The following is a 62961-nucleotide window of genomic DNA, read 5'->3' as shown; positions in this document are numbered from 1 at the left end:
TAAAATTACATTTATTTATTACGTTCCTTACTCAGATATTACTTTATAAAATTTTAGAAGATTTTATAAAATTTTATAAGATTTTATAAAATTGTATAAAATATTATAAAATTTTATAAAATTGTATGAATTTTTATAAAATTTTGCTGTAAAATCTTATAAAATCTTACAAAATTTTATAAAATTGTATAAAATTTTATACAATTTTATAAAATTTTATAAAAACATTTTTTCCCGGGTACTTTTCGCAAAAAAAATAAAAATGTTTTTTTTAGCTTTTAATAGTGTAAAATAATACTAGATGTCATTTTTGACTATTTTCGAAAGTTTTTCGAGAAAAAAAAATTTTGACGAAATTTTGAGGGTATCCCATTTTGCCGGCCCATCCCGTTTTGCCCCCCCTTCCCCTATATGTATTCCAGATTAACAATAATAATCAATATATCTTACCAAGTATACTTACTTTATCATTGGTATGCGCACATTGATAATTATCATTATTTTCTTCTCCGAAAATTGGATACGCTAGTATCAGAATATAAGCTAAGACTTGAAATAACTCTTGCTTGATCTCAATTTTTGTTTTCATAATCATTACTGCAGTTGTGATTTTAAAATTGTAAAATCGTAACATTTATAATCGAATAATGATTTAAAAAAAAAAAAAAAAGTTATAAATTTGTCGAAAGTAGCTTAACACATTAAGTGGGGCAAATCCGTAATAAAATATATTCTTATCACTAAAACACTTTACAGATAATTAATTTCTATTTCGGTTTCTCGTTTTAGAGCTCTAACTAAATAATAACCTTGATAAAATTTGTACATGTTATTGTTTTTAACCTGGTAATCAATTTATTCATTTTTATAAAAACTGTTGTTTGAATTAAGGTCCTCAAAACGTTTCATGTTAAAGTTTGAAAATTTGAGAATCAAAAATAATTAATGAACAAGCGTTTTTTGGATTTTCATTCACAATTATGTTCAATAACATAAATGTATATTCAGGCAGAAATCAATGTAAGTGATCAAAATAAGGGTTTGAATGAATTTTGACCTCAGATTAGAATGCTGGTGTATGAAATATCCGATAAAATCGTCAAAAACGCTCTTTTTCAATTTTTTTCTTGATAATAGTATTCAAACAGAAGAACGGATTTCATAACATTATGTGGTTATCAAAAAACACTAGAAAGACGAAGAGTTAGTATGATTTTGAAAACTTTTTAGTACATTGCATTAAAATTTATCCGGGAAAATGATAGAAATTTTTATTTTTTAAACTTTCCATCGTCGATATCTTTTAAACTAATCAACCAATTTTGAAGGTCAATTTGTCAATACACGGAAAAAACAGTTCTGTAAAAATGACAGAAAAGTCTGTAAAATTTACAGATGTTTATCTGTCAATTAAATTATGTAATTTTTACAGAACCAAAAATGAAATTTTTACATTGTGAGTTCTTTAAACCTAAATCTGTAATTTTTACATTTTGAGACTGTAAACGTTACATAGTGAAGTTGTAGAATTCACAGAAGTATTTATGTATAAATACAGAGCAAAATACATGCGCACGCTTACCCGCACACATGCGCACACTTACCCCCATTCGTGTGAGCTCGTGTAGTGAGCTCACGTGTGTGTGAGCTCGTGTAGTGAGCTCATTCGTGTGAGCTCGTGTAGTGAGCTCATTCGCGTGAGCTCGTGTAGTGATCTCATTCGTGTGAGCTCGTGTAGTGAGTTCATTCGTCTGAGCTCGTGTAGTGATCTCACGTGTGTGTGAGCTCGTGTGGTGAGCTCATTCGTGTGAGCTCATGCACGCGAGCTCGCATGTGTGAGCTCATGTGTGTAAGCTCACGTGTGAGCGTGTGCGCGCCCTTGTGTGTGAGTGTGTGCGCTTGCATGTTTGAGTGCGTGTGTCAAGATATTTTTTGCGTTTTGTAAGCTTTCCAAAGTTAATTCTCTGAGCGGACGCAGTTTACCCCGCTTTAACACCGGTGAATTACTCCTTCTACACCGGTGTAATTTTATTTCAACACCGGCCGGAGTTAAAATGAGTCCATTTTTAACACCGCTCTTTTTACAGTGTACAGAAAAAATATGTAATTTTTGCAGAATATTATCTGCTAGTATTACATTATGTTATTTATAAAAATAACATTTATGACTTTGTAGAAATAACATATTTTATCTGTAAATGTTACAAATAATATCATCAGTAAATTTTACAGATTTTTTTCTGTAACTTTTACAGAACTGTTTTTTCCGTGTAGGTTCGTTTTATTGAGTTATAGAGATAATTAATTATGAAATTGATTAATCAAGCCATTTCAGAGATATTCAGAAAAAACCATTTTCTACCATTTCTTTCTCCAACGATTTTTCTCGAACGAATTAACCAATAAATATGGTTCTTGCGGAAATTGACGCATGTTATCAGGTTCTAGAGCTGATTAGATTTTGAGCATGCGGAGTGGATTGGGAGTTTTTTTTAGCGGAGTAATCTCGGAGTGATGCAGATTTTATTTCACTCCCAATTCACTCCGGTCCGGAGTTTTAACATTTAAATTAATTTATATTAATTTATATTAAACTGCTAAACAATGTGTGTGTGTGTTTGCGTGCATGTGTGAAAATTTGTGTGTGTGTGGGAATTCGTGCGTGTGTGCAAGTGTGTGCGTGTGTGAAAATGTGTGCGTGTGTGCAAATTTGTGCGTGTGTGCAAATGTGTGCGTATGTGCAAATGTGTGCGTATGTGCAAATGTGTGCGTGTGTGCAAATGTGTGCGTGTGTGCAAATTTTTGTGCGTGTGTGCAAATGTGTATGTGTGTTCGAATGTGTGCGTGAGTGCAAATGTGTGCGAGTGCGCGTGTGTGCCTAAATATGTATGTGTGTATGTGTGTGCATATCAGGTGATCAATAATGTAATACGCGAATTTTTACTTCGATTTTATTATATGGAGTTATATTTTATTAATAATATTTTCAAAACTCCGCTCCGGAGTGAATTTCACTCCGGAGGGATTAAATTAATAAAAAACTATCCACTCCGCGAAAACTCCCCTGCGGAGTGAATTTCACTCCGAGGGGAGTGAATAAGTAAAAATTCATTCACTCCGCATACACTCCGGATTTAATTCGCATTCACTCTGCAAATTTTTTACAGTGTACAAGACACAACATGGTTTAGTATCAGAATAAATTTCATTTATTATTTTAATAATTCACATATATATTAGTGGATCAAATAATTCGCAAATAAAAGTAACATTAATAACTGTTCATCAATTATTGAATAATTTAAGCCTCACGTAGGAAGTAGTTAATTAAATGATCAGATAATATTCTTCTGATAAAATATAGAGTACATTATATAATATAAATCAATGAGGGCTCTCAAAGGATCAGGAAGAAGAGGACTTCAGCGTTCACGTCGATGTATTCTCTCTGGTAACAATAATAAAGTACAAGAACCTTCGATCCATCAATTAGCGCGTCGTGCCGGTATTGAACGTATTCCTACATTAGTTTATCGAAACATTCATCACGCACTTTATAATTTCATAGATAACGTTCTACAACATGCTTTTATCTTTACAAAACGTGCACAACGAAATACAGTAACTATCAGAGACATTAATTATGCTTTAATCCGTCGAGGCCATACACATAATGGATTTGAATTCTGAACATTTTATACATTGACTTTGTTAGCTTATAAGCATTACTCATTGTATTTCGGTAATCATCATTATATATCCGAGCATCATTATTGCTACTACTAAGATTCTATTAGTAAATTATCAATTTACAGAAAAATAGTATATTACATACCATGGGAGAACAATAGGACATTCTGAGCCGCTTGTTTGCTGGACGTACAAATAGTGGCAAGTTTTGGGACAGGCCCGCAGGGCTAACCGACGTCCAGATTTTTTTATCTAATGTAAGTCAGTTTCGTACCTTAAAAGACATCTTTTAACTTCCCGCTATGAAAATTAAAAATTTTCAAAAGATACGAAAAGTCATTGGTTTTGGTACAATTTTTGAAAATCGAGTTTTGAACAGTTTTCGACGTTTCGAGGTTCTAGGAAGCAATTCCGACTATTTCTAGATCGACGTCTGGCTGTGGGTGTGTCATTTTTTTTTTGTCCGATGATATCTTTGGAGCGAATCAAATGAATTGAACGTTCTTGGCGGCAATCAAAAGGATTCACCAAGATTTATAACTGATTAGATTTTGGAGTTGATCAGTCGAGTAGTTCACAAGTCTTTTTTTCAACCCTATTGTTACGCTAGTGTTGCTGCCAGTAGTTGATGGAGATAAAAAAAAAATACAATAACAATTTTCAAGTTTTTCTTAATTACAATTAAACCAAAAGAAGTTGGATTGTGATTTACAAAAGGGTTCTTGAAGTCACCAAACTAACGTTAATAAAATAAAAAATGGATCCGTGAGCCATTTTATGTAGGAGTTATTGTGATGTCAAGAAATAAGTTTAGTAATTGAGATCAGGGCTCCCCTCAACTAAATTATTTATTTTTAAAATACACTAATGCAAAAAATTAAAGGAGCAGAAAAATTTTTAAAATTTTTTAGTGATTTTTGGAAGGCTGTAACTTGGTGAAAAATGATCGTATCGAGATTTTAAAAAAAGTATTTTACAGCTTGAAATCTTTAGTTTTTGTGCATTTTTTTCAAAATTTTTTAAAAGCTCCGGTTATTACGCAAACATGAGAAATACCGGGAGACAAAAAATTTCTAAATATTTTTTTTTTTTTCCGAAGAGCCTACGGACCGCGAAAAAATTCTTTCAACTAAACGAATGCATAGTTCGTTTAGCAAATTTATTTAGCTTCAATTTGGTTTTTTTCTAACCTCGTAGGACGATTTGTCGCAGAGATATCAGCCTTCAAACAGAAAATGATCCTTTTGGCTTTGATCATCGATATTTCAGGTACCAATGATCGCACAGAAAGTTGAAGGGCGGCGGTGAAAACTTGAATAAATTCCCTACAAGACCCTGTCATCATTTTTTGAAAAAAATATTTTTTTTATTTTTAACATCCATTAGAAGTAAGTACAAAAAAATGACTTTTTTTGGTTTTTTACTAAATCAACCGCTACTCTGCAAATATCGATGAAAAAAAAAAGGTGCCAGGGACTTTTTTAGCTTAATGTACCCCCAAGACCCCTGTAAATTTTTAAATTGATATATCGAACCGTTTTTTGGGAATCATCGATCTAAGTGTTCGCTAAACAATTAAAGGAGCAAGTTTTGTTCCTTTAATTGTGTAATCATAATCAAAATGAAAAAAATTTTTTTTTTCGACTTTTTTCAAATTTTTGTGTTGGTGACTCAGCAAATGCAAAGACATGACAAAAAAAATAAAAAATTTCCAAAAAATGTCAAAAAAAAAAATTTAGAACACAAAAAAAAAGTTGCAATTTTTTTTTTCTTTGATTTTTTTCGACATTTTTTGGAAATTTTTTATTTTTTTTGTCATGTCTTTGCATTTGCTGAGTCACCAACGCAAAAATTTGAAAAAAGTCGAAAAAAAAAATTTTTTTCATTTTGATTATGATTACACAATTAAAGGAACAAAACTTGCTCCTTTAATTGTTTAGCTAAACTTTGATCGATGATTCCCAAAAAACGGTTATATAGATCAATTTAAAAATTTACAGGGGTCTTGGGGGTACATTAAGCTAAAAAAGTCCCTGGCACCTTTTTTTTTTCATAGATATTTGCAGAGTAGCGGTTGAGTTACTAAAAAACCCCAAAAAAGTCATTTTTTTGTACGTACTTCTAATGGATGTTAAAAATAAAAAAAATTTTTTTTTTTCAAAAAATGATGACAGGGTCTTGTAGGGAATTTATTCAAGTTTTCACCGCCGCCCTTCAACTTTCTATGCGATCATTGGTACCTGAAATATCGATGATCAAAGCCAAAAGGATCATTTTCTGTTTGAAGGCTGATATCTCTGCGACAAATCGTCCTACGAGGTTAAAAAAAAACCAAATTGAAGCTAAATAAATTTGCTAAACGAACTATGCATTCGTTTAGTTGAAAGAATTTTTTTGCGGTCCGTAGGCTCTTCGGAAAAAAAAAAAATATTTAGAAATTTTTTGTCTCCCGGTATTTCTCATGTTTGCGTAATAACCGGAGCTTTTAAAAAATTTTGAAAAAAATGCACCAAAACTAAAGATTTCAAGCTGTAAAATGCTCTTTTTAAAATCTCGACACGATCATTTTTCACCAAGTTACAGCCTTCCAAAAATCACTAAAAAATTTATAAAATTTTTCTGCTCCTTTAATTTTTTGCATTAGTGTAATATATTAAAGAATCAACTTTATGTTGTATATAATTATTTCTTAATAAATTATCTATATGATGCAGTGTTACCAATGATTTTTTTCACAATACCCATCAGAGTTCGGTAAAATGCCCGAATCATGTTATGATGATATAAATTTTAACCTATTTTAATATACTTTAAAAAGTGTAGAAATGTATTTGTTCTTTAATGCATCTTAATTATTTATCCGATCAAAAAGTAATTAGGAGACCTAGAAATAGATAAGGCGTACTTTTTGTTTACATCAAAGAATGGGACTATCAATTGACTTTGTAGGTCACCTCGAAAATCGACCATCTATTTCAAGCCCTGAAAATTTATAAGAAGATATTATTTAGTGGAATTAAAAATAATTGCGCATGTTACCATCCAGTTTAAACGGGATAATGAATCAAAATAAATCTTGTGATATTAAATCAGACTTAATTAAAATTTGTGGTTTATTCTTCTCGTCGTTAACGATCTACTCTATAATGTCAATGATTTAAAAATACCAATATGATCTATCAAGTTTTTGTAAATCATTAAAATGAACTATTTAAACTTTTATTGTAAATCAATAGTCTTTCGAGTCAAAATTAAAACAGTAGTTTGGGCCTCAAAAGCCTCAGTTCTTTTGATGTTGGACTTGCCGCTGAACGTAATGTGTTATTTAACCCTTCGTCACTCGCTCAATGAGCGCGGTGCCGCCTTTTTTACAATTATGCAATTTTCTCATAATTACGGTGACGGATGACGTCGAAAAAATTAGAATGCTTGAATTAGACATTCTAAAAGAATTTCTAGCATTAGCCGCTCCTAAGAAATAAATTATTTTGTTAAAAAAAAATATTTTCATGCGAAAGAAATTGAAAAGCGGCGCGACGCCGCCCAGTGCGAGTTAGTAACCGGTAAATGTCCGCCGCGCGCTGCTGCCAACTTGTGTGTGGTAATATTCTCTTGTACGATATAGATATATAAATATTTAGGTTTGACATTTAGGTATTCTCTCTTAATAGAGATACATTTTTTATTAATAATTTAGAATAATTCTACGCGTCATAAGTATTTTGTCACAAACAAAAATATGTTATTTAAATATTAATTATTATATTTACAAATATATATTTATATTACATGTAATTTGTGTATAACATTCAAGAAGAATTTCGAGGTTATAACCACAACAGGTAGTAGAATTTTATTTTGTTTTTAATTAATTTTGAGTTAAAATAATGAAAAAATTCTAGTAACAATAGAAGCATTATTAATAATTATAGAATTAATAGTATTAACAATAATAATAATAATAATATCAACAATAAATAATTTATTAAAATACATTTGAGTAATAATTTTAAGAGCAAGCGATTTTTTAAATAAAATTGTTGTTAAAAAAAATTTAATTTTAATTGAAACGGAGTAATTCCTAATAAAAAAAAATTAAAAACAAAATGGAAAATCTATCTTTTATTTTTTAATTTCGATAAATTAATTATTAAAAAAAATTTCATTTAGATTATTTTTTATATAGATTTAGCAATCTGAAAAATGTGGCAACAGCGCGCTTGATTTAACACGGCGGCGCAGCGCTCACCGCGCGAGTGACGAAGGATCAAAAAGTGATGCGGGTGACGAAGGGTTAAGAAGTTTAAAAAAGAATACATTTAGACGTCACAAAACTAACGTCTTGATTATGGAGTCTTTAAGAACTCTTAATTAAGAGTTCTTAAAAATGACACCTTTAAAAAGTCATTATAACACTCCTTGAGAACGCCTTCAAAAAGACGTCGTAAAGCAGTCATTCCAATTTGAATGCTGTCTGGGAATGGTATTTATTAACTAAATAGCAGCGTAAAAAAAAATATTACTCAAATTTTCATAATTCCAAAATATCTTTATTTTTTCAACTGATTACTTATTAAACATGAAACTTGTTGCATTATTTTTTAAGATTGTAATATAAATTTTTCAGTTCTCAAAATATCAAATTATGGAATTAGAATAATAAAATACAAAAATATAAAACTGGCATAGAAATAAATATATAATAAATAAATATCATTTTTCCCTCGAAAGATGTTGTCGATTAATATTCGCATAAATCGGATTAGTTTGATTTGTCACATATAAATATATGTGTTCCATTAATTTTTCTTAGATGCTTTTCTCGCTTTATGAAACCGACGTGCTATATCAATAATTTTATCTTTTGTTAGCTCTCGTGTATTTTCATCGAGAGTAAGTACAACTTTTGAAGCAGGCTTCGGTGTAGTTTTATCTGATGAAGATCCAGCTGATGGTTTAACTTTGCTTATGATTTTTCCTATTGCATACCCTGTATAAGACTTCGCATTTTTTACAACCTAATAATAAACCATAAGTTTAATAATTAATTAAGAAAACGGTGAAAAGTAATCAATTAAAAATCGTAAAAATGATATATTTACACCATCGGCTCTTTCAGCAGCTCTATATTTAGAATCACCCATAGCCCGTAAGATATCACCAAGTAAAGAATGTCTAGGCTTGTCGGAATCATCATGGGGATTGAATACACTGAACTTTAAATATTTTAAATTGTATTTTATTAAAATTCCTTGTAAAAGTTATCGTTATATTGATGAATTTATGAGTTTAAATACCAAATTATCTGCAGTATCAGCTTGTTTATACTTTAAATCACCTAGTTTTCGTAAAAAATCTCCAGAGCGGCTGTGTTCTGCTGCAGTTGCATAATTGTCCTATATCAATATGGTAAAAAAAATTCAAGTCATAGAAACCAAAATTAACCGGTGAATAATGAATCATATATATATCCATATTAGGGTGATCCCAAAAATATCAAACTTTTTTTTTTTCTTCCAAACAGGTTCAAAAGTTTCGTTTAGATGAAAAACGACGCCTGTGAAAATTAGAGCTCTTAATATTAACATTAAGAGGTTCCTCATTGCACTTTTCTATTTCCCATAAGAATAACATGGGAAACATTTTTTTTACGTCTTCTGATTTTTGTAAGTAGCTAACGATGCGTCATAGGGATAATTGGCAGGCATATTTTGGTAGGGAATTGAATGCTCTACAAAAAAAGATTCTTATCATTTTTTGCGGAATCTATTTGTTCAAAAGTTATTTGAGGTTGAAGTCGAATTCATATTAAATTTTGAGTTTTTCTTACTTTTCCGGCGAAACTATCAGACCTATAACAAAATATCATTGGACCTTTTTTGTAGACAATTTTATTCCCTAGAAGTTATTTTCAATAAAGTTTTTTCGAATTTCGCATTTTTTTCTAGTTATTTCCATTTTAATGTCATGCTCATAAAAAAACATAGTCTTCTGATCGATTTTAAGAGCTTGACATTAAAATAAAAATAACTAGAAAAAAATGCGGAGTTCGAAAAACTTTATTGAAAATAACTTCTAGGGAATAACATTGTCTACAAAAAAGGTCCCATGATATTTTGTTATAGGTCTGATAGTTTCGCCGGAAAAGTAAGAAAAACTCAAAATTTAATATGAATTCGACTTCAACCTCAAATAACTTTTGAACAAATAGATTCCGCAAAAAATGATAAGAATCTTTTTTTGTAGAGCATTCAATTCCCTACAAAACTATGCCTGCCAATTATTCCTATGACGCATCGTTAGCTCCTTATAAAAATCAGAAGACATAAAAAAAATTTTCCCCATGTTATTCTTATGGGAAATAGAAAAGTGCAATGCGGACAATTTTAATATTAATATTAAGAGCTCTAATTTTCACAGGCGTCTTTTTTTATCTAAACGAAACTTTTGAACCTGTTTGGAAGAAAAAAAAATTTGTTTGTTTTTTGAATCACCCTAATATCCATATATGCTTAATATAGATATGATTTACATTTGTTCTACATATCGCCATATATGACGCGTATATAGATCGTATATGGCCATATATGATTCATTTTTCACGGAAACCGAATAGTCAATTAACTAAATTCCCGGGTCGAAAAATTTGATCTGATTTTAGTCTAATTGGACTATTTGATCTGTTTTTGATCTTTTATAAAAATTTTAAACTATGTTTGATCTGTTGGTTTAAAAAACAATTGCGTTACGGGCAGACAAAACTAGATTAATTCTTGAACTTTAAAAAATTTTAGTTCTAAAAATTTGCCAGGACTAAACTAGATTAAATCATGGACTTGTAATATTTTTATTTATGGGCAATATTTATAAAAAATATATTAAGTTACAGAATTGATTATGTTTTTTTTGCTATTTATTTAGTGTCTTTTGTTTAAAAATGTCGGCAGTTAATGAAAGTTTGACAGTTTTATTTTTTAGATGCGTTAACTGAATAATTATAGCATTGAATAGAAGTGATAAAATAACTTAAAATGTTAAGAAATTTTTTTTATTTACTGGATAAAATCGAAAATATTTGTGACATCTTATTACTTAAGCGAATTAGCATGTTTCAAATATCAAAAAAGTTAAAATAAATTTATAAACCTAGATTATTATTATTATTTACTTTTGTAAAAAGTTATGTTTTTAAACTTAAAGCGATTAAAACAGACTAAAAATTATAGTAAATAAATTCTGTTCTTGTTCTCAAAAACAATTGAACACAGACCAATAATTATAACAAAAAAGTCTGTTTTTAGTCTAAAACAGACCAAATATCATACGAAAATAAGTCTGATATTGACCTGGATAAGGAATAATTCGGGCAAAAACAGGTTAAATTCTTATATAAAATAAATATGATTCCCCGGGTCGAAAAATTTGATCTGATTTTAGTCTAACTGGATTGTATTTGGACTACTTGGTCTGTTATTGAATTTCGATAAAAATTTTAATCTGTTTTTGATCTACCCGAACTGAAAAATTTGAACTGATTTTAGTCTGATTGGACTATTTGATCTGATTTTGATCTTTTATGAAAATTTTAAGCTGTTTTCGACCTGCTACTTTAAAAAACAAACGCGTTACGAGCAGACTAAATTAGATTAATTCATGAACTTTAAAAAATTTTAGTTCTGAAAATTTACAAGGACAAAACTAGATTAAATCATGGACTTATAAAATTTTTATTTATGGGCAATATTTATGAAAAAATATTAAGTTGCAGAATTGATTATGTTTTATTTACTATTTATTTAGTATCTTTTGTTTAAAAATGTCGGCAGTGAATGAAAATTTGACAGCTTAATTTTTTAGTTGTCTTCATTGAATATTTATATCATTAAATAAAAGTGATAAAGCAACTCTTAAAATGTCAAGAATTTTCTCTTATTTAGTGGATAAAATTGAAAATATTTTGTCATTAGAAAACATCAAAATTTTTGTGCTACGGAAAAAAATGTTGGCTCGAAATCTACCAATTTTAATTATGCTGTCGACCAAACTTGAAACAGAAAGTAAAGTATCCAAAAAATTACTATGCTCTTATGAAAAATTATTATGCTGCATCAAAATTATTATAAGGTATGGAAGTAATTGATATTGAAGCTCATCGATAAGTTTCTCGCGCGTAATAAGTAATGTGATACAGTATAATCATTTTTTGTAAGAGCACAATAATTTTTTGGATGCTTTACTCCCTGTTTCAAGTTTAGTCGACAGCATTGTAAAAATTGGTAGGTTTCGAGCCAACATTTTTCTCCGTGTAACATCTAATTATGGAAGCGCATTAGCATGTTTTAAATATCAAGAAAATTAAAATAAATTAATAAATCTAGATTATTATTATTATTATTATTATAAACCTTAATAGAGTCTGTTTTTGTCCTTAAAAACAATTGAACACAGACCAATAATTATAATAAAAAAAGTCTGTTTTTAGTCTAAACGTGATTTAAAACAGACTAAATATCATACGAGAATAAGTCTGATATTAGCCTGGATAAGGAATAGTACGGGCAAAAACAGATTAAATTCTTATATAAAATAAATACGATTTATAAACTTGAATTAAAGGAAAAATATTTGAATTTATCATTCATTTTAAAACAGATCTAATTTTTTGACCCGAGATAATGTAAAATTTATTTCATGAAGAAATTTCATAGACGATCAATATTATTTGTTAATATTGTATTAAAAATTCAAGTAACAAATTAATTGATTCTCCATAGAAGTTTACTAAAAATTTGAACACTCGTCAATTAGTTAAATGTAAAATCAAATTATTGAAAAAGGAGATGTAAAAAATACGTTTCAAGTGAAATTTGAAATTGGAAAAAAAAAAAAAATTAATATATAAAAAATTTGTAACGAAATCGAACAATACCTGAAGAAATATACAAGAAGACAGAACTACGATAATCAATTTAGTCAACATTTTAAGATATTATACTTATAATTAGAAGTAATATAATACTCAAACTAAATTCACTATGATACGGTTGATTGATTTGGTCGTCCATTTATACTAATAGTTCCCGCCATTGAACAAATTTCATGTCAATGTCGTGATGGTAATAATAATAATTATAGAATAGATATCACGTTCTAGTTTCAATATGAAAAAGTTATGACCCGGGTCAAAAAATAAGATCAGTTTTAAAATAAATGACAAATTCAAATTTTTTTTCTTTAATTCAAGTTTATAAATCATATTTATTTTATATAGAAATTTAATCTGTTTTTGTCCGCACTAGTCATTATCCAGGCCAATATCAGACTTATTTTCGTATGATATTTAGTCTGTTTTAAATCGCGTTTAGACTAAAAACAGACTTTTTTATTATAATTATACGTCTCCCGTGAAAAATGAATCATACATGGCCATGTATGAAAATTGGCCAGATCCGTGTACACCGCATAATCACCGTGGATACACCGTGGAATCTCGGTGAATACATCGTGGAAACACCGTGTAACCACCGTGTATACACGGTGGCAAAATGGCACAAACCCACCGTGTAACCACCCTGGATCCATTGTGATTCCACCGTGTTTCCACTCCCAGGGTGTTTCCAGGGTAATTCAAAACCGCCAGGGATAAAATGAGTATTAAGTTATTAGCTGAAATAAATAGTGGATTTTATTATAGTTGAATACTTGATTATTGATAATCTCATTCTATTTTTATTAATAATTATCGAAAATATATCAATTTTATTATTTAACCCTTTGTCACCCGCATCACTTTTTCATCCTTCGTCACTCGCGCGGTGAGCGCTGCGCCGCCGTGTTAAATCAAGCGCGCTGTTGCCACATTTTTCAGATTGCTAAATCTATATAAAAAAAAATCTGAATGAAATTTTTTTTAATAATTAATTTATCGAAATTAAAAAATAAAAGATAGATTTTCCATTTTGTTTTTAATTTTTTTTATTAGGAATTACTCCGTTTCAATTAAAATTAAATTTTTTTTAACAACAATTTTATTAAAAAAATCGCTTGCTCATAAAATTATTACTCAAATGTATTTTAATAAATTATTTATTGTTGATATTATTATTATTATTGTTGTTAATATTATTAATTCTATAATTATTAATAATGCTTCTATTGTTCCTAGAATTTTTTCATTATTTTAACTCAAAATTAATTAAAAACAAAATAAAATTCAATTACCTGTTGTGGTTATAACCTCGAAATTCTTCTTGAATATTATACACAAATTACATATAATATAAATATATATTTGTGAATATAATAATTAATATTAAAATAACATATCTTTGTTTGTGACAAAATACTTATTACGCGTAGAATTATTCTTAATTATTAATAAAAAATGTATCTCTATTAAGAGAGAATACCTAAATGTCAAACCTAAATATTTATATATCTATATCGTGCAAGAGAATATTACCACACACAAGTTGGCAGCAGCGCGCGGCGGACATTTGGTTACTAACTCGCACTGGGCGGCGTCGCGCCGCTTTTCAATTTCTTTCGCATGAAAATATTTTTTTTTAACAAAATAATTTATTTCTTAGGAGCGGCTAATGCTAGAAATTCTTTTAGAATGTCTAATTCAAGCATTCTAATTTTTCGACGTCATCCGTCACCGTAATTATGAGAAAATTGCATAATTGTAAAAAAGGCGGCGCCGCGCTCATTGAGCGAGTGACGAAGGGTTAAATGTTAATTTATCAAAATCACCAATTATTGACCGGGGGAACCCAATAAATGACCGACTGTTCTCCAATTAATTGACCGTTGAAATAAAATAATTTTGACTCAAACTATATGTATATGTAATTGACTTTATTTAGTACTTTTGAAGCATTGACTTATAATTTAGATAGACTTTTTATATCTTAGATATCACTTTTTTCATAAACAAATAATAATAATAATAATAATAATAATAATAATAATAATAATAATAATAATAATAATAATAATAATAATAATAATAATAATAATAATAATAATACTAATAATAATAATTATTATTATAATTGGTGATCAGGGTATTTAAAACTTCAGGTGAATATTTTTTACATAAAAATATATAATGATTATATATAATTACCTAAAAGCTTATATGACCTTATACAATTCTTACCAGAATTAATATACTCTCGTGAGGACTTTACAAAAATTGATATGATTTCATATAAAGTTATATATAACTTTATAAAATTACTAGATTAAGTTTTATATGCTTATATATAATTATCTATTTATCCTAAAAAAATTGGTGTCACTGCTTATAGTCGTCATGGAAATGGTTAATATGGCGACTGTCGCCATAGCAACGGTTGCTATGGAGATTGCTGTCATGGAAACGGGTGTTATGGAGAGTTTTCTGAGGATGGTTGGTCGTGTTAGTGGCTAATAGGGATAATAGGCATCTATGATGAACATTTTTAATAACGACTTTTTCATAAAGAAGGCGTGGAAGATAGTTATCAAAACATTACAAGAGGTCAAAAATAATAGGCGCAAAAGCCTCCTATTTTATAACAAAAAGTCATTGTTCAGAGTACGTCTATCGTTTTAAAGCAGATTTTAGAGCCGAAAAATAAAGGCGTAAGAGTATGGTAAATAAATATGCTCAGAAAAACCAGCCAACTTTATTATTTGAATCAAATCTAAACTACATGAATACTTTCCAATCAAAGCTGATTTAAGAATATTTGAAGTTGGAAATTTATAATGATTCTGATTCATAATTTCATGGTTTTGTACAAAAGGCAAACAATTTATTATTTTGACTAAAACCAATTTCAGTTATTTACTTATTATATTAAATTATATTAAATTATATTAAAAAAGACAATTATTTTTGGATGACTTATGAGTCAGTAAAGTTCTTAACAAGTTCTATAACGTGATCATAAACTAATGATTTAGCATCTTTGGCCCATAAAAAGTCCATGTGGCTAAATTTTTGATAGCTCACTTTATATTTGTCGACCACATTCGGCAGTTGTTCAGATAATGCATCCACATCCTAGTAAATCATAGTTTAGTGCTCGGATTTTTTCAGCTGTAGTCGAATTCCAATAAGTCTGATTCCATTAAGTCTGGAGTTCCGCTCAATATTGACCTCTACTACGAGTTAGACTGTCTCCCACCCGATGATACACGTTTGTATCCTTGATTAAAAACTCCGATTGAATCCGATTGAATCTGATCGAAACTTAATCGGATTACAATCCGATTCTAGCAGATTCAACCATTCAATCAGAATCGCTCGGGAGCATTCCAAGTATTCGATTAAACTTCAGCCGATTTCCCGACTAAATCCGATTAAAATTTTTTAATCAGATTCATAGTTAATCCGAAATTTCCGATTAAATCTGATTAGAATTTTTCAATCAGATTCAATCGGAGTTTTTAATCAGGGACATAAGTAACCCTGATTAAAAACTCCGATTGAAACCGCTGAATTCCGATTGGTTCCGATTGAAATCCGATAGACTTTCAATCAGAATTCATTGGTTTCAATCGGAGTCTTTAATCAGACAAGAGTTATATTCACGTGAATGTAACAGCACATGCGCTTTTTTTTACGCTGTAAAGACTGAATTTCCAAGAAATTTCCGCTCTTCCATCGACTAGCAGTCAGACTTAATGGAATTCGACTGTAATAGTTAATTATTTATGTGATGCTTTTCTTTACCATTGGATCTGTATACCAGTCACCCTCAGAATATATTAAAGCAACTGGAGAAGTTACTCTCGATAAATTATACTCAGGTGGTTTTGAAGAATTGTAAATTTCTAAATTTTTAGTTTCACCGTAATCGTATTTAGAAAACGTTTGCGATGTTATTCCTTGTAAAAAATGACGTATATTTTTAGATGATGTCCCTGCTGGGAAGTTTGATAGAATTGGTTGTAAAGTACTCTGAAAAAATTAATAAAAAGCTTAAGAAACAAAATTATTCATTTTTTAGAAAATCATTATAAGTTTTGTAAATATTTCGAATCACATCAATAAGCTGTTCATTTTCAGGTCCCATAATGGAAAAATTTAAAATTCGACAGAAATCCATTTGTTGTATTATGGGTAGTCTACATCCAAGAGAATATATCGTTTGATATAGTCGGGTTAGGACCCCAAAATAATTCATAATTCCCAATTCACGGTAAAGCTACAAAAAAAAAAAACAAAAAAAGATTACAAATTTTTCATCATTCTAAAGTCAAATTCCATTAAGTTTGACAGACAGCCGATAAAAGAGCAGAAATTTTAACTTATCGAATTCCCCTTCTTCTTTCAAGAGTAAACTATCACGCATGTGCTGTTATATATCGCGTTACTAGAACCAGAAGGGCGTATCTCAAATTATACGCCCGTTTGATCCTGCAGAACCAAAAGGACATATAAAAAAATTTTTTTTTGCTCCAATCAATGTAAAAATGTTGAAAACATTAAAATCTATGGAAAAAACGAAAAAAAAAAAATTTTTTTGTTATACGCCCTTTCGGTTTTAAGAAAAATTTTTTTTAAAGTCATATGGGTGTATCCTGTTTTTTCGATTTATTATCAATTATAGGTCAGAGTAAAAAAAAAAATTGCGAGGGTAATAAAAATTATCACTCCACAATTTAATTTATATGAACAAATATTTATTTAAGTGAAAAAACGAATGAAAATTAAAGAAAAAATAAATTCATTAGGGTATTAGTCCTATGCCATCGCCATCGTCAGGATCATCTGTACCTAAGATTATAAAAAAAAAGATTTTTTAATTTTTTTTAGAACATAACTTGATGATAATAAAAAAATTTATAAACTGTTACCATTGCTAAAAATTAAATTTTTATAATATCGATGGAAAAAAAAAAAAACAGAAAACAAAAAATCAATTCTTGATTGAAAAATGAAAAAATGCACTTTTGAAAAATTGAAAAATTTGAAAGTGCATTTATTTATTTTTTTTATTTATTTTTATTTATTTATTTATGATTGGTATAAAAAAAAAACAAATTTTTTTAATTTGATTAAATTAAATTTCATAGCACTCATAGAATTTAGAATTTTTTAAATGCATTTTTTTCATTCTCGAATTATACATATTTTTTACATTAATTGTTGAATTAAAAAAATTATAACAAACTTAAGATTCGATCAAAATTAAATAAAGAAATTCGTTTTTTTACTTAAATAAATATTTGTTCAGATAAATTAAGTTGTGGAGTGATCATTTTTATTACCTTTGCAATTTTTTTCCTTACTCTGACCTATAATTGATAATAAACCGAAAAAACAGGATACGCCCTTATGACTTGAAAAAAATTATTTCTTAAACCCAAAAGGGCGTAAAATAAAAAAATTTTTTTTTTTTCGTTTTTTCCATAGATTTTAATGTTTTCATCATTTTTACATTGATTAATGCAAAAAAAAATTTTTTTATCCGCCCTTTTGGTTCTGCAGAACCAAAAAGGCGTATAAATTGAGACACGCCCTTATGGTTCTAGTAACGCGATATCTATATGAATGATGCATTAATATATACAGAGACATAAAAACGTTTAGCATCGGGTGGAAGACAACGGGGGTAGTGGGGGTCAAAATTGAGGAGAACTTTAGACTTAATGGAATCAGACTTATTCGAATTTGACTATACCAGTATCGAAACTTTCAGTGCCTTCACAGCCAGTCGAAATAAGCCAATTTCAAAACAATTCAGCCCAAAAATGTCAGCGTATGCATAAATTGCGAATTCCTTCAGTCATCAGGCAGAAATTACTATATTACACGCCAAGGGAGGAAAGTAGGACATTTCAACCCACGCGTATTATATAATGTGGCAAATATGCGGATTAGGGTGTCCTACTTTTTCCCTTGGTGTATAATTTACTATTTACTGTTTCTGCTGAACCATAACCCTGATTAAAAATATTCATTGAAATGGATTGAAAATTATTTTAATTCTTCTCAATTCTACGGAGGTTTTGGAAAGTATTGAATGGAATTGAAATTTCGATCATTTGAATACTTTCTAATTCTTAAAATGGAATTCAAAAGTATTGAAAAGAATTCGATCGTTCATCATTTCAATACCTTTCAATATCGGACTATTTTGGTATTGAGAAGGATTCAGAAAGATTCAAAAACTTCAATTCATCTGAATTCTTTTCAATCCTGCACTCGATCCGAAATATCGGACTTTTTTGGTATTGAAAAAGATTCAGAAAGATTCAAAAATTTCAATTCATTTGAAACCTTTTCAATCCCATACGTGACTCTGAAATCCGAAACTTTTTTGGTATTCCTCGGAAGTTTAGAAATTCTTATATTATTTTTGGATTGAAAAGTATTAATTTTATGTCCAAATAAAAACCTTTGGGTATAGAATGGATTCAAAAGGATTCAATTCTCATCTTTTTCAATACTTTTCAATGAATATTTTTAATTAGGGAATTTGAACATTGCAATTTACGCTTTCGCTAATAACTGATCACTCTATTGATCTTGGATTGACTTTATTCTGATTGGCTGCTGGCATTAAAACTTGAAGTTTCAGTGCAAATAGTCATGACAAATATAGTGTGACGTAGAATGAAAGTCAATTTCAGACTGCGGGTGATGTCAGCAAATTTCACCCTAATTCGAAATCGTCCTGTCTCATCCCTAGCCACACAATATACTATTACTATAATAATGAATCAAAAATAAAAAAATAGCTCACATTTAGAAACTGAGCAAGAAAGAAGCTAAACTTTTGAACGTGGGGTTCTACATGTCTTAAAAAAGCAACGGGGGCAAGGCAAATTAACGCTTTAACTTTTTCAGTAATTTCCGGACGTTCAGACTCCATTATAAAATTAATCCTCGTGCCTTGCGAGTGTCCAATAACAATGACTTTTTGTTTTGTTATGTTTGTAATATAATTTATTGTTGCTGGTAAATCGTAGACACCCATTTCATTGAAGCTAAAAATAAATTAAGGATTCAATTTAAAAAGCCAATATATAAAATTATAATAATTTTTAATTTACCTAAAATCCCAAAATTTAAAATCTCTAGTCGTTAAGTTAACGTGAGACATCCCATAGGTACTTCCTCTGGAATTTCCTAGCCAAACATCGTACCCTTTGTCGGCTAACAAATATGCTACAGAAAAATATTATGTCTAAATAAATGCATTATAAAAAATTTACGGAATAAACACAGATTAAATCCGGATTGAATGCGGAGCAGATTATTTTTTATTCGTTCAATCCTCTCGGGGTGAAATTTTTTTTGGAGAGGATTTTATTTTGATATAAAAACTGCAGATCGTATAGAATGCGGATTGAAAGAAAATCCACATCACTCCGAAATCATTCTGCTTGCAAGAATTTGATGAAGTTTTTCCAAATTCTTTACTCAAAATTTCAAATTAATAAGAAATAACATATAAACAATCGCATAAATTATAATTTCCACAACAGATAAACGTAAAGTGAAAATTTTATTAAAATGGAGACACAAAAATACAGAGCAATTGTGAAACTTCTATGTGTGTTTTCTTGCAGATGATAAATTAAGAGCATTTATAGAATACATGCTCAAAATAAACACCCTTAAATCCCTAGTATTGACCTTATCAACTTTTTCATTAAACACTGAATATTTTTTATTGGTCGGGTGCCATGTGTTAATTTTTCTCATACACTGAAAAAAATAATCGCTAGCTGCTGTACACCGTGCTAGCCACTAGCGAAAAAATCGTTAGCTTCGAGCGAAAAAATCGCTTCCGGCTAGCGATTTTTAATCGCTGCCTGCTTACGAAAAAAACGCTAGCGGCTAGCGAAAAAATCGCTTCCAACAAGCGATTTTCAATCGCTACCTGCTAGCGGAGAAATCGCTAGCTGTTAGCGAAATGATCGCTTGCAGCTAACGATTTTTAATCGCTAGCTGCTAAAGAAAGTAATCCCTAGCAGCTAGCGATTATTTTTTTCAGTGTAGCCCTTGTAGGAAAAAAAATATTGACAATGAGACCAGTCTTGGCACAATACTGGGCTACCGAGGCTCGGCCTCCCACGTTGGTTTGAGATCCGACCAACCTTCAAGTGACGAGTCTTGGTTTGCCAGTCTTGGGACAAGGTTCAGCCAATGCTCAAGTGGCAAGCCTTGGTTTGCCAGTCTTGGGCCAAAATTCAACAGACATTTAATTGACAAGCCTTGGTTTGCCAGTCTTGGGCCAAGATTCAGCCAATACTCAAGTGACAAACCTTGCTTTGCCAGTCTTGGGACAAGGTTCAGCCATTATTCAAGTGACAAGCCTTGGTTTACCAGTATAAATAACAAATGGTACCTAAAAACCCCTGGCTTCTGTGAATAGCGTAACAGCCTAGTGGATAAGACGCTTGCCTAGCAGCCATGAAGGACCAGGTTCGAGACCCAGCAAATGCAAAAAAAAATTAATTTAATCGATCCACCTGATTTCTCTGTGTACAAATTTATTTCCATATGTTACCATCACGTACATGTCTACTAATATTTTTTTTTTTTAATTTATTTTTAATAAGCATAGGTGCTTATTTAGCAACAATCTTGTCACAATACTTGCTCTCGATATTGGGCCAATACTAAGATGCAGTCTTGGCACAACACTGCCACTCAAGCTTGGCTGGGTGTTATCATTTCGATGCTTAGACAGACTTGGGCCAAGCTTGGATTTCAAGCTTTCCCCAGAGTTAATAAGTCTTGCGCCAATCCTCGGCCAAGCTTGGGCCTATTTTTTCTTCCTATAAGGGAGTACACGGATAAAAAAAAACAGTTATTTTTCCTATGTTGGCATAGTAACTATTACTGTGTGGGCATAGGAATCCTTCCTATGTCAACACAGGAAAATTCCCTATGGACATACAGGAAAAAAATACTATGTTCCATAGGAACTTTTCCTATGTTTATTTAGTATAAACTACTATGTCAACATAGGAAAAATTTCTACGTTAGCATACAATCGTTCCTATGTTAGAATAGTAATTTTTCCTGCGTTGTATATTCCTATGATACTTCTTGACAAGATCTGGTACAAAATATGCGTTAGTGTCTGCAAGTAATTTCTGTTGGAAGATTCGCTCGAGATACGCGTAAGTTACTTTACTAACACATCTTGAGCAAGACATCTTTAATGTTCTTTTGTACAATATCATGGGCAAGTCCTGCAACAATCTTGTCGTAGAATCTTGCATTAACATCTTAGGACAAATTAATAGGTATGTAAAGACGAAGACACCTCAGGCTCTTCCGCAAAATACTTTCATAAAAATAGCAAAAGACTACTACAAGATTGTCTTGTATAAGCCATCTTGGGCAATTCCATGAATCCGTCAAAAGATTCTTGTGATCAGTGCACAGTAAAAAATATTGTGTTAAAATCAACACAATTTGTATGTTAGAAACGGTCCACACAATATTTGGGTTCTTTTTCAACACATACTGTTTATCTTGAATTTCAACACAAAATTTGTGTTAAAATTTCAACAACAATTCGACAAAAAAAAAATGGTAACTTTTACATTTTATTTTGTGACCGACACTTGAAATCTACGACATTTAGCGCCTACAGCCGGCAGCTAAAAATATTAGATAAGATACAGCTGGTAAAAACATTCCTAATCGCTCTACACGGAAAGAAAATTATGGCAGCGGTTCCCATAATTTTGTGAAATTTTGTCCTATACCATCATAGGAATTACGACCATTAATTATGGGAGCGGTTCCTATAATTATGGGAATGATACCCATAACGCTATAGGAATGGTTCCTATAATTATAGGAATGGTTCCTGTAATTTATAGGAACACTTTCTATAATATTATGGGAATCATTCCTATAATTTATGGGAATGGTTCCTATAATAGTATGGGAACTATTCCCATAATATTATGGGAATGGTTCCCATAATGCAATTGGAATGGTTCGTAAACCATTATGGGAATCATTCCGATAATATTATGGGAATAGTTCCCATACTATTATAGGAACCATTCCTATAATATTATGGGAATGGTTCCCATACTATTATAGGAACCATTCCTATAATATTATGGGAATGGTTCCCATATTATCATGAAAAAATTAATTTAAAGAAGTGTGATAATCACTTCTACAATGTCCTATACCATCATAGGAATTACGACCATTAATTATGGGAGCGGTTCTTATAATTATGGGAATGATACCCATAACGCTATAGGAATGGTTCCTATAATTATAGGAATGGTTCCTGTAATTTATAGGAACACTTTCTATAATATTATGGGAATCATTCCTATAATTTATGGGAATGGTTCCTATAATAGTATGGGAACTATTCCCATAATATTATGGGAATGGTTCCCATAATGCAATTGGAATGGTTCGTAAACCATTATGGGAATCATTCCGATAATATTATGGGAATAGTTCCCATACTATTATAGGAACCATTCCTATAATATTATGGGAATGGTTCCCATACTATTATAGGAACCATTCCTATAATATTATGGGAATGGTTCCCATATTATCATGAAAAAATTAATTTAAAGAAGTGTGATAATCACTTCTACAATGTCCTATACCATCATAGGAATTACGACCATTAATTATGGGAGCGGTTCTTATAATTATGGGAATGATACCCATAACGCTATAGGAATGGTTCCTATAATTATAGGAATGGTTCCTGTAATTTATAGGAACACTTTCTATAATATTATGGGAATCATTCCTATAATTTATGGGAATGGTTCCTATAATAGTATGGGAACTATTCCCATAATATTATGGGAATGGTTCCCATAATGCAATTGGAATGGTTCGTAAACCATTATGGGAATCATTCCGATAATATTATGGGAATAGTTCCCATACTATTATAGGAACCATTCCTATAATATTATGGGAATGGTTCCCATATTATCATGAAAAAATTAATTTAAAGAAGTGTGATAATCACTTCTACAATACACAGAAATATTATTAAACATAAAAACAAAAATTCAAACATTGAAAAAAAAAATCGTATTTGGCAAAAAAACATTAAAATTTTTAACAAGAATTTTTTGTCAGCACAAAACATTCAAGAAAATTCAAATTTTGGGAAATTTCTACACTATTGTGCAAAAAAAAATTTTATAATATTATAGGGATGGTTCCCATACTATTATGGGAATAGTTCCCATAATATTATAGGAATAGTTCCTATACCAATATGGGAACCATTCCCATAATAGTATGGGAATGATTCCCATACCATTATAGGAATGGTTCCCATAATGATATGGGAATGGTTCCGATTATATTATAGGAACCATTCCCATAATGGTATGGGAACTAGTCTCATACTATTACGGGCATGGTTCCCATAATATATGGGAACCATTCCTATAGTAGTATAGGTACTATTCCCATACCATTATGGGAACCATTCCCATAATGCATAGCAAAACTTCCCATAATTTTCTTTCCGTGTACTAGTGCCGTCATCATCGGATCAAAAAATATTTTTTGGTTACATGTGCGATAGCAAACGACCAAAAAATATCGAAGTAACTTAACGAGCCATCTTGTGACAAAATTGGTGACACGCGTTAATATCTCCGGACAAAATATCCCCGACAAAATATCCACGACAAAATATCCCCCGACATAATATCCACGCGACAAAATATCCCCGCGACAAAATATCTCCAGACAAAATATCTCAGGATAAAATATCTTCATGACAAAATATATGTTGACAAAATATCCCTATCGTTGAATAATCGATGAAGAAATTTGTGAAAAAAGGGCATAATTTTATTACAAGTGGATGCGTTAAGATATTTTTGTATTTACACACACACAAAATACCTGCAAAAAAGACACGTCCTATTGCACGTATGTGTGTTCATATATTTTTGTGATTACACACACCCAAAACCTCTGAAAAAAGGGCACAATTTTATTGCAAACGGATGCATTCAGATATTTATGTATTTACACACACACAAAATGCTTGAAAAAAAGGACACGTACTATTGTATGTATGTGTGTTAATATATTTTTGTAATTACACTTACCCAAAACCTCTGAAAAAAGAGCACAATTTTATTGCAAACGGATGCATTCAGATATTTATGATTAATATTAAATTTGACTAAAACTATTGATGAAAAGTGACCTTAAATAGTTGGTAATTACTTATAGTTGATAATAGATTACATTACTTACAGTAATTAAATTAATCAATAAGTTTACGTTTTTTTGTATTTCAATTCAATTATTTTTATTAATGTTAGTAAAGAAGTTCAATATAATCTTTAACGTTTTATACTTATTTCTTTCTTATTATTTTAAATTGCTTTTATTAAAAATTTTGGTCAACGTAAATATTCGTGGATATTTTGTCTACATATAATTTGTCATGAAGATATTTTATCCTGAGATATTTTGACTGGAGATATTTTGTCGCGGGGATATTTTGTCGCGTGGATATTATGTCGGGGGATATTTTGTCGTGGATATTTTGTCGGGGATATTTTGTCCGGGGATATTAACGCAGGTAACCGACAAAATTTATCATCATTTTAATTCGTCCACTTACCGACTTCTCTCTAATTTTCAACAAATACTCAAAACAATCTTACCAAATAAATAAACGCGGATTTATAACCTGCCATTTATAGGCACTAAATGTAGTAAATTTCAAATATCTGTCACAAAAACTAATGTATTTATCTAGTACAATCGAGTCTAAGACGCTCGTGTGTTGGTACCCTCGCCTTCGACTCGGGCACCAATCTTTACACTTAAACACGATTGCACTCGATAGATAAACTACTAATTTAACATTGAACTATTTTGTGATAGTGAACATGATCCTCAAGTTAGCAGACAGTTAACAATTTTTGAATTTTTTTATAAATAAATCAATTATGAAATAAAAATGAAAACTCAAAATGTGCGCACGTAGAAAAATAAAAAAGCCACAGATAAAATTTCTTAAATATTTTTTTTTTTTTTTAAGCTATACGAATCATAAACTTCGTCAGCTTTGTTTTTTTTATGTTTAATTGAAAATAAATACAATCAATCTCACAAAAATAACAACTATCCAAGCAAAACTGATGCTTAATGGCGCTTCCCGCGTGAATAGAAGAACCCTTGTAGGAAAAAAAATATTGACAACGGAGCCAGTCTTGGCACAACACTGGGCTACCGAGGCTCGGCCTCCCAAGGTTGGTCCGAGATCCGACCAACGTTCAAGTGACGAGTCTTGGTTTGCCAGTCTTGGGCCAAGATTCAGCCAATACTCAAGTGACAAGCCTTGGTTTGCCGGTCTTGGGACAAGATTCAGCCAATGCTCAAGTGACAAGCCTTGGTTTGCCCGTCTTGGGACAAGGTTCAGCCAATGCTCAAGTGACAAGCCTTGGTTTGCTAGTCTTGGGCCAATGTTCAGCCAATACTCAAGTGACAAGCCTTGGTTTGCCAGTCTTGGGACAAGGTTCAGCCATCATACAAGTGACAAGCCTTAGTTTACCAGTCTAAATAACAAATGGTACCTAAAAACTCCTGGCTTCTGTGAACAGCGTAACAGCCTAGTGGATAAGACGCTTGCCTAGCAGTCATGAAGGACCAGGTTCGAGACCCAGCAAATGCAAAAAAAAAATTAGTTTCATCGATCCACCTGATTTCTCTGTGTACAAATTTATTTCCATATGTTACCATCCCGCACATGTCTACTAATATTTTTTTTTTTTTTTCAATTTATTTTTAATAAGCATAGGTGCTTATTTAGCAACAGTCGTGGCACAAGTCTGGCAGCCAAGCTTGGGAGGAGGTTATCATTTCGAGACTTAGACTGGCTTGGGCCAAGCTTCAATTTAACTCTTGTCCCAAAGTTATGTAGAGTTGCGCCAGTCGTTTACCAAGCTTGGACCAATCACCGTTTCCTCTAAGGGAAAGACATTTTATTAACACAATTTAACTGTCCCTTCAAGTCTTTTTTGTGTTGATTTTAAAGTAACACTTAATGAATGTTGATAATATTGATTTTCGTGCTAGGTAACACTTAAAGTGTTGAATAGTAGATTGATTAAAAATTTTTAAGTAACACAGAGAATTGTGTTGATTTGACCCATAATTATCAACACAAAATATTTAACATGGACTGTTTTTAACACAGATACACAATATTTTTTACTGTGTACCCTAACCAGCAACTTTTGATGGAAATTCTTGCATTGGTAATAAAATACAAAATTATAGAGATGATTTTAGTTTCGAATAAATGAAGAAATTTCTAATTCAATTTTGAAGAGTTTTGATTTTGAGAAATCATTATATCAAATATCGTAGACAACTGGTGACATCGAGCACAACACTCACTGAAATTCGATTGAAATAAAATCCGGATTCACTCCTTGTTTTTTACGGTGTACATTATAAATATTAAACAAATAATCGCTAATTACACCGGCACACAAAAAAAAATAAGTTCTCTGTACTTTTGACGGGACCGATTTATTCCCATGTATTTTGACCCGCTGAATCCGAATCCGAGGTCCGTTTAACCCGTACACCCTCAGATTTTTAGAAAACTTTAAAAAACCTCAAAAATACACAAAATCGACCGTTTTTTAAATTTATAAACTTTTTTAACCCTAACTAAGCATGATTTTTATGTATTTCGGTCCTCCACATACTAACCTGAAGTTTATTTAAAACATTAGCCATTTAAAGTCTGAGTAAATTCCAAAAAACCCCAAAAAATTGCAAAAAAGCAAAAAAATTCTTAGTATTGTGATGAAAAAAATTTTATAGGGCTAAATAAATAATTATTTTCATGTATGTTTATCTGTCACATATAATTCTCGAACATCCATGGCTCAAACATCTCTAAAATTTTAAATAAATGGCAAAAATTCCCAAAAAATCGAAAAAAATAAAATTTGGTATAACAAAAATCAATTTTTAAATCGAAATAAATAAAAGAAATCATATTGTTCGATCTGTGATATATATATAAAAAATATTTTGGCCCAAAACATAAAAAAATTTTAATATGCTTCAAAAAATTTTTTTCATCACAATACTAAGAATCTTTTTGCTTTTTTGCAATTTTTTGGGGTTTTTTGGAATTTACTCAGACTTTAAATGGCTAATGTTTTAAATAAACTTCAGGTTAGTATGTGGAGGACCGAAATACATAAAAATCATGCTTAGTTAGGGTTAAAAAAATTTATAAATTTAAAAAACGGTCGATTTTTGTGTATTTTTGAGGTTTTTTAAAGTTTTCTAAAAATCTGAGGGTGTACGGGTTAAACGGACCTCGGATTCGGATTCAGCGGGTCAAAATACATGGGAATAAATCGGTCCCGTCAAAAGTACAGAGAACTTATTTTTTTTTGTGTGCCGGTGTTATCAGTTACCTAATGACTTATTTTTTCCTAAAATAATCCATATAGTAGAATCACAAAGGAGCCCATGCATCAACAACACTGGAGTCGAATTAACTTTTCCTGGAATTCGGTGTAAGCTCAGGATAAATCCGTCTTCAGTTGTAATATTATGAGTTTCTCTATTATATCCGTCACGTTCTAATATCTTATTCTATAAATAAATTATGTAGTTTCTAACAATACGAACTAGAACTTTATTATAATTTTAATAAAATTACCGTTGACCATGCTTCAAAAATATTGCTTGTAACGTTTGTCAAAAGCGTAAAAAAAATTGTAATAAGTAAAAATATATACATTATTTCAAATGAACTTATTGGATAAGCGTTTGAAGCAATACTAGGTACTACCGAATAATGGGACGAGCTAAATGTTGAGTACCAAATATTTAATCACAAAAATTACTTGATGTTTATTAACACAGTAATGATAATTTGAGTTTATCTAAATTCTGAACGTGTACGTGAAAATTTCACGGCTCATTATTTATTTTAGTTAACAAGTTTATCTCATTACCTTGGTGTAGAACGTGTTGAAAAAAGATATAATTTATCACAGTCGTCGTTTCAGTTTATTCTACATTATCATTAAGTTGATGTTGTTTGTGAATTCTCTAAAATTTGCATGATCAAATGCAAAGAATGTGAAAAATACGCAACGAAATATCTCCATGATATTTTAAAGTAATTCTTAGTTCCGCAATTGGGAAATTTCTTAAGTTCTATATTGAGTTGCTTCAAATATTGCTAAGTTCAAGAATTTCAAGTACAAAATCCTTACCATGGCCGAAAATAGGATGACTCAATTTACCAAAAAAATTCCACCCAGTTTCCATCCGTTTTGAATAAAATTCTATAGTTCTCGACAAATTTAATCGCTTTTTTTGCAAGTTTGCAAAAAAATGATTTCTGGACATAAGAATTTTTACTGTTCGAAATATTATACTGCGTGGTGAGGAATAAAACAGGAGAATTTCAAACCTGGAAACACTTGACTGACCAAACTGATAACACCTGATGTCTAAAAGCGTGCTTTACTCCATGTCACCCACTACATTTTTTAAATAATCGGCATTGATACTTGGAGTTTTAATGTCTGGAGTTAGTTAAAACCGGCTTGTTTTCGGCAGATTAATTTTGATTTTCCAAGTAATGTTTTGTATACCAATATGTGCTTATAACTTACTTGTAAAATTTTTCTATCGTATAAGTTTAGAGATAGTAACCATTTATGATTCTGACATCTACACGGAAAAAAAATTCTACCAAAATTTAGGATGTTAACATCGTAATCTCGGACTAGACTTTTATTAATGTCAATTTTTAAATGTTTTATTTCAAAATTTATTATGTGGGTTATATTTTTTACTATTTAACATCGTAATTTTAACAAAGACTTTTAGGATTAAAAATTACTGCAAAAATTACAATTTAACATCGTAAAAAAAAATAAATAAAAATTACACTTTAAAAACTATATTTATTCGTACATTTAAATTTCTATTTACTTTTTAACAAAATAAATATTACAGTGCTGCCTCTGTTATAATACGATGGAAGCTATAAAAAGTACGATGTTACATCGTACTTTTTAAATAGTAACTGGGTCCTCCGCAGGTCGTTTATATGGATCTTAAAAACAACATATAGTGTAGGCCCTTCAGTGGCCGAGTGGTCCAAGGCGTCGGACACTTCGCACTCGAAAGGACTCGGGTTCGAATCCAACTGCCGAATGATTATTATTTTAATCTTTTATTTAAAATTTCTCTTCAAATTTTACGATGTTACATCGTAATTTATATTAAAGAGCTTAAGACTTCGTATTATTTGTCTGAAGTATTATTTCTTAAATGAAATTTCCAACCCTTTATCGTAAAAATTACGATGTGAAAAGTCTAGTCCACCAATACAATAATTAATAGGACAAATTACGATGTTAGCATTGTAAATTTAACTAGAATTTTTTTTCCGTGTATGGCTCATCGTTAAAGTAGTTGTTGCGTAGATTAATTTAATGTAGAATTTTTATAAAACCACATGATTGTTCTTTGATTGACTACAAATGATATGAGACTAATCCGAGTAACATTGCATAACAGGGTATATCTCAACCATGCCAAGTTTGGCCCCTTTATTAATTGATGTTAATAAGTGCGCCACTGGAAGATAAGTCTCGGCCTTCCAGAACCGGAGATGTTATAGTAGAAATCAGGGTCGTTGAAAAATATAAGAGTGAGGAGATTGAGGGATTAAATTAAATTTTACGATTTAAATCAATATAATTTCAAATTTTATTTACCAAATCACAATCATGCCCACCGGGCTTTTATTTTACTTATAATTATTTATGACAAAGTTTTGTCCACCGGACTTTTTATTAATTACAACTAATGAGTCCCCTGGACTTTTATAACGAATTGGCCACCGGCCTGATCCCCTGGATCTTAATTAAAATAGTCCCCTGGACTTTCACAAAAATTTGGCCACCGGCCTGATCCCCTGTTTTTACTTGATCAAATGATCTGAAATTTTCAGAAAAGTTGATGGTCAACAAGCTTTTTTAATTGCCGCCTTAACGAACTGAATCGGTTCATTAGTTAAAAAGTCATAGACCGGTCACGCTCATACATTGTGACGTGACATTGCCGAGGAGATGGAGTTGAAGGTTGGAGTAAGTGTGAGTCTGTGTGATAGAGAGAGATAACGTGAGTATGTGTGTTGAGATGAGCATATGGAGTATAAATGTGTATGGTAAGTTAAGTCTAAGATAGAGTACGTGTACGGTATGTGGTATGTTTTGGAGTGTCTCTGTGATGGATCGTGGATTTAATGGGGGATGTCTAGCTGTGTCGCGGATAGTGGCCAAGATAACGCGCCTCCTGACCAGTGATGACGACCAGGCCTAGGCTTAGCCCTCGGGGTTGACGTGGTGATCACAGAGGTGCGACTGAGATGTCGCCGCCCTTTCGAGTTGGTACCCGGAGTTAGCTGGGGTACGTGTACGTTTATTGGGGGGGGGGGGGGGGCAGGCCTCGTTTGCGATGCTCGAGGAAGCCAACAATTCGCTAACTTCGGATATCACGGGGAGTGACATCACGGGAAGGCCCGTGAGTCCACGGCTTGTATGCTTGTGAAGGTAAGAACGGATAAAGAAGCGAGAATGTGAGATTGAAAGAGATGGAGTGGAGCGAGCGAGTGAAAGTGGCAGATTATGGAGTGGCAGTTGTGTGACTACCGACGAGTAAGGAAGTTGAGATTTGACGTCGCTCGTGAACGAGTCGACCCAGTAGTCGAGTTTAGAGTCTTGGAGTAAGCGGTAGTGAGTCGGAGAGTCTCCAAGGTGGACCTCGACCGCCACTTTAGACTTTCGTCGTTTTGGAGCCTGTAGCCCTGTGTGTGGTGCTCTTGGAGGTGTTCTGTCGTGTTGACTGTAGTGGATTACCGCATTATTTGTTTTGTTTTGTATTTTGTCTAGTGATGTATAAAGTTTTGTGGTTCGTCGTCGTCGAGAGGTTCCCGGTGTCTTGCCCGGGTGTTTGTGTGTTTGATGGTCCGGGAGTGCTGGGCCGCGGGTCTTTTGGGCCCTCCACATCGCTCTCGCGTCATGTTTACGGTGTTTTGTTTTGTTTTTTTTATTTGATTTTTAATATTAATTTCATTGATCGGCTTCTTTCGCATTAAAAGAACAGCGACCCTCTCTCCACAACCTAGCATACTGAGCGCACCAGAACATGCCGCTACCACCGGTCATGTCTCCCATCTCCAAAGGATATAGTTTTTAGGTTTTAATTTACGTGTACGTTTAGACCAGTTGCCGATACCGGGGAAATAAAAGTCGGCTGACGCCTGTCAGGATCTGGAGGAGATGAGAGGGGTGATTGGTGGGCGGAGTGTAACGTAGCCCAATTTTGTTTGATTAGAGTTTTAAGTTATTGAGTAATTTTATTAAGTAAAGTTTTTTTTGAGTAACTATTGGGTTTAATCGAGTAATAAAACAATATTACGTTGCAACATACACACATGCACACACACACACACACACATACATACATACATACAGACTCTCGGACATCATTCTGAAAATAGTCAGAATAGCTTCCTAGGACCTCAAAACGTCGACATCTGATGGAATTTTGATTTTCGCAAATCGGGGTGATAACAATAACTTCCCAAATTTTTCGAAAATCGTCGATTTTCTTAGCGGGAAGTTAAAAAAATCCTTATTACATATATAGTATTATTGAGAATGATTGAAAATAATTCAAATTATCTATCTATCCTAAAAAAATTGGTGTTATGTCACTGCTTATAGTTGTCATGGCAATGGTTAATATGGAGACTGTTGCCATAGCAACGGTTGCTATGGAGATTGCTGTCATGGAAACGGCTGTTATGGAGAGTTTTCTGGGGATGGTTGGTCGTGTTAGTGGCTAATAGGGATAATAGGCATCTATGATGAACATTTTTAATAACGACTTTTTCATAAAGAAGGCGTGGAAGATAGTTATCAAAACATTACAAGAGGTCAAAAATAATAGGCGCAAAAGCCTCCTATTTTATAACAAAAAGTCATTGTTCAGAGTACGTCTATCGTTTTAAAGCAGATTTTACAGCCGAAAAATAAAGACGTAAGAGTATGGTAAATAAATATGCTCAGAGGAACAAACCAACTTTATTACTTGAATTAAATATAAACTACATGAATAGTTTCCAATCAAAGCTAATTCAAGAATATTTGAAGTTCGAAATTTTAGAGATTCTAATTTATAATTTCATAATTTTGTAAAAAAGGCAAAGAGTTTATTATTTTGCCTAAAACCAATTGCAGTTATTTACTTAGTATATTAAAAGACAATGATTCTTGGATGACTTATGAGTCAGTAAAATTTTTAACAAGTTCAATAACGTGATCATAAACTAATGATTTAGCATCTGTGGCCCATAAAAAGTCCATGTGGCTAAATTGTTGATAGTCCACTTTATACTTGTCGACTACATTCGGCAGTAGTTTAGATAATGCATCCACATCCTAGTAAATAAAAGTTTAGTGCTCAGATTTTTTCAACTGCAGTCAAATTCCAATAAGTCTGATTCTATTGAGTCTGGAGTTCTGCTCAATATCGACCCCCCACTACAAGTTATGTTGTCTCCTACCCGATGATACACGTTTGTATCCTTGATTGAAAACTCCGATTAAATCCGATTGAATCTGATCGAAACTTAATCGGATTGCTATCCGATTCTGGCGGATTCAACCATTCAATCAGAATCGCTCGGTAGCATTCCAAGTATTCGATTAAACTTCAGCCGATTCCCCGACTAAATCCGATTGAAATTTTTTAATCAGATTCATAGTTGATCCGAAATTTCCGATTAAATCTGAGTAGAATTTTTCAATCAGATTCAATCGGAGTTTTTAATCAGGGACATAAGTAACCCTGATTAAAAACTCCGATTGAAACCGCTGAATTCCGATTGGTTCCGATTGAAATCCGATAGACTTTTACTCAGAATTCATTGGTTTCAATCGGAGTCTTTAATCAGACAAGAGTTATATTCACGTGAATATAACAGCACATGCGCTTTTTTTAACTCTGTAAAGACTGAATTTCCAAGAAATTTCCGCTCTCCCATCGACTAGCAGTCAGACTTAATGGAATTCGACTGTAATAGTTAATTATTTATGTGATGCTTTTCTTTACCATTGGATCTGCATACCAGTCAGCCTCAGAATATATTAAAGCAACTGGAGAAGTTACTCTCGATAAATTATACTCAGGTGGTTTTGACAAATTATAAATTTCTAAATTTTTAGTTTTGCCGTAATCGTATTTTGAAAACGTTTGCGATATTATTCCTTGTAAAAAATGAAGTAAATTTTTAGATGATGTCCCTGATGGGAGGCTTGATAGAATTGGTTCTAAAAGACTCTGAAAAAATTAATAAAAAGTTTGAGACACGGAATTATTCATTTTCTAAAACATAATTATAAATTTTGTAATTAGTTAGAATCACATCATTAAACTGTTTATTTTCAGGTCCAATAACGAAATAATATAAATTTCGACAGAAAGCCATTTGTATCATTGACAGTTTACATGCAAGAGAATATATCGTTTGATATAGTCGGGTTTGGACACCAACATAATTAATAATTCTTAATTTACGATAAAGCTGCAAAAAGAAAACAAAAAAAATTTTAATTTTTTTGTCAAAATCTTCAGTGGTTAAACACCCGATGAAAAAAGATTTTCTACAATTGTATAGAATTATATATCAATTATATATAGACTATATATAATTATATATAGACTACCCGCATGAAAAAAACTTATACTCTGAAATTATATCAGATGATATAATATTTATTATATTATAGTATAATTTATAATATAAATAATTATATATTTAAAAATAACTACTTTTTTGCCGTTTTCAATATAAAATTTTATATTTTAAAAGTATATCAATATAATATATAATTTTATATTTCGGCATATATTATCATTATAAAAACTCCATATAATATTAGATTATATAAAAAAAATATATGTCATTATATAGTATCAATTTATAGGTTTATATCTATTATGATTTTATAATTCAAATTATATTATTAACAGTATAATATAATATATAATGCTCGTATATAAGCTTGTATATATTAAAAGATATACATGACACTTTTGTGCTTCGAAAAATTTTCAGTTCCATGAATGCTCTTTCGGTATCCACTAAAACTTATTTTATTTTGAGTAATTATTTTTTTATATTAAAAATTAATCATATAAATGAAAATTTATAGTCATAACGACTCTCTCTACAAACTTCCTTTCAAGTTCGATCTACATACTTAATTTACTCGAATAAAATATATTCTCATTGATACTCACAATCATCGTCAAACTGAAAGTCTTTATTTTTCATATTTTATTTTATATTTTTAGATATATAATGTATTATATAATACAATATACAATTCAATATCTTGAGATTCTCCAACGTCAATTATATAAAAAAATATATTTAACAATATAATATTTAATATATAAAAAAATATATTCTATTATATATCATTCCAATATATGTAAATTTATAATGAATTTTATAAGTTAAAAATTATATTTTATAATTATATTACATATTATGAAAATATATATATTTTTTTATAATTTAAATTATAAATCAAAGTATAATTTTGAATTTATATAAATATTATATTTTATTATACATACATTTTTGCCGTTTTATAAAATTATATGTTTACGGTATATTTTTTTATATATAATCAAAATATATGTTATTTTCATGCGGGTATACATAATTGGCTAGAAAAAATGGCCCGATCCAATTGTATACAATTTGTATAGAAATTGTATACAATTCTATATAATTATATACAATTCTATATATTGTAATTATATCGAATTGTAAATAATTATATAGAATTGTATATAATTTTTGTAACATTGTATATAATTATATAGACTTGTATATAATTTGTATACAATTTCTATACAGTTGTATACAATTGGATCAGGCCATTTTTTGTATATAATTTTATACAATTGTATAAAATCTTTTTTCATCGGGCAGCCAGTCGAAATAAGCCAATTCCAAAACAATGCCGTCAAAAAAATTCAGCGTGTGCATAAATTGCAAATGCCCTCAGTCATCAGGCAGAAATTACTATATTACACACCAAGGAAGGAAATTAAGACATTTCAACCCACGTGTATAAACTAATCAGGGCCTACTGGAGCCGAAGGCGAGGGTGGCAAACATGCGAAATAGCACATTCTACTTTTTGCCCTCGGTGTGTAATAAACTATTAATGTTTCTGCTCAACGATTAATGGAAAATCACAATTTACGCTTACGCTAATAGTCGATCGCTCCATTGATCTTGCACAGAAAAAAAGGATTTCTTGGCGCAAAAAATTTTTTCTTGTTCTAAGAAAATTTTTACTTGACCCAAGAAATTTTTTGTATTATAAAGTGAAAACAAAACTTTTCTTGGGGTAAGAAAAAATTTTCTCGGATCAAGAAAAAAATCTTTTAGGCGAGAAAAAAATTCTTGAGCCAAGAAAAATTTTTGTCTTCAATTTATAATTCAAAATATTTCTTGCGCCAAGAAATTCTTTTTTTCTGTGTGGATTAACTTGCTTCTGACTAGCCGCTTACACTGAAACTCGAAGTTCCAGTGCGAATGATCATGAAAAATATAGTGTGTGGCGTAGAAATAAACATGATTTCAGACTGCGGGTGATGTCAGCGAACTTCACTCTGGTTCGAAATCGTCCTATCTCATCTCTCGCAACACAAGATACTGTTGCTATAATAATGAATCGAACATAAATAAAAAAGAGGCTTACATCTAGATACTGAGCAAGAAAGAAGCTAGATTTTTGAATGCCGGGTTTTACATGGCTTAAAAAAGCAACGGGGGCAAGGCAAATTAACGCTTTAACTTTTTCAGTAATTTCCGGACGTTCAGACTCCATTATAAAATTAATCCTTGTGCCTTGCGAGTGTCCAATAACAATAACTTTATGTTTTGTTATGTTTGTAATATAATTTATTGTTGCTGGTAAATCGTAGACACCCATTTCATTGAAGCTAGAAATAAATTAAGGATTCAATTTAAAAAGCCAATATATAAAATTATAATAATTTGAAATTTACCTAAAATCCCAAAATTTGAAATCTTTAGTCGTTAAGTTAACGTGAGACATTCCATAGTTACTTCCTCTGGAATTTCCTAGCCAAACATCGTACCCTTTGTCGGCTAACAAATATGCTACAGAAAAATATTAGGTCTATATCAATGCATTATAAAAAATTTGCGGATGAACGTAAATTGAAACCGGAGTGAATGCGGAGCAGATTATTTTATATCCGTTCAATCCTCTCGGGATGAAAATTTTTCCTGAGAGGAATTTATTTTGATATAAAAGCTGCGGATTGAATAGAATGCGGATTAAAAGAAAATCCACATCGCTCTGAAATAATTTGTAACAGTGCGTTTCGACTTGAAATCGACCGCGAAAGTCTGGTTCAGATGGCCATGATGATGATGGCCATCTACACGGAAAAAAAATTCTACCAAAATTTACGATGTTAACATCGTAATCTCGGACTAGACTTTTATTAATGTCAATTTTTAAATGTTTTATTTCAAAATTTATTATGTGGGCTATATTTTTTACTATTTAACATCGTAATTTTAACAAAGACTTTTAGGATTAAAAATTACTGCAAAAATTACAATTTAACATCGTAAAAAAAAAATAAATAAAAATTACACTTTAAAAACTATAGTTATTCGTACATTTAATATTTCTATTTACTTTTTAACAAAATAAATATTACAGTGCTGCCTCTGTTATAATACGATGGAAGCTATAAAAAGTACGATGTTACATCGTACTTTTTAAATAGTAACTGGGTCCTCCGCAAGTCGTTTATATGGATCTTAAAAACATTATATAGTGTAGGACCTTCAGTGGCCGAGTGGTCCAAGGCATCGGACACTTCGCACTCGAAAGGACTCGGGTTCGAATCCAACTGCCGAACGATTATTATTTTAATCTTTTATTTAAAATTTCTCTTCAAATTTTACGATGTTACATCGTAATTAATATTAAAGAGCTTAAGACTTCGTATTGTTTGTCTGAAGTATTATTTCTTAAATGAAATTTCCAACCCTACATCGTAAAAATTACGATGTGAAAAGTCTAGTCCACCAATAGAATAATTAATAGGACAAATTACGATGTTAGCATTGTAAATTTAACTAGAATTGTTTTTCCGTGTACGGCCATCTATATGAATAATTATATGTTGATTGACACTCTTTAGTCACCCGGGACCAGGTCAGAGGCCCTGTAGATCGAATTCTATTGAGACGATAGTGGGTTAGTTTTACGTCCCAAAAATTTATCTATAAAAAGGGCCAGTGAGCACTTGGTAGCTCTCTCAAGCCCTGGCTACCTCCCAGAGCTCAGTACAGTTAATTGACTCCTGGACGGTAAACTAAGTGCTCTGATAAAACTTCTGCGCCTCTTATAAACGTAATTTTCTTATAACTAAAAGTCTAAGATAATTCTAACTAAGTTTATTCTTATATCTAAATTTATAAAATACCTTTAATAGTACACGGAGAGAAATTTATGGTAACCGTTCCAAGTAGGGGAGGGTGGGGCAGAGCGGCCCCCCTGAAATTTTGACCAAAAAAAAAATTTTTTTTTTTTCGACTAATTACTATAAATCCGATATGTTTGCGCATTTTTACCCCTACGCATGACACTTGGGGCAAAATGGACAAGCCCAAAATTTTGAAAAAATTATTTTTTCATATTTTTATCGTCAAATTAAAAAAAAATTATCATAATTCCACATTTCTAGCCCTACGCATAACACCTGGGGCAAAATGGACCAACCGAAACTTCCGAAAAAATTATTTTTTCATATTTTTCGGCCGTTTCTCTATGTAAGAGGCAAATTTGGTCACTAAAAATTTATAAAAATTAAATTTTTTTTAGTTGATAAATTTTTGAAATAAAGTAAAATTATAGAATTGATTTTTTGTTTTATTAAATAACAATTAGTAATTAAGGTAATCGAGAGTGAACGATTTTATACGCTTTAAAAAATTTTTTTCGAGTAATATAAAACCAAAAATAGTTGTCAAGAGAAAGAAATACATTCTTAATGATGAAAACAATTTAAAAAAAAAAAAAACGAAAAAAAAAATTTTTTTATCACTTTTTGAAGGGGGGCCGCTCTGCCCCACAAAAAAAAAAAAAAAAATTTTCAGATATTTGGCAAAATGTCCATAAATTTGTTTGAAATAGGACAAAAGTAAAGTGTTCTTATGGTTGAAAGCCACAAAAAATAATAATTGGCTAAGGGGGGCCGCTCTGCCCCACCCTCCCCTAAATTTATTTATATTTTTTAATTAATCTGGGGTAATACCCCAGAATGTAACAATAAAAATTTTTTTTTTTTTTTAATTGTTTTTATCGTTAAAAATATATTTTTTTCTCTTGACAACTATTTTATTTTTGTATTACTCAATAAAAAAATTTTAATCACTAATTTAATTACAAATTATTAGATATATTTAATGAAAAAAAAAAAATTCTGTAATTCTTATTTGTCATTATTTTTAGCTTAAAAAAAAAGTGTTTTTAATTGTTTAGATTACAGACAATTTTTTTATGTTTGAAAAATTTTATCAATTAAAAAGTCATTATTATTTTCGAATATTTTTGGTGGCCAAATTTGTCCCAGCTATAGAGAATCAGTCAAAAAATAGATAAGTATATTAAATTTTTTTTTTAATTTGACGATAAAAATATGAAAAAATTATTTTTTCATAATTTTCGGCTGGTCCGTTTTGCCCCGGATGTCATGCGCATGGCTAAAAATATCCGCAGTTGTAATAACTTATAATTATATCCAATTACCTACAAATGACTGCTCTGGGCATCATAGTGGCATAAAATGCCGCTAAGCTATAGGCCAATTTAAAAATTTGAATAACGTTTGTCCATACGGGCCAGCCCCAAAACTTCCTGCTGTTCCCGAGCTCTTAGAGCTCGAAAACTTTCTTCTCTGCGTTGGTTTTTTTGAGCACGAAAAAATGTGATGTCTCGCCTTGATTTACGAGAGATCAAAAAATCAAGCGTGGCAGCAACAGTTAGCGCTCAGAATTAGCCCTTCGTAGAGACGGACTACCGGCAATAATTTACTGAGTATTTAACCCTTTCCCGGTTTAGAGTCTCGAAGAGTCTCGGTGTGAGCCGTGTGGGGATAAAACCAATCACAGTTCTTAGTAAGGCTGTGCGAGTATCGGTTCAATCGTATTAGTGCATCCATGCTCTCCCTTCTACTATTTTTTCTGCCCCTTCTCTACTAAGTAGGCTAGCGCTCTCTCATTTGAAAACGAAGACGTACAATCCGAATTAAGAGTAGGGATTGAAGGTCAACCGGGAAAGGGTTAAAAACAACACAATAATAAAAATAATATTTTTAAAAAATGAACGAATAATTTAAATAAACGCAGTAGTCACGCGAAAGGGCAAGAATGGGAGGTTCGGACGCGGAGGAGGGATATGAGGTGTCAAAATATTATTCGAAGACAAAAGAAGAGGGGAAAATAAAAATGGGCGTTGCAATCGACTATAAATACGGTGGCCTGTAAAGTCAATTATTAACAATAAATTTTTTATTTTTTCGCAGTTACTACCTGTTATAAAACACTCATTTTTTGTCAACAATAATTATTAGTTGGGTAAGTAATTCATATTTAATAAAATGTAGAATAAGTATGGGCGCATTTATATTGGAATTGATAATTAACTATTTTATTTTACATTCAAATTATACGTTAGTTTTTAAATTATCCGTTTATTTTAGAATTATTCTATTTAAATCCAAATACTCTGTTCGAATTTTGAATATTAAATCACAACTCAGAGGATAGGATAAATTAAATAAAAATTTTGACAATTATTTATCAATAGTTCTAATTTAAATCGAATCATTTAAAGACGCATAAATAATTCGAAAACTTACGAATATGTAATTCGAAGGTAACACGGCAGTTGACCTGATGCCAAAATACCCGCTGTAAAAATAACCGCAAACCAAAACACCCCTGACAGAACACCCACAAATTGAAATATTTTACGTTATTAATAAATGCATCTATCATTTTGAATGCATACATTACTTGATAATATACTCAGAGGGGGAACCTCAATTTTAAAAATTTTTTACTCTACAGCCTCGAGCTAGTCTTATAACGAGGCCTGACTGTACACGGAAAGAAAATTATGGCAGTGGTTCCCATAATTCTATGAAATTTTTTTCTATACTAACATACACGGAGAGAAAAATATCGCCAGATTAAGTATACGTATCGCTATTCTGGCTATACGCTTTATAGTCATCATACTTAACGATACGCCGTATAGCCAATTCAGCTGTACAGAGTATCCTCACAGTGGATCGTGAAAATGACGATCCGTATCCTTATTTTAGGCATTTTATGAATCGCTGAGATGACTATTGCGCAAACTCTGTATTTAGGCATCCGGCAACCGAGAATGATGATACGTATAGTCAATTTAGCTATACGGATCCTCACGCTGGCAATACAGATACTTATATCAACGAAACTACATATCGTTACAAAGGCTATTCGTCGTATTATTAAATTAAATAAACGAATACTTAACCTAACCCAAAAACGTATCTTTACTTTAACGATACTATAGATTATTAAATTAATATGAGAGTATTCCTAAATTAGGTATACGAATCGTTATTCTGACGATACGTCATTTGAGGATACATTGGATAGTCATTCTGGCGATATTTTTTTTTCCGTGTAGGAATTAGAACCATAAATTATGTGAGCAGTTCCTACAATTATAGGAATGTTTCTCACAGTTATAGGAACAGCTCCTATAATTATGGGAATGCTAGCCATAACACTATAGGAACGGTTCCTATGATTATAGGAATGGTTCCTATAACTTATAGGATTTGTTCCTATAACTTATAGTATTTGTTCCTATAATATTATGTGAATCATTCTCATAATATATAGGAATGAAACCTATATTTTATCGGAATCATCCCCAGGAATTATAGGAACCATTCCCATAACATTATAAGAATGGTTCCCATAATGATATTGGAACAGTTCCCATATTATTATTAGAACTATTCCCATATATTATGGGAACCATCCCTATAATAGTATGGATACAATTCCTATACCATTATGGGAATTAGTCCCATAATGCATAGCAAAACTTTCCATAATTTTTTTTCCGTGTATAATGTTTTATATTTTAGAACTATGAACTCAATTTCTTCTTTTAACTACAGTTATAAAGTGCAAGAAATCTATACCATAAAGATGTCAAAAGTAATATTTGCATTAATTGCACTACTCGTTGTTATTGTGATGATGGGAAACGCTGTCGAAGCTTGCAAAGAAGATTTACGTGATGTGAATATTTATTTAAAAATGTTATTAATAAAATAAAAATTTCCAAAAGTTTCAAAATTTGAAACAATTTTTTTTTTTTTTGTTCAAGTGTCAACAAGATGGCGACTGCTGTTCAGGAAAATGTGCAACACATTTAGATTTTCTAGGAGTTCGTTTCTGCGCGATAGTATACAGAAAATAAAAAAAATTGGTGTCTGTACTTATGTAAACGCGTTAGAAGTTTACTTTTTTGGCGTAATTAAGAAAAAAATTTTTGAAATTGCAAAAATTAACATCAATCAACTCAAATCATCAAATTGATAAATCCTACATAAATAATGCACCAAATAATGAATTCGTTTCTGTACACATAAATTAAAATAGAATTTATTAGATAAACATGAAAGTCTTTATATGTATAAACATTTATAGATTTCCAAATATGAATCGATATCAAATTACATCTAAACCCATATTAACTATAAATATGATCATATTTCATCACATAAAACTCTATTGATGATTATACATGGAATTTTATCAGCCATATTTCATAGCAGTAATTTATACTAATGTAATATAATTTCATAATAATTTGTATATGGTTACAAATATGACTTATTCCTCAGACACAATCAGATAAAATTGTAAACAACTCCATATAATAAAACGATTTGAGCAATTCAACTATCGACTGTTTCATTAATATAAATTTTAAAGTTAATTAAATAAATTAATTTTTGATGATTCTTATTTTTGAATTAATGGCGCAACCTTTGAACTATTCTTTAAGTGATAAGGATTTAATTTTAATTGATAGTTGACAAAATAAAAATTTAGGGTTTCATATCAATCAAGCTTGATTGTAGAGCATTTCGTGTTCTTCAAAAGTGCCCATAGTTACTTAGCTGTAATTCCAGCTGTTTCACTTGTGTCCGTTGCGGAAGTCATTTTTCCTATGAAATTAATTTTTATTGGCTTGCAGAACGTAAACCAATGAAAGTACACTAAAAATGTTATTAGAAATTCTATAGGAAATTTTATTCCCTTTAAAAAAAGTCTTATGAGTCAAGTCGCTAAAGTCCACAGTTTCCGAGTTATAGTAATTTTAATAATACCTATCTTGGTTCAAGATTTCCTTTTTTCAGTTTTCGTATTGAAAGAAAATCCGGATTCACTCCTTGTTTTTTACGGTGTACATTATAAATATTAAACAAATAATCGCTAATTATCAGTTACCTAATGACTTATTTTTTCCTAAAATAATCCATATAGTAGAATCACAAAGGAGCCCATGCATCAACAATACCGGAGTCGAATTAATTTTTCCTGGAATCCGGTGTAAGCTCAGGATAAATCCGTCTTCAGTTGTAATATTATGAGTTTCTCTATTATATCCGTCACGTTCTAATATCTTATTCTATAAATAAATTATGTAGTTTCTAACAATACGAACTAGAACTTTATTATAATTTTAATAAAATTACCGTTGACCATGCTTCAATAATATTGCTTGTGACGTTTGTCAAAAGCGTAAAAAAAATTGTAATAAGTAAAAATATATACATTTTTTCAAATAAACTTATTGGATAAGCGTTTGAAGCAATACTAGGTACTACCGAATAATGGGACGAGCTAAATGTTCAGTACCAAATATTTAATCACAAAAATTACTTGATGTTTATTAACACAGTAATGATAATTTGAGTTTATCTAAATTCTGAACGTGTACGTGAAAATTTCACGGCTCATTATTTATTTTAGTTAACAAGTTTATCTCATTACCTTGGTGTAGAACGTGTTGAAAAAAGATATAATTTATCACAGTCGTTGTTTCAGTTTATTTTACATTATCATTAAGTTGATGTTGTTTATGAATTCTCTAAAATTTGCATGATCAAATGCAAAGAATGTGAAAAATACGCAACGAAATATCTCCATGATATTTTAAAGTAATTTTTAGTTCCGCAATTGGGAAATTTCTTAAGTTCTATATTGAGTTGCTTCAAATATTGCTAAGTTCCAGAATTTCAAGTAAAAAATCCTAAGCCTGGCCGGAAATAGGATGACTCAATTTACCAGAAAAATTCCACCCAGTTTCCATCCATTTTGAATAAAATTCTATAGTTCTCGACAAATTTGATCGCTTTTTTTGCTAGTTTGCAAAAAAATGATTTCTGGACATGAGAATTTTTACAGTTCGAAATATTATACTGCGTGGTAAGGAATAAAACAAGCGAATAAAATGTACACACATACATACACTCGGACATCATCGTGAAATTAGCCAGGATAGCTTCCTAGAACCTCAAAACGTCCAAATTTGATAGAAATTCGGTTTTTGCAAATCGGACCGAAATCAATAACTTCCCGAATTTTTGAAAATTTTCAATTTTCTTAGCGGGAAGTTAAAAAAATCTGTCTATCGGTTGACCCTGCGGGCCAGCCCTAAAACTTCCCGCTGTTTTCGAGCTCCTGGAGCTCCAAAACATTATTGTGAATACATTTTCGAGCTCTTCGAGCTCGAAAATACTTTCGTATGTCATTCTTTTCGAAAAAAATAGTTTTTACCATTTTTTCTCCAACGATATCTCTCGCACGAATAAACTGATTGAGACGGTTGAGGTGGCAATCGACGCGTTTTATCGAGTTCTAAAGCTGATCGAATTTTGAATTCGATTTATCGAGTCGTTTTTGAGATATTTCAAAAAAAATAAAAAAAAAATTTTTTTTAATTCTTTCGACAACGGTTTCTTTTGAACGAATGAACCATTTTGATGGTAGAGGTGACATTCGACGCGGCTTATAAAGCTCTAGAGCCCAGTCCATTTTGGAATCAATCCATCGAGCACATTAAAAGTTATCCAAAAAAAACATTTTAAAAAAAAATTTATTTTTGGAATGTCTCTGAACCAGCCTTATCGATCAAGCTCAATTTTCTTACAGCTTCAAGATATTGAGTCGAAGTGTCGATAATAAGTCGAAATGTCAAATTTTAAGGCTACAATTTTTTTATTAAATTTCGTGAAACAGGTGATTCGAAATAACTGAGTTATTTTTTTTAAATTTATATATCCTGACGAGATTGTAAATATCTTGCCTTTTTTTTTAATTAATGTTTTAATTTCTTAGTTAAAATTAGTACAGTTATTAGGTTACGAGTATAATAATTTATTAATCAATAAAATAAAACTTACAACTTATCACAACAGACACGGATACTTTTTTAAATGTTCATGTACTTTAGAGCAGCACACACTGATAGAAAAACTATCTTGATTCAAGAAAAATTTTTTCTTCAAAATGGGGTTCTTGTTTCAAAATTTTTAATTGTTTTAATTCAAGAAATAAGTCCTTGAACCAAAAAATTGAAATTCTCGGATAAAGAAAAAAAATTCTTTGTTTGAGAATTTGATTTTTCGATGAAGCCTTTTTTGTTTTGAAACAAAATTCTGACATATTTCGCTCAAGAATTTCTTGCTCTTGGATTAAGATAGGCAAAATCTAGGTTTAAGACATTACCGACTCGTTTCGAGAATGGCGCGATTTTTAAATCAAGATATCAATTTACTCAGCTTGAAAAAAAACTTTTTTTTTTTATTTTAAAAATAAAAAGTTTTAAAGTGATTTTTTAGGACTACATTCATTTACTTCAGATATGTTAAAGTAGAAATTTATTTTAAAAAAAATTTTTTTTTCATTTAAAAACATCTTCTATCAAGAAATTATTACTTGAACCAAAAATTTAAAGTTCTTAAAATAATAATACGACATTTTTAGTTGAAGACAAGTGGTCTTGCTTGAAGAATTCGATAGTATCGATTGAAGATAATATAGTTTCGGGTCAAGACACGAGAGTTATCCATCGAAGATACAAAATCTATAGAGCCAAGAAAATCTAAATCAAAACAAGAATTTCTTGAAGCAAGACAATTGGTTTTCTTCAGAAATAAATTCTTGGCTCAAGAAAATATTTCTTGAGTCAATATAAATTTTCTATCAGTGCAGTAATATTTACTGTGCTCGTACAGATATTTTCACAGTACATTCGAAGCGCCATCAAACACAAATTTTCATTACTATACCGCATAGGAATTATAACTAGGCTGTTTAAGGTACATCACCGATACTGTTTTCATCGTCAATATTTACGATACATTTCTCCCCGTGTAGATTTATCGTATTCATATTTCCATGCTGGACACTATCTTTTTTTTTTTACCTACGAATTTTCCATATTATATTCAGAAATGGTCCGATTTTGAATTGACGATATTTTGTCGATTTTAATCGACGAAAAATTTTCTGTCCGGATTGCTGGGTCGAAAACATCAAAACACTGAACAAGGATGACCATATACGTAATAGTCGACCGGACAATCTAAACAAAATGCATTAATATTTAAAATGTAATATTCTTCACACAAATATAACTATGCACAAATTATTTACCGATGTTACAAGAGAGCCATCGATTGTAAATAATCCATAAACAGAATTCGGTATCTTTCGATGCAGAACTTCGATTGAAAATTGCTCCAGCTATAAAAATTTCAAAATTTACGCATTTATTACTTTATAATTTAGGAGTTTACAATAAACTCATAATCTTATGTATAAAATGTTTCGAATTTATCTTTTAATGTTACAGGTCAAAAAACTGCATCAAATGTATTTTTGAACGTCAAAATCGATTCATTATTTCCAAAGGTATTGCTGACGTAAAATAAAAAAAACATAGACTTACTTCATTATTTTTTTTAAGTTATTGTTTATTACTTCAATTTTCGCAATGGAATGTGCGACATTACTATTTACAAGCTCGGAAAGCTCATAATTATATTAACAATAGTTTACGGAAAAAAAATTCTACCAAAATTTACGATGTTAACATCGTAATCTCGGACTAGACTTTTATTAATGTCAATTTTTAAATGTTTTATTTCAAAATTTATTATGTGGGTTATATTTGTTACTATTTAACATCGTAATTTTAACAAAGACTTTTAGGATTAAAAATTACTGCAAAAATTACAATTTAACATCGTAAAAAAAAAATAAATAAAAATTACACTTTAAAAACTATAGTTATTCGTACATTTAATATTTCTATTTACTTTTTAACAAAATAAATATTACAGTGCTGCCTCTGTTATAATACGATGGAAGCTAAAAAAAGTACGATGTTACATCGTACTTTTTAAGTAGTAACTGGGTCCTCCGCAAGTCGTTTATATGGATCTTAAAAACATTATATAGTGTAGGCCCTTCAGTGGCCGAGTGGTCCAAAGCGTCGGACACTTCGCACTCGAAAGGACTCGGGTTCGAATCCAACTGCCGAACGATTATTATTTTAATCTTTTATTTAAAATTTCTCTCCAAATTTTACGATGTTACATCGTAATTTATATTAAAGAGCTTAAGACTTGGTATTGTTTGTCTGAAGTATTATTTCTTAAATGAAATTTCCAACCCTACATCGTAAAAATTACGATGTGAAAAGTCTAGTCCACCAATACAATAATTAATAGGACAAATTACGATGTTAGCATTGTAAATTTAACTAGAATTTTTTTTCCGTGTACTTTAGAGTTCACGAGTTTGGAAATAGTGGGAAGTTTTAGGGCTGGCCTACAGGATCAGGCGATTTTCGGATTTTTTCATCGGATTATACTGGTGATACTAAAGAACAATTGCAATCCGCTTATGACATGGCGAGTGGACCAATCCCCGCCATTTTGTGGCTTAAAACATCATGGCGGCCACAAAAAACTCGTAGATAAGAGATCACTAGGTGATGGATGAGGGCAAGTGTATATAATGGCATGTCTGAAATCTTGGTGATTATATTCCTAAGTGGAGGTAGCCCTTATGGGTTGGGGAAGAACTTGCCCCCCCCCCACCACTAAACTTACGCAAGCAGTTGACCAGAGCTGAAGTCTGGTACCATGGGGGATCCATTCGAAGCCCCACTTCGACCAGAGATGGGAGGAGTGTTTGGGTCCGAATGAGGTCGGTCTCGTGGTGGCTGTCGGTGAGACACCCACATGCAATGCATGCCTAATGGGTAAGCTAATGTGGGCTTATGTTCATATTTCGCTTTTACAATATATGGTAGTGTTGATTATAAAAATAGGGACCACACGCAACGCGAGTATGCCCAAAAGGGCGAGGTATCGGCTTCCGTGGAGGATGTGGACTTAGGTCCCGTTACATTAATTAATTAAGCCGCTTATGACACGAAAAATTCCGAGAACACTAACTAAGAAAACTTAATGCACCAATTACACTAAGCGAACCAATGGCACTAAAGCATTTGTGCGCAAAAATAATAGACTACTAGTTTTTCATTAGTATTTTCCAATAGTGTTTATTAGTATTTTTCCGTAACGGTATGCAACTGACTGTTCAAATTTTGGTCTTTGTTTGCGGGAAGAGTAGCGCATGGGCTAATTTATATCACTTGTTTTCTCATAAGAGAAAAGTACACCTTTCATTCCGCTTAACGAAGCAAGAATTTAAAATTTGGGTGCAGATATCGTGAAAGTAGTAGATGACCCACCAAGGGAGGAACAAAGGATATTCCAATCTGCGAGTGTAATTGCCTACCCGATCGAAAGGAGGGTAGCGTGAGGACGTCTAACCTTCCTCCTTTGGTGTGTAAGATACTTTTCATCCCCGGCGGACGTATACGGATTTTTACGTGTAGACGAAACTCAAACGGTAAATGATGCGCTTACGCGCTAGTGTCTAGTGGGCTGTAATGAGCTCCATACAGTGGAGGAGGAAGTTGCGCATGCGTGGAATGATCTTCATACAGTCGAGTAGCTCTGTTGTGAGCTGTAATTTCGAGAAGTTTGCCGGGCGCATGTTATGCAGAAATGATAATACAAAATCAAAAGCAAATTTTGACGATATTTCTTGGTTGTTTAATAAGAATCAAAGTTTTGAAAAATAGATTTGGATAATGATAATTCTGATAGCGAAAACTTTAACATACCAATCAATCACAAGTAATTATTTTATTTCTAATCATTAAATAGGATTACGATAGGTAACCCAGGTCGAAAAATTTGATCTGATTTTAGTTTCACTGGACTGTATTTGGACTACTTGGTCTGTTATTGAACTTCGATAAAAATTTTAATCTGTTTTTGATCTACCCGGACTGAAAAATTTGACCTGATTTGACTGAGTCTGATTGGACTATTTGATCTGATTTTGATCTTTTATGAAAATTTTAAGCTGTTTTTGACCTGCTACTTTAAAAAACAAACGCGTTACGAGCAGACTAAATTACATTAATTCGTGAACTTTAAAAAATTTTAGTTCTGAAAATTTACAAGGACAAAACTAGATTAAATCATGGACTTATAAAATTTTTATTTATGGGCAATATTTATAAAAAAATATTAAGTTGCAGAATTGATTATGTTTTATTTACTATCTTTTGTTTAAAAATGACGGCAGTTAATGAAAATTTGACAGCTTAATTTTTTAGTTGTCTTCATTGAATATTTATATCATTGAATAAAAGTGATAAAACAACTCTTAAAATGTCAAGAATTTTCTCTTATTTACTGGATAAAATTGAAAATATTTTGGCATAAGAAAACATCAAAATTCTTGTGCTACGAAGAAAAATGTTGGCTCGAAATCTACCAATTTTTATTATGCTGTCGACCAAACTTGAAACAGGAAGTAAAGTATCTAAAAAATTACTATACTCTTAAAAAAAATTATTATGCTGCATCAAAATTCTTATAATGTATGGAAGTAATTGATATTGAAGCTCATCGATAAGTTTCTCGCGCGTAATAAGTACTGTGATACAGTATAATCATTTTTTGTAAGAGCACGATAATTTTTTGGATGCTTTACTCCCTGTTTCAAGTCTAGTTGACAGCATTGTAAAAATTGGTAGGTTTCGAGCCATCATTTTCTCTGTGTGACATCTTATTGTCGAAGCGCATTAGCATGTTTTAAATACCAAGAAAATTAAAATAAATTAATAAATCTAGATTATTATTATTATTACTATTATTTATATTTATAAAAAGTCCTGTATTTGTCCTTAAAAACAATTGAACACAGACCAATAATTATAATAAAGTCTGTTTTTAGTCTAAACGCGATTTAAAACAGACTAAATATCATACGAAAATAAGTCTGATATTAGCCTGGATAAGGAATAGTACGGGCAAAAACAGATTAAATTCTTATATAAAATAAATACGATTTATAAACTTGAATTAAAGGAAAAATATTTGAAATTATCATTTATTTTAAAACAGATCTAATTTTTTGACCCGGGAACTTTGTTAAAGAATTGACTTGTGATTAATATATTAATGATAAATATATGTTGACGTTAGAATTTATTCAAAAAAGAAGTAAGATTTCTTATTAAGTGATTAAACAGCCAAAAAGTCTAGTTAAAAATATTATTTAAGAAAAAAAAATTGTTTCCTACTAAAGTTTAAATATGTTATTGTTTCTTATCACTTAATTAAGTAAAAAGAAACAATAAGATGAAACAAGAATAATAAGTCATTAAAAAATCTACAATCTGAGTATTTTTGCGACGCACGCTACTTATTTACCGATCGAGTGACCCCTGCACCTAAAAACCCACATAAGTCCACCATAGGATGAAAAATTTTTTAAGCACCATGGGCGGCTCTAACGGGCCTCGGCTTTATACTACCCTTGCTGCAAACATTACTCACCTCAACCGTAATGGCGCGAGGTTTGCCCAAGGTACATAACAAACTACACGGAAAGAAAATTATGGGAAGTTTTGCTATGCATTATGGGAATGGTTCCCATAATGGTATGGGAATAGTACCTATACTACTATAGGGATGGTTCCCAAATATTATGGAAACCATCCCCATAATAGTATGAGAATAGTTCCCATACCATTATGGGAATGGTTACCATAATGATATAGGAATGGTTCCCATACCATTATGGGAATGGTTCCCATAATATATGGGAACCATCCCTATAGTAGTACAGGTACTATTCCCATAATGGTATGGGAATCATTCCCATACTATTATGGGAATGGTTCCCATATTGGTATAGGAACTATTCCTATAATATTATGGGAACTATTCCCATAATGTTATGGGAACTATCCCTATAATATCATAAAATTTTTTTTTTGCACAATGGTGTAGAAATTTCCCAAAATTCGAATTTTCTTGAATGTTTTCAGCTGACAAAAAATTCTTGTTAAAAATTTTAATGTTTTTTTGCCAAATAGATTTTTTTTTTCAATGTTTGAATTTTTATTTTTATGTTTAATAATATTTCTGTGTATTGTAGAAGTGATTACCACACTTCTTTAAATTAATTTTTTCATAATAACATGGGAACCATTCCCATAATATTATAGGAATGGTTCTTATAATAGTATGGGAACTATTCCCATAATATTACGGGAATGATTCCCATACTGGTATACGAACCATTCCAATTGCATTATGGGAATGGTTCCTCTAATTTATGGTAATGGTTCCTATAAATTATAGGAATCATTCCCATAAATTATAGGAATGATTCCCATAATATTATAGAAAGTATTCCTATAAATTATAGGAACCATTCCTATAATTATAGGAACCATTCCTATAGTGTTATGGGTATCATTCCCATAATTATAGGAACGATTCCTATAATTATGGGAAACATTCCTATAATTATAGGAACCGCTTCCATAATTTATGGTCGTAATTCCTATGATGGTTTAGGAAAAAATTTCACAAAATTATGGGAACCGCTGCCATAATTTTCTTTCCGTGTAATATGTCTTTACCTCGGATTGTATTCCACCATGTCTTGAAAATCTATCCATTATTTTGTAGATGATTTCCCCAGTTCTCCGCATCTATGAACCAGAAGAGGTAATTTTTAAAAACTAATCACATCGACAAATAAAAAATATATAAATACCTCTAATGTTACTTGGTTCATATGATGTGTCAAAATCACAATGATAAATATTTCCTTTAGCACATTAGCCGGCTCCTTTATCAATGAGATAATATCAAATCTGATTCTAGTACCAAATAAGCTTTCCATAAACTTAAACGAAAAATATATTAGTCTACCGCAAAATAATAAAACTCCAATTAAAATAGGCCATGAGTAAAATTTCGACAAACTTTTAAATATTTCACACAGCTTTCGTTGCAATTCTCGTACTAAAATTATGGTTCTAAAAATCATGTCATCTTGAGTCGTGCTTGTGATAAATATTATGTCACGATAGTTATTATCAACATCGTATAACATGATTAATGATGAAAGTAGCTCATTCATATAAGTTAGTCGTTTGTTTATATAATTAATTAGAAGTGCATACTGGAACAACAGTATATTGATAATAGAACCCGAAAAAATAATTATCAATGTACTCATCTTTTTAAATTTCATATAGACAGTTACACCATAAATTATCATAAACAATATTTGCGCGGTAAATAATTTTATTTCATATTTCATATTCTTTCGATTGCGAGGAACCGATTGGTTGAATTGTTCGACTAGTTTCGACTCTAGTTTTGAAAGTTGATTTATTATTTTTATCAGTTCTTGCTGTTTGAGACAGTAATATAATATTATAACTGGTGCAACAAATAAAACACCCATTATAACCCATTTGTCTAAAATATAATGTTCCAATTTCTGGAAATTTCTTATATAATGAATTAATAAGTAACTACTGACAAGAGATAGAATAATATTGTAAATGTTTCCTTTCAATGAATACACCAAGAAAACTGACGGCTGTTTTCCACCGTCTGATTTAGGCGAAATAGTCACATTGAATGGCGCAAGTCCAAATATTTTAAAAAATATAATTATACATTCTAGTACATTTATTCTTGACAAGAAAAATTTACTCAGATTATTCATTTTCATTTTTATTGTGATGAAATAAATTTTCACTTCGAAATCTTGTTACGATATGACATGGCAGACTACTTTTCCAAGTGGTCTTTGATGGACATCGAATAGGGTGGAAAATAATTTTATTTGTTGATGCATTTAATATAATGAGATTCAATATAAGTCATGCACTGCGTAGTAATAATTTATAGGTTGAAAAAGTTATTGGATACTAATTGGTTCAATTTATTTTTTATGGTCATATTTATGTACTGACCCTAAGTGGAAATTCAAGCACCAATTTAATCATAAAAGTTTCCAACCTCTACACGGAAAGAAAATTATAGCATCGGTTCCTATAATTTTGTGAAATTTTTTCCTATACCATCATAGGAATTACGACCATAAATTATGGGAGCGGTTCCTATAATTATAGGAATGTTTCCCATAATTATAGGAATAGTTCCTATAATTATGGGAATGATAACCATAACACTATAGGAATGGTTCCTATAATTATAGGAATGGTTCCTATAATTTATAGGAATACTTTCTATAATATTATGAGAATCATTCCTATAATTTATGGGAATGGTTCCTATAATTCATAGGAACTATTCCCATAAATTATAGGAACCATTCCCATAATATTATGGAAATGGTTCCTATACTAGTATGGGAACTATTCCCATAATATTATGGGAATGACTCCCATAATGCAATTGGAATGGTTCCCATACCATTATGGGAACGGTTCCCATAATATTATTGGAACCATTCCCATATCATTATGGGAACCATTCCTATAATATTATGGGAATGGTTCCCATATTATCATGAAAAAATTAATTTAAAGAAAAGTGTGGTAATCACTTTTACAATACACAGAAATATTATTAAACATAAAAACAAAAATTCAAACATTGAAAAAAAAATCGTATTTGGCAAAAAACATTAAAATTTTTAACAAGAATTTTTTGTCAGCACAAAACATTCAAGAAAATTCAAATTTTGGGAAATTTCTACACTATTGTGCAAAAAAAAAATTTAATGATATTATAGGGATGGTTCCCATAACATTATGGGAATAGTTCCCATAATATTATAGGAATAGTTCCTATATCAATATGGGAACCATTCCCATAATAGTATGGGAATGATTCCCATACCATTATGGGAATGGTCCCCATAATATTATGGGAATGGTTCCCATAATTGTATGGGAACCATTCCCATATCATTATGGGAACCATTCCCATATTATTATGGGAACCATTCCCATAATGGTATGGGAATCATTCCCATACTATTATGGGAATGGTTCCCATAATATATGGGAACCATCCCTATAGTAGTATAGGTACTGTTCCCATACCATTATGGGAACCATTCCTATAATGCATAGGAAAACTTCCCATAATTTTCTTTCCGTGTATGATGTTTGATTTACCGCCTGAAAAGACACTTGTTTTGACCGTACAAGACAAAACATGATTTCGTATCAGAATAAATTTCATTTATTATTTTAATTATTCACATATATATTAGTGGATCAAATAATTCACAAATAAAAGTAACATTAATGACTGTTCATTAATTATTGAATAATTTAAGACTCACGTATGAAGTAGTCAATTAAATGATTAGGAAATATTCTTCTGATAAAATATAGAGTACATTATATAATATAAATCAATGAGGATTCTCAAAGGATCAGGAAGAAGAGGACTTCAGCGTTCATGTCGATGTATTCTCTCTGGTAACAATAATAAAGTACAAGAACCTTCGATCCATCAATTAGCGCGTCGTGCCGGTATTGAACGTATTCCTACATTAGTTTATCGAAACATTCATCACGCACTTTATAATTTCATAGATAACGTTCTACAACATGCTTTTATCTTTACAAAACGTGCACAACGAAATACAGTTACTATCAGAGACATTAATTATGCTTTAACCTGTCGAGGCCATTCTCATAATGGATTTGAATTCTGAACATTTTATACATTGACTTTATTAGCTTATAAGCATTACTCATTGTATTTCGGTAATCATCATTATATATCCGAGCATCATTATTGCTATTACTCAAATTTTATTAGTAAATTATCAACCCGAATCGGAATTTGAATCTTGAGTCGGACGTAATGAACGTTGGAATCGACAGTCGGACGTATTGGAGTCAAAATTGTCATCTGAATATTCAATGTTGAAAAAGATAGACAAAATTAATTTCCTTCGGCTTTTCCATGGGGGTTTTAGTTGGTTGAATGATAAAGAAACATATCCGACTTACGAATTTGAACTTCGGCACAAATATTCTCAAAAATCCTAGAAATTTCCGACCATCGGTATTTTTTCCGAAATCTAACTCCAAGGAGGGTTTCAGTGGGGTCAAAAATTAATATACTCGCACTTGTTCATTATTTGGATTAACATTGAATATCTAGATGACGATTGCAACGTTCATCACGCCCGACTGACGATTCAAATTTTGACTCGGGAATTTACAGAAAAATAGTATATTATATACCATGGGAGAAAAATAGGACGTTCTAAGCAGCTTGTTTGCTGTACGTGGCTCAGAATGTTCTCTTTTTTTCCCTAGGTGTGTAATATGCTGTTAATAAACAAAAAAGGACTGAAATTATAGTATATTACACACCGAGGGAAGTAAAGTAAGAAATGTCTCAGATCACATGTAATTGTTGGCCGAGGCGAAGCCGAGGTCAACAAACATGTGATCTGAGGCTTTCTTATTTACTTCCCGAGGAGTGTATGCTATTTTTCTCCTCGACGGAGGCGGAAAGCGGCAACTTCGTTTTGCACAGCGGGACGAAAGTTGACGCTTTCTGCCCGTCGAGGAGAAAAATGTTTTTTGAACTATAAAATGGAATTATGTTTGATTCTGCGATTTTTTTTTGTATATTTTTTGAATTACTCAGAGGACTTGAAATAATTATTTGAAGTGAAAGTAGATTTGGCTATACTTCCGAATACGGCACATCGCCGTTTACTCCGAAAAATACGGCGTAATACCTACAATAACATAAAAAAACCCAGTGCAACTTGTCTGAGTTGGCGATATGGATGAATAGATACGATTGTTGGAATACGTGCACGCAGATGGCGCTGTAAATTTATCGATAATTGTAAAATGAGCGAATGCTCTGTGGGATTCTGGTGTAGGTGTGGTTAATTCAATAACTAACAATTAACACAAATTACAGATAAAAGAATAGATCTTTATTAAACAATATGTACACTAAAACTATGAGAAAAATAGCGAATGCAACTACAAGATACGCGATAGCGAATGCGACTGTAAACGAATACGCGTATAAATTCGACACGTGGTCGGTAGCGGTTAATGACGCGATAATTAATTTATAATTAATAAGACGCGAGCAACAATTCAATATATACTCAATAATTAGTAGCCTTGATATACTAGCTAATTATTGAGAATATTTAAACAGAGATTTAGCGAAGCGGTTCAGACTTATATCACACTAGAGATATACTATTTTGAGCGAAGCGATTGGATGGATAGCTGAGTTTGTACTGATCGATGTAGATTAGAAATAGACGTCGTCTTCTTCCTTCGTGGCTGCTCGGTGGTGACGTGGCAGCATGGCTGCAGTAACGAATTTTCCCATTGGCTTAAAAGCGCGCCAACAGGAAATAGTTAGCCGCCAATTTCTCTGATTGGCCGGCTGGTAGCGGGTTCTCATGCCATTTCGACACGGTCATGAGCAAGAAATTGCAAGTGTCGGGCCCAGATAGCGAGTGACCCGGCACTTTTCTGACATTCAAGTCAGTAGCGAGTTCGGCTGCTCCCGTACGTAGCGAAAGTACACGAAGCTTTTCAAAATGATTAAGCTCGTGACTGAACAATAATCAATAATTTAATTACACGGAACAAAAAAATTGATAGCAGTTACCGATTGGCGATCGGTAGCAGCTACCGAATATTTCGGTAGCTATTACCGATTATTTCGGTAACTGTTTCTGATTATTTCGGTAGCACCCACCTATTAATAATTAGTACCCGATACCGAAATAATCGGTAGCTGCAACCGATTATTTCGGTTCTACGGAACAATTTCAGTGAGCGAAAAAAAACTATTTTTGAGGGATAGGGGAGGGTAAGGCAAAGAGGCTTTCCGGGGCGAAGAGGCCCCTCTAAAATTTTGATAAAAAAAAATTTTTTTTTTTTTTTTGTGTAATCACTATAAATCTGATATATGTGCGCATTTTTAGCCCTACGCATGAAACTTAGCGCAAAATGGACCAGCCGAATTTTTTTATGCTTCTGTCGTCCACTAAAAAAAAAATTCAAATAGGGGAAAGGAGGGGGCAAAATGGGCCTTGAATCGGTGACTACTACCGAAATAATCGGTAACAGCTAGCGATAAGAAATCGGTAACAGCGACCGAAATAATTGGTAAGAGCTACCGAAAAAATCGGTAGCTGCTACTGATTATTTTTTTCCGGGTGGGGTTAATATATATTTTATTGACTAAACACATCAAACAGTTTATCAAATCCCCAAAATGTTTATTGAATCAATTTCACAATTTATATAAAATTTTGGTCCACATACTCAAATAATTGTCGAAATTGCAAGTTCTCAATGCGTATAATAATTACAATTGCCCTCCATAATTTTTTCGAGTACTTTTAATAATTTCGCTGCACAATTCAAGAACGAAACTCACCAATGAAGAGATCAAACCGATTGACAGTAAAATAAATGCAAATGTGACATCTTCAAATTCTATCGGCCGGTAATAATTATGCGTTGATTCATCTTTTCTCTCAGTATCTTTGGCAATTAGTATTCTCAGTAGTCGTTCCTGCCATTTGGCGTAAATTTGTGATTGGTGTAAACGCATGACGAAATCGTTAACGCGATCCTTTAATGGCCAACTATTACGCATTGTCAGTGATGCGATATTAAACTTTAAACTATGCGCAGGAGAATGTAATTAGTATTTTGCAATTAGAACTTCAAGATTATCGTTGGAATCAATACAAGCAATAGATTCACTGGTGTGAATATTTTTTTCACAATCCCGATTGCCAAATATCATTTTATTTAGCAATAATGGATCTGTAATATACTCTTTACATTTAGTATCAGCATAAATTACTGTATAACGCGGGTCTTTTAGATCATCTAGAGTCTCGACATTTTTTCTGTATTCTGTGTAACCGGGCAACAGCGTAATTAGTTATTGCTATGTACAAAATTTCAGTTAACATAAATGTTAAAGTTCAATAAACAATATAGTAGTGCTACTTGATCTTACTCTTAATTTATTTATTAACATCAAATCATAAAATTACAAATTAATAAATATGGTTGGGCGCGTCCCAGAGAGGAAAGTACCACGGGCCCAAGCTTGGCCCAGACTTGGCCCAACTTTGTAGAACCTTGGGCCAGGCTTGTAAGCCAGTCTTGGCCCAGCTTTGGTAGAAGCCTGGAATGATAATCTCGGGCCAAGCCTGGTTGCCATTGGATGGCCAAGGCTAGGTTACCCAGTCTTGGCCTAAGTCTGGGTTGCCATTGGACGGCCAAGGCTAGGTTACCCAGTCTTGGCCCAAGTCTGGGTTGCCATTGGACGGCCAAGGCTAGGTTACCCAGTCTTGGCCCAAGCCTGGGTCAATATAGGTGTGCCAAAGCTAGGTTCCCCAGTGCTGGGCCAAGTAGGGGCCCGTTGTTCAACTCTGGCAGCTCCTGCATGGGGTTTTGATCCCCAGACAAAACATCCCCGACAAAATATCCCCAAGAGCTCCCACTCGGTTATTTTAGTCGTAATCTTGTTCAGAGTAACAATTCCAAACAAGAATTGATGTTGTGAGTATATGCAAAGATGATGTCACATAAACCGCCATTTTTATGTTAAACTGACACGTGTACACTTAAATATCTACCTGAAAACTGGTCGATAATTTGTAGATATCGCGAATTAAAATGTGTAATTTGCCGCGTTAAAGCGCCAAACTTATAATCTTTATCAAACTTAAAGTTTAATAGACACCGAACAATATTAGGTTTCATCCCAGATGTGTTGGTGGAATCGTCAGTGAGGCACCTCCAACACATCCTGCCTCATACCTAACACTGAAGTTACCAAAAAATTATAAATGGGTTGGACCTATAACGCCACCGTCCATCGTACGGTTTTAAATAAAATTAATTATTAAATATTTTAATTTTTATTTAATCTATTACAAGATGGTAAGTAACCGGCTACACGTATGTAATTAAACGCCATCTGTGTGTACACGGCTGACTTTTCTATTGTTTATGTGCCACATCACCATACAAACTCATTTCAAAACCGTTTTGAGTAGAAGTCCCCAGGGTCAACCATCGGGGGATATTTTGTCCGGGGGATATTCTGTCCGGGGATGAAAACGCGCCCAACCATTACAAATTAATAAATATATGTCATTACTCATCAGACAATTTGAAGTTCATTGAATAAAACTACGTTTCATTTTTACGATCTAATATGTCGGAATTGAATTGTATTTAAATAATTAACAAGCAAAAAAATCATGATTATCTGAATATCAGATTTAGCACAGTAGATAGCGTCCCGGCCTAATAATCAGAAGGATCTCAGTTCGAAAGCCGGTAGCCCCGAAATAATTTTATTCGTTATGTCCCATAAATTCAGTGATTAGTTAATTACACTCCAATGTAATGTCGATAAAAGTGTGATCAAACTTTTTTTTTAATCATATTTAATAATTTAAATAATAATATTTTAGATCGAGCATTGGGTGAGCCTTAAATTTTTTGTTCCCCGAGGTTTGGCCGAGGCTTGATTTTCTGTTTCCCAGGCCTTGGCTAAGGCTCGATTTTTCGTTTCCCAAGACTCGGCCGAGGCATGATATATTAGTTTACCAAGGCTTGGAACATGGCTACCATCCAAGGCTTGAACCATGGCTCGCCCAATGGTCAGCCAAGGCTTGACCCAAATCTTGCGCTAAGCCAAGGAGCAATGGCTGACAACGGACCAGGGCTTGATCCAAGCTTTGGCCAATGGTTCCTTCCAACCAGGGAATAGGGCTAAGGCTCAGCCTATAGTCAGCCTTGGCGATTCCTATTTAGGTATTTATGCGCAAGAAGTGTCACATATATATGAATAATTGTTGTTAATTTCAATCGACAATAGATCTTCTGTCCGGGAAGCTGGGTCGAAAACATCATAACACTGAACGAGGATGACCATATACGTAATAGTCGACCGAACAATCTAAACAAAATAAATTTAAATTTCAAATCTAATCGTCTTTTCACAAATAATTATGCAAAATTTTTTTACCGATGTTACAAGAGAGCCATCGATTGTAAATAATCCATAAACAGAATTCGGTATCTTTCTATGCAGGACTTCGATTGAAAACTGCTCCAACTATAAAGATAAAAATAATTTACTAGCATTACTTTACAATTTAGGAGTGTACAGTAAACCGACGCGATTTTGACGGAGATGAAGTGAAGTTTAAAGTTAATTTGGCAGGCAGAAATTCATGTGTTTTGTCCACAGGGAAGAAACTGGTCAGTCTCTACATACCGTAGGGTAGAAGTACAATTTGTGGCCACTTTAGACCCAATTTTGGCCATTTAGAAATAGCCTGCATCCAAAAGTTTAAATTTCTGTCTTTGTTTGCAAGAAAAGTTGCGCATGCGTTAATTTTTATCATTTGTTCTGCGGTTAAAGAAAAGCACACTTTTCTTCTCGCTAAACGAAGCAGGAATTCAAAATTTGGACGCAGGTATCGTGAAAATAGTAGATTACACACCGAGGGATAAATGTAAATGTTCCAACCCATGTGTGTAAGTGCCAACTCAAACTGAAAGCGACTGTGGCGAACACACAGATTAAGACGTCTTACTTTTAATAATACTTATATGTTAATAATTCGTCGAAAAGCAAATGGCGTCCCATGTTCCACAACAGCGTGTGTTTATGGGGTCATAAACAACCGCATTTGAATTCATAAACACATTCCTCAAAAGTCATTATCGACCGTTCTCAAAAACAAACTACTATTATCACTGAATGAGTAGTACAATCAATCTGACAACTTTAATGTCAGTGTCTACGTATGAATACGTTGGTTATTTTTTATGAATTAAAATAAATACGAAATGAGTGGTGAGAGAAGTCAAGAACTAGTATCATATATATTAGGGTGGGTTGAAAAAAAACTTTTTTTTTGTTTTTCTTAGCATGGGGGTAGAATTCGTACATTATAAAAAAAAAAAATTTTTAAGAATAAAAAAAATTTTTTTACTCAACATTTTGAGGTGGCCCACTCGTTTTTAAAATAAATGATTGGTCAAACGGGGTAGTCCCAACGAAAAAAATTACATGGTGTTCTAGAATCTGCAGAGTGTCTCCTTGAAAGCTAATTGAAAGTCAGAAGATGAAAAATTTTTTTCCTATTATTTTTGTAATTTAAGTAAAAAATCCAAAAATGAAAAGCATTTTCTTTGAATTAAAATGAAAGTTAAGTAAAAAAAACAATCACATTCGACAATTATTAGATGTTTTCCACGATTTTGGACAAAAAAAAATTTTTTTCGTTGGAACTACCCCGTTTAATCAATTATTTATTTAAAAAACGAGTGGGCCACCTCAAAATGTTGAGTAAAAAAATTTTTTTTTTCTTGAAAAATTTTTTTTTTTTATAAGGTACAAATTTTACCCCCATGCTAAGAAAAACGGAAAAAAAGTTTTTTTTCAACCCACCCTAATATATATCCTCACCTGATTTAGGGTTTACTTTGCTGACATAATAATTCGCAAAAATTAAATAATTGTTGAATGAAGTATACTGCATAGCACGTAGGTTAATTCTTTATCCGTCAAACACAATGTTCTTAGCACTCATCTTCAGTGCACACTAAGCACTCGCGGGTGCTCGTACATGTGTACCTATGACTCGTGTTAAAAACATTGTGCTTCCCGGATAAAGACTTACCTAACCTACTCGCCATGCAATGTACTATTATATATTTACTTCGGATTGAATTCCACCATGTCTTGAAAATCTATCCATTATATTGTAGATAATTTCCCCAGTTCTCCGCATCTATGAACCAGAAAAAGTAATTTTTAAAAACTAATCACATCAACAAATAAATAAATAAAAAATGTATAAAAAATACCTCTAATGTTAATTGATTCATATGATGTGTCAAAATCACAATGATAAATATTTCCTTGAGCACAGTAGCTGGCTCCTTTATCAACAAAACAATATCAAATCTGCTCTTAGTACCAAAAAATCGTTTCAGAAACACAAATGAATAATGTATTAGTCTAACGCAAAATAATAAAACTCCAATTAAAATAGGCCGTGAGTAAAATTTCGACAAACTTTTAAATATTTCACACAGCTTTCGTTGCAATTCTCGTACTAAAATTATGGTTCTAAAAATCATGTCATCTTGAGTCGTGCTTGTGATAAATATTATGTCACGATAGTTATTATCAACATCGTATAACATGATTAATGATGAAAGTAGCTCATTCATATAAGTTAGTCGTTTGTTTATATAATTAATTAGAAGTGCATACTGGAACAACAGTATATTGATAATAAAACCCGAAAAAATAATTATCAATTTATTCATCTCTTTAAATTTGATATAAATAGTTACACAATAAATTAGCATTAACAATATTTGCGCGGTAAATAACTTTATTTCGTATGCCATATTCATTCGGTTGCGAGAAACCGATTGGTTGAATTGATCGACTAGTTTGGACTCTAGTTTTGATAGTTGATTTATTATGTTTATCAGTTCTTGCTGTTTGAGACAGTAATATAATATTATAACTGGTGCAACAAATAA

The 62961-nt window shown here is 31.6% G+C and overlaps 4 protein-coding genes and 2 long non-coding RNA genes across 7 annotated transcripts; 1 reads left to right on the top strand and 5 right to left on the bottom strand.

Annotated features, from left to right (window-relative positions):
- The first annotated feature begins 3252 nt into the window (after nt 1-3252).
- On the top strand, nt 3253-42862 carry LOC130673180 (uncharacterized). Its single transcript, XR_008990848.1, has 4 exons — nt 3253-3947; nt 40412-40463; nt 42071-42194; nt 42283-42862. It is a non-coding gene; the product is annotated as an uncharacterized LOC130673180 (long non-coding RNA).
- Nucleotides 8321-9131, bottom strand: LOC130673181 (uncharacterized). Its single transcript, XR_008990849.1, has 3 exons — nt 8988-9131; nt 8793-8906; nt 8321-8708 (listed from the first exon to the last, which is right to left on the bottom strand). It is a non-coding gene; the product is annotated as an uncharacterized LOC130673181 (long non-coding RNA).
- Nucleotides 15309-28532, bottom strand: LOC130673178 (lipase 1-like). Of its 2 annotated transcripts, XM_057478120.1 has the most exons (7): nt 28386-28532; nt 28138-28318; nt 19747-19861; nt 19437-19680; nt 16731-16892; nt 16418-16645; nt 15320-15745 (listed from the first exon to the last, which is right to left on the bottom strand). In XM_057478120.1, the coding sequence occupies exons 1-7, from the start codon at nt 28464-28466 to the stop codon at nt 15587-15589; spliced, it is 1170 nt and encodes a 389-aa protein (XP_057334103.1). In that variant the 5' UTR covers nt 28467-28532; the 3' UTR covers nt 15320-15586. The 2 variants fall into 2 exon arrangements, with proteins under 2 accessions (XP_057334104.1, XP_057334103.1); XM_057478121.1 differs by lacking the exon at nt 16731-16892 and having other exon boundaries at nt 15309-15745.
- LOC130673179 (lipase 1-like) lies at nt 32801-43807 on the bottom strand. Its single transcript, XM_057478122.1, has 7 exons — nt 43661-43807; nt 43413-43593; nt 36851-36965; nt 36541-36784; nt 34182-34340; nt 33869-34096; nt 32801-33195 (listed from the first exon to the last, which is right to left on the bottom strand). Exons 1-7 carry the CDS (start codon nt 43739-43741, stop codon nt 33037-33039), a joined length of 1167 nt encoding a protein of 388 aa, XP_057334105.1. The 5' UTR covers nt 43742-43807; the 3' UTR covers nt 32801-33036.
- Nucleotides 43808-45970: 2163 nt separating this feature from the next.
- Nucleotides 45971-53533, bottom strand: LOC130673043 (putative gustatory receptor 28b). Its single transcript, XM_057477922.1, has 4 exons — nt 52134-53533; nt 51997-52068; nt 46626-46715; nt 45971-46554 (listed from the first exon to the last, which is right to left on the bottom strand). Exons 1-4 carry the CDS (start codon nt 53103-53105, stop codon nt 46396-46398), a joined length of 1293 nt encoding a protein of 430 aa, XP_057333905.1. The 5' UTR covers nt 53106-53533; the 3' UTR covers nt 45971-46395.
- Nucleotides 53534-59539: 6006 nt separating this feature from the next.
- LOC130673140 (putative gustatory receptor 28b) lies at nt 59540-62939 on the bottom strand. Its single transcript, XM_057478072.1, has 4 exons — nt 62272-62939; nt 62124-62195; nt 60419-60508; nt 59540-60349 (listed from the first exon to the last, which is right to left on the bottom strand). Exons 1-4 carry the CDS (start codon nt 62827-62829, stop codon nt 60209-60211), a joined length of 861 nt encoding a protein of 286 aa, XP_057334055.1. The 5' UTR covers nt 62830-62939; the 3' UTR covers nt 59540-60208.
- Between the last annotated feature and the right edge of the window lie 22 nt (nt 62940-62961).

This window comes from Microplitis mediator, chromosome 8 (assembly GCF_029852145.1).
Source record: "Microplitis mediator isolate UGA2020A chromosome 8, iyMicMedi2.1, whole genome shotgun sequence".
In the NCBI taxonomy this organism is placed as follows: domain Eukaryota; kingdom Metazoa; phylum Arthropoda; class Insecta; order Hymenoptera; family Braconidae; genus Microplitis; species Microplitis mediator.
Note: the sequence above shows the minus strand (reverse complement) of the source record. Positions and strands in the feature narration are given on the sequence as shown.

Coding starts and splice junctions, on each gene's coding strand:
- LOC130673178 (XM_057478120.1), bottom strand. CDS start 28,466: ATGTATATATTTTTACTTATTACAATTTTTTTTACGCTTTTGACAAAC. Junction 16,893..19,436: donor TTCTTGCTCAGTTTCTAAAT/GTGAGCTATTTT, acceptor TTTTTTTTGTAG/CTTTACCGTGAATTGGGAAT. Junction 15,746..16,417: donor ACTGGTATACAGATCCAATG/GTAAAGAAAAGC, acceptor ATGATTTACTAG/GATGTGGATGCATTATCTGA.
- LOC130673179 (XM_057478122.1), bottom strand. CDS start 43,741: ATGTATATATTTTTACTTATTACAATTTTTTTTACGCTTTTGACAAAC. Junction 43,594..43,660: donor TTATTGAAGCATGGTCAACG/GTAATTTTATTA, acceptor ATTTATTTATAG/AATAAGATATTAGAACGTGA. Junction 34,097..34,181: donor AAAATAAACAGTTTAATGAT/GTGATTCTAACT, acceptor TAATTTTTTCAG/AGTCTTTTAGAACCAATTCT.
- LOC130673043 (XM_057477922.1), bottom strand. CDS start 53,105: ATGAAAATGAATAATCTGAGTAAATTTTTCTTGTCAAGAATAAATGTA. Junction 46,716..51,996: donor ATGGTGGAATACAATCCGAG/GTAAAGACATAT, acceptor AAATTTTTATAG/CTGGAGCAATTTTCAATCGA. Junction 46,555..46,625: donor ATGGCTCTCTTGTAACATCG/GTAAATAATTTG, acceptor CATTTTGTTTAG/ATTGTCCGGTCGACTATTAC.
- LOC130673140 (XM_057478072.1), bottom strand. CDS start 62,829: ATGAATATGGCATACGAAATAAAGTTATTTACCGCGCAAATATTGTTA. Junction 60,509..62,123: donor ATGGTGGAATTCAATCCGAA/GTAAATATATAA, acceptor TTATCTTTATAG/TTGGAGCAGTTTTCAATCGA. Junction 60,350..60,418: donor ATGGCTCTCTTGTAACATCG/GTAAAAAAATTT, acceptor TATTTTGTTTAG/ATTGTTCGGTCGACTATTAC.